The 68,535-nt window shown below is 34.2% G+C and overlaps 4 protein-coding genes across 4 annotated transcripts; 2 read left to right on the plus strand and 2 right to left on the minus strand.

Annotated features, from left to right (window-relative positions):
* Positions 1-21,041: 21,041 nt before the first annotated feature.
* On the plus strand, positions 21,042-22,979 carry LOC112751222 (large ribosomal subunit protein uL5). Its single transcript, XM_025800290.3, has 4 exons — positions 21,042-21,212; positions 21,307-21,457; positions 22,027-22,222; positions 22,577-22,979. The coding sequence occupies exons 1-4, from the start codon at positions 21,210-21,212 to the stop codon at positions 22,770-22,772; spliced, it is 546 nt and encodes a 181-aa protein (XP_025656075.1). The 5' UTR covers positions 21,042-21,209; the 3' UTR covers positions 22,773-22,979.
* Positions 22,980-26,578: 3,599 nt separating this feature from the next.
* Positions 26,579-32,391, plus strand: LOC112751223 (probable plastidic glucose transporter 2). The gene is made up of 14 exons (XM_025800292.3): positions 26,579-26,961; positions 27,820-27,934; positions 28,291-28,402; positions 28,502-28,569; positions 28,680-28,812; positions 29,395-29,494; positions 29,587-29,699; positions 29,781-29,874; positions 30,469-30,622; positions 30,745-30,888; positions 30,977-31,050; positions 31,246-31,334; positions 31,584-31,698; positions 31,905-32,391. Exons 2-14 carry the CDS (start codon positions 27,844-27,846, stop codon positions 32,085-32,087), a joined length of 1,470 nt encoding a protein of 489 aa, XP_025656077.1. The 5' UTR covers positions 26,579-26,961; positions 27,820-27,843; the 3' UTR covers positions 32,088-32,391.
* A 116-nt stretch (positions 32,392-32,507) lies between these two features.
* LOC112751224 (cyclin-dependent kinase F-1) lies at positions 32,508-34,854 on the minus strand. The gene is made up of 2 exons (XM_025800293.3): positions 34,142-34,854; positions 32,508-33,527 (listed from the first exon to the last, which is right to left on the minus strand). Exons 1-2 carry the CDS (start codon positions 34,640-34,642, stop codon positions 32,757-32,759), a joined length of 1,272 nt encoding a protein of 423 aa, XP_025656078.1. The 5' UTR covers positions 34,643-34,854; the 3' UTR covers positions 32,508-32,756.
* Positions 34,855-45,809: 10,955 nt separating this feature from the next.
* Positions 45,810-47,313, minus strand: LOC112749220 (pentatricopeptide repeat-containing protein At3g56030, mitochondrial-like). The gene is made up of 3 exons (XM_025797480.1): positions 47,193-47,313; positions 45,902-46,377; positions 45,810-45,857 (listed from the first exon to the last, which is right to left on the minus strand). The coding sequence occupies exons 1-3, from the start codon at positions 47,311-47,313 to the stop codon at positions 45,810-45,812; spliced, it is 645 nt and encodes a 214-aa protein (XP_025653265.1).
* Positions 47,314-68,535: the final 21,222 nt, after the last annotated feature.

Genomic DNA, 68,535 nt, shown 5'->3' on the forward strand with positions numbered 1-68,535 from the left:
TTTTCCAAAATTTTCGTTGTTTTGATTTCATAAGGAGGTAGGAAATTTTATTATTAATAGTTTTTAATTTAAGAATAATGCCATAAAGTTTATTGAGTAATTATAAATAAATTGTGATTGTCTGGACTGATTGAGTTTGATGAACGGGTTTGAATTGTCGCTGGAAATACTTTATGTTTATGCCTTGATTAAATGACATATGAATTGAAAAATTATGAAAGTGAAGGAGCCCATAAAGATGGTGAAAGCTAATTTTAAAGGGAGGTTCTGTCCGAGTTCTTGTAAAAATAAACGAAAAGATGGCTTTGGTTAATATTAAATGTAAAAAGAACATGGTCGGGAGATTTTGTAAAGTTTGAATAAATGTGCGGCTTTTTTTATTTTAATAGCAAAAGATTTGAAAAGGAGCTGAATTTTTATTGAAATAGAAAAAGACTTAACTTTAAAGAAAACGATTTGATTATTGAAAACTTATTTGATATTTTGAACGGAGCGATTATTGAAAATGATTTGTTACTTGAAAATGTTTTAGAAAGGGTTTGAAAGGTGGTTAGGTTGGGACCTTGAAGGGTGGCAAAGTCCGAATTTTAGAAGAAATGCTGCAGAAATTTTGATAAAACATCGAGGCTTTGTTTAAAGCGTTATTTAAAAGAAAATTTGATTTAAGAATTGTATTAATTGATTTCGATTTATTAAGAAAAGATTCTTGTTTCCAGTTCAATTTATTAAGAAAAGTATAATATTTTAAGTTCAATCTATTGAGAAAAGATTTTGTTTTAAATTATGAATTGAGTTAGGTTTATTAAGAAAATGACTTTTATCTTGATTAAATGTTAAAGAAGCTTAAATACATAGGAATTAAGTATTTTGATGTTATGAGAGATGAGCGACCAAAAGTGTACCTTTCTGGAGATGCGGAGGTATGAATAATAATATGGTGATGCGGAGGTGTGAATAAATATGTGGTGATACGGAGGTGTGATTGATTATTTGGTGATGCAGAGGTACGATAAAAGAAAAGGAATAAGAAACTAGGAATGAAAAGATAATTGGATATTATATGTTTGAATGGGCCTTTGTGCCGAATGCTAATTCGGAAGTGTCTGCCTGATTGATTGCCTAAGATTGCTAATGCGGGAATGTCTACCTAACTGATAGCATATTATATGTTGAATGGGCTTTTGTGCCAAACTGCTAATGCGAAAGTGTCAGCCTAACTAATAGCCTAAGGTTGCTAATGCGGGAATGTTTGCCTAACTGATAGCCTGTTTCGTACTGTGATGCCAAGATATCCTAACTGACATGGATTCGCCCATGATGATAATTGTGCCTAACTGACACTGTAAAGAAACCATATTCGGGGTTCGCCCCGAGTAACGTTGGGTTGCGGGTAGACAACCGATGCATGAGCTCATGGCCTGCTTAGGACATACATGCATCATATTGTTTGTGCACTTGCATTTGATTGTGGTTGTTTATTCAATTTTTCTGTGATTGTGTTGTTTGCTTTGGTGACTTGCTTGTGTACTTAATTGGACATTTTGTTGATATTGCAAATTTAGTATGTATTGATGAATGCTGCCTGTGGCTGATGAACTGTTAACGTGACAGAGACTTTTATTTAAGTAGTGTGATTTAAAGAAAGGGCTTGGTTTTAAATAATACCCAGGAAAAAATTTTAAGGATTTAATAGAGAAAATTATTTTTGGGACGTGAATTAACTATTTGTATTTTATTCTATATTCTTATGGCATTCACTTACCCTACTGAGAACATGCGAGGCGACGTTCTCACCCCCTACAGATCTTATGTTTTAGCGACAGGTTCAGGAAACCCTTGGCAAGGAGCCGCGACCGGTCCACAGAGTTTTATACATATATATTTTGTATTTTCTAGATTTTGGTGTAATCTTAGATTTTATTTTTTCCTCTTCATTTATTGTTCTGAAAATTTTCAGAGGGAAAAGACTTGTATTTGAGGATTTTCGAATAAGTCTATATATATATATATATATATATATATATATATATATATATATATATATATATATATATATATATATATATATATATATCTTTGTAATTAAGTGATTAAGAGTAACTTGTCGTTTTTCTTGATTAAAGTTTCTGTTTGTATTTGCAAAGGCTCAATATTAAATAAATATAGTAAGAAATTAAAGGATTAGAGGTAAGTAGCACTCGAACTTTTAGTACGGTTATGAGGTGCTAAAAGTTAGGGTGTTACAGTTTTTAATTTTTTAACTTTGTTTTTTATATTATTCAATTATTTGTTTATTTATGTATTAAGTGTGCATATTTGCAAATCTGTGGATCAGATTTGTGGATATAAGTGCAATATCCTCTATTCGATGCTATCAAAGTGTATCAAATCTGATGATTATGTGGATTGGATAATATCCGCAAAATATGAATCGAATGCGGATAAATATTGTCAATATGAAAATATTATTCGATTCATGTGGAACCCTAGTTGATACATAACATAAGCAACCAAAAGACTTCGAGATCATTATAATCAAATTTCTTATTTTATAAAATTTCAAAAAGAGTTTTAAAGTTAAAAAGGAGAGATGGAACATGATTTATTAGAAAAAACGTGATTGACAACATATGAGCAAAAATTAAGTGAAATATTGGATTGGAATATGAGAGCACGAAAAATATTTAAATATGTTAATGTTTACATTTAACTCGTCTATTTTATTAGGAAGTTTTAACACAACTACGCTGGTGAATGCTCTTTGATGAAAAAAATTATTAAAAAAAAGTTAGGACCATTATCAAAATGAATAGTTTTAATTTTTAAATTAAATTGGATTTCTACCAAAAGCAACAAAATCCTTAATATGTTTTGAAACTCCACTCTTTGATTTTTAACATGATGACCCAAGTGAAACAACTAAAGTCGTTAATAATAGTTAAAAAATATTTATGATTATGAATTGAATTTTGACAGAAAGACCTTCAATATCCAAATGTAAAAAATTAAAAATGCCATTAGCTTTGTTTTAATTATTAGAAAAAAGTAGTTATTTTTGCTTAGACAAATGACATACATCACAAATTTTATCATAGTATAAGAAAATAAAGAAAAATTACTTATACAAAAATTGAGCCTATGTCTATAAAAAGTGACCTAAATAAAAATGCCATAAATTTAAAGGTGTCATAAGAGTAATATGTATATGTGTGAAGTTTATTGAATGTGTTTTTAATAGATTATTGTCAAGAGTCTCTTTTAAGTTTGGACAACTCTTTTTTTACTTTACTCAAATCAATCATCATCAATATTACTTGGGTGGCGCTAGCACCTAAATTCATAGGTGCGAAAGAGATTAAAGACTTGCGACCTATTAGTATGGTGGGATGTGTGTATAAGGTTTATTCGAAGGTACTAGATAGGAGGATGAGATCAGTGATGCCAGCATTAGTAGGAGAGACCCAGAGCGCATTTGTACAGGGAAGGAAAATCCGTGACGGGGCGCTTATTGCGTGTGAAACAGTTAACTGGCTTAAACTGAGGAAAAAAGAGGCTGCCATAATCAAGCTTGACTTCCAAAAAGCATATGACAGGGTCAAGTGGAGTTTCGTGAACATTGTGCTGTAGAAGATGGGATTTGGACATAAATGGAGAGCGTGGGTTATGGAGTGTGTAGCTACTGCATCTCTGTCGGTGTTGATAAATGGCTCGCCGTCTAAGCCTTTCAACATGGAAAGAGGTCTGACACAAGGTGACCCACTATCTCCGTTTTTGTTTGTACTAGTTATGGATGTGCTGCATCGAATGATTGGAGAAGCAGTGAGAAATAGTTGTATATCACCTTTGCTGGTTGGTAGAGATAGTGTAGCGTTGTCACACCTTTAGTTTGCTGATGATACTATCTAGAGGTGTTCAGATCCAAATCGGTCCAAAAAAAACTGTGAAACGGGATCGATCCAAACCGAAAACCGAATTAAACCGCTCTATTTTGGATATTTTTTAAATTTTGGATCGGTTTTATTGCGGTTCGGTTCGGTTTGTGGTTCCACTCTGCAAAACCAAACCGAACTGCATATATTACAAAAATAATAATAATAATAATAATAATAATAATAATAATAATAATAATAATAATAATAATAATAATAATAATAATAATAATAATACCCTTATCGTAGCACACTAGTAGCGCCGCTTCCCCAAATGTTTGAAATTCTAATCTAAAGAAAGAAACCCCTCTGCCCTCTCTCACTCTCTTAGTCTTCGTTCTTCACTCTCACCATCACAACATCACTCACTCTTACCATCACAACATCACTCACTCTCAGTCACTCTCATTGACACACACCGACGCCGTCCGCCGCTCCTCTTCTGAATGATGCCCTTCGTCGCCTCCTCTCCTTGGTGACGCCGCTGTCGCCTTCTCCCCTCGGTGGCGCCACTGCCGCCTCTTCTTCAAGGTATATTTTTACTTGCTTTTGTTTATTTTGTTTTGTTCTGTTGTTTTAAGATTTTGTTTAATTTTAATTTTTACTTGTTAATCTGTGTTAAACTGTTCAAGCCTTCAAGGTATATTTTTACTTGCTTTTGTTTGTTTTGTTTTGTTCTGTTGTTTTAAGATTTTGTTTAATTTTAATTTTTACTTGTTAATCTGTGTTAAACTGTGTTAAACTGTTCAATGTATATTTTTACTTGCTTTAATTTTTACTTGTTTTAATTTTTACTTGTTAAACTGTGTTTTAATTTTATTTTGTTCTTGTTGTACTGTTATTCTTGTTATTAAAATTGGTTAAACTTTGTATTAAATTAAGTATTTTGTTCTTGTTGATTGAAATTGAATTCTATTTTTTTATCTTCTGCAGATTTTATATTTGTTCGGTTGTTTTTAGCTTTTAATTCGAAGGTCAACAATGTCAGCTTCATATCCTGAGGTAATTTTTTTATTGTGTAATGTGTATGTTGGTAACAACTCAATATGTTAATTAATTGAGAAAAATATTGAAATAACATAAACTGATTAATTATTCTCTGTTATCACAGGATGTTCAAAGTAGTGAGCCAGGATTTACCAGTGCTACTCCATCCACTTTTGAATCAGTCAGATCTTCAGGACAGTCAGAGTCAATGCCGCCTCCACAGCAACAATTGCAGCCACAAATTCAGACGCAGACACAACCACCATCACTGCCGCCACTGCCGTCGCACAGTGATCAGAACAATGAAGGAACTAGATCTAAGAGGAGGAGAGGCAAAGCAAATGTTGCTAATGAGTCACCTAATCCTGGCCAGTCTGAGGAACAAGGTACAGGTAACACTAAAAAACCTGTCAGACCTAGATCTTGGACTTGGGAGCATTTTAAAAAAGATGATAGTGGTCCCAAACCTAGGGCTATATGTAAGTGGTGTGGAGCATCTTATGCGGCTGATTCACATAAAAATGGTACTAGTAAGCTTAAAAGTCACTTGTTGAGTCAGTGTAGAAAATTTCCAAAAGATTCACTTGATCCCACACAAAAAACACTTGTTATGCAGCAACTTAAAAAAGAAGAAGGAAATGGGCTGGGTAATTGTTTGACTGCTGTATCATTTGATCTTGATTTATGTAGATAAGCTCTTGCTAGAATGATAATCATAGATGAGTTGCCTTTTAGATTTGTCGAATGGGAGGAATTTCGTTATTTCATGAGTGTTTTACAGCCAAAACTCCATATTCCGGGCAGAATTTCAGTTCTAGGGATTGTTGGAACTTGTTCATGAATGAAAAACATAAGTTGAAGAGTGTCTTTATAAACTCAAATCAAAGTGTGTGTTTGACCACTGATTGTTGGACTTCTGTACAAAATCTAAACTATCTTTGCCTCACTGCACATTTTATTGATCAAGATTGGAAGTGCAAAAGAGAATTCTTAATTTTTGTCTCATCACGAATCATAAAGGTGAAACAATTGGTAGGAAGATAGAAAAATGTCTTTTGAATTGGGGAATAAGTAGAGTCTTTAGCATCACAGTTGATAATGCTAGTTCAAATGATGTTTCCATTTGTTACTTGAAAGGTAGAATGGAAGATTGGAATTCACATCCTTTAAAAGGTGAACATTTGCATGTTAGGTGTTGTGCTCATATCTTGAACTTGGTGGTGAATGATGGTTTGAAGGATATGCATTCTTCAATTAGTAAAATTAGAAATGCTATTAGATGTCCGTGCTTCTCCTAGTCGTATGGATAGGTTTAAAAGTTGCATTAAAGAGGCTAGAATCCAAAACTGCTCTTGTGTGTAATTAGATGTCCCACTAGGTGGAATTCCACTTACATAATGCTTGATAGTGCTTTAAAATTTCAAAAGGCCTTCAAGAGATTAAGTGAGAGGGATGCTGAGTTTGTAATGATGCAAGGGGGCATTCCAAAGAATGAAGATTGGGATAATGCAAGATGTTTTGTGAGGTTTTTGAAGATTTTTTTGATGTAACCAAAAAAGTCTCGGGTTCTACATTTGTGACTTCTTCTTCATATTTTCATCACTTTTGTTCAATTCTTAGTTCTTTGAAGACTTGGGCTGATAGTAATAACATATTACTTAAGGGTATGGCTACAAAAATGAAGGCTAAGCATGATAAATATTGGGGTAACTTGAGGAACATGAATATGATTATTTTTGTTGCTGTGGTACTTGACCCTAGATACAAGATTAAGTTTGTTGAGTGGAGTTTTCAAAGGTTGTTTGAGAAGGAGGATGCTGATTTCTTATGTGGTAAGGTGAAGGAAGTATTTAATGACTTGTTTAACAGCTATAGGGTTGCTCTCAATAGTGATCAAGCACACCAATCTGCACAACACAGCCAAGATGTGGATATGGATGATAGTTCCTTTGATGATGTTCGCTTTGCGGCAGCATTTGAAAATATGTACAAGCAAGTGAGAATGTCAACACAAATGAAGTGGATTTATATCTCATGGAGTCCTTAGAGAAACCAGTTGATCCAAGTAGTTTTGATATTTTAACTTGGTGGAAAGTGAGCTCTAACAATTACAAATATCCTATTCTAAGTCAAATTGCGAAGGATATTCTAGCTATGCCGGTGTCAATGGTTGCTTCTGAATCCGCCTTTAGCACTGGAGGTAGAGTGCTTAATCAATATAGGAGCTCTTTTACTCCAAAAACTGTTGAAGCTTTTATTTGTGCACAAAATTGGTTTCGAGCCAATTCATTGCTAATTGACCTTGAGGAGTCTTTTGAAGAATTTGAAAAACTTGAGAAAGGTAATGTTCTTTAATATTATGTTTTATTTTATCTTCACATAGTGATTAACTTTACTATTTGATAATATGTTTAACTTACTAATATTTATTTTATTACATTTATTGTAGAACTTGAGCCAATTCCTCAACTAATAGATGAAGAAGACTCTGGTGATGAATCTGATTAGTGATCAGTGCTTCAACTTTCAGTTTGGAGTTTTTTATGTTATGTTTTTATTAAGACTTTGCTATGTTATTTAATTTTGTGTTGTTGAGACTTGTTTAGTTGTTTTGATGCTGAAGAATTATTATTTTATCAAGACTTGTTGAATATGTTGGATTGTTGGACAATTGGACATGTTGGTTTATAATGTTTTATGGAATTTTTGTTTTATTATTACGTTGGATTGTGCTTTATTATTATGATGGATTGTTGGACAGGTTATATAACTTTATAAATTAAGTTATTATTTTGTATTTAAAAAACTGCGGATCCAAACCGATCTAAACCGCTTGTAATCGGATCGGATCGGATTGGATTTCCAAAAAAAGTTCATCCAATCCAAACCGCACCGCACATAAATTAAGCGTTCAGATCGGATGACTTTTTTCTTCAAAACCGAACCAAACCGCACCGCAAACACCCCTAATACTATCCTCTTTTGCCCACCAGAAGAGGAGACTATTAAGAATTACAAGAGGCTTCTGCGATGCTTCGAGTTGATGTCAGGCCTGAGTATCAATTTTGATAAGTCCAGCCTGATTCCAATTAATTGTGAGGAGCAGTGGGTCGAGCGTATGTGTAACTTGCTGGGTTATAAGGAGGATGCCCTTCCAGTTAAATAGCTTGGAATCTCTCTAGGAGCTAATCCAAGGTTGGTGAAGACATGGAAGCCTATAATAGACAAGGTGAAGGAGAAACTCAGCTTGTGGAAAGCTAAGGTGCTAAACAAAACTGGAAAGTTGGTACTTATCAAATCAGTGTTGAACAGTCTGCCAGTATACTATTTGAGCCTGCTCAAGATGCCGAAAGCGGTTGCTGAGAAATTGATCTCGTTACAAAGAATATTCCTGTGGAGTACGGAAGAAGGTAGGACTGGTATGGCATTAGTAAGGTGGGAAGTGGTGCAGGCGCCTAAGAGACTAGGTGGGCTGGGAGTTGGGGATGCTTTGGTTCGTAACACAGCGTTGTTGTTCAAGTGGTGGTGGCGATTTATAAAGGAAGAGTGCCCACTATGGAAAAAGGTCGTATGTTCTTGTAATAATCTGAATCCCAATGAGTTACTGTCAACTCAAGAGCTGCCTACTAGAGGAGGACCATGGAAGGATATTTGCCAGTTACAAATCATGAATCAACATTTAAAGGATAAGATGGTTGCAGGCTTGTCCATGGAGGTTGGTGATGGACGTCGAACTCGATTTTGGGAGGATGTATGGTTGCTCGGAGGATCTCTGAAGGATCGCTTCCCGAGGCTCTTCTCTGTCTCAAACCAATGTGGATCTGTTATAGGGGAATGCGGTTTTTGGGATGGGTTTGGGTGGATTTGGAACTTCTGAGTGAATTGCATGAGGCTTTGAGACCTGTGAAATTAGTACATAACAGAGAGGACAAAGTGGTGTGGAAATATGATAGGCGAGGTGTTTTTACAACTAACTCATTTGTGCAGGTGATGCAGGAGGAACTGATCCCAGAGGAGGTAACTAGTTACAGCTTCACTAGGACTGTTTGGAAAGGGCTGGTTCCGCCTAGAGTGGAGCTGTTTGTCTAGTTTGTTCTGACAGGAAGAGTGAATACAAAGTACAGGCTGAGCCGATTTGGAATCATCAGTTAGGAAGATATTATTTGTGTTCTCTGTAATAATGATGTGGAACATGTACATCACTTGTTTCTAGGGTGCGTATTTGCTTGGCAGGTGTGGAGTGCTTGGATTTCAGCAAGAGCATTTTCTTAGTTGGACAGAAGAACCGAGGAGGATGGAAGAGCGTAATCACCAGTTGAGGTGCTTCTGCGCGATCGTATGGAACCTATGGCTGGAAAGGAATAGGCGGATCTTTCAGCACACAAGCAAAGGAGTTGAAGAAATTGTCAACATGTCTTCGAATAGTGCTAATGAGTGGAGCGGTGGGGATCTCTTTAGTTGTTGATGTTTATACCAGAGATGACATGGAGATCGTTTTCGTGTTGTTGTGGTTCTTGTTAAGTTTGTATGTTTTTTTAGTTTGTTGATGGATATAGCTGCTCCACTACTATTGTGTTGAGCTGTTTACTTTTAAAAAAAAATACATGAAAATTGAGAAAAAATAAATTTATAAAATAATGTCAAAGTAAATTTAAAAATGAAAATCAAATTAAAATGAAATTGAGCCAAATAAAGAATATTAGATAAAATAAAAAAAAGTAAAAAATTTAACAATGTATGTGCAATAACTCAAACTATTAGGCATATTAATAATTGTGGGATTAATTTTGGAGTAAAAAATAAACAAGACAAATAAAAAGTAATATATATGATATTATGATCGGTAGCACTTGAATATATTATCCAAGCAGCATTAAATCCATCAGTTTTAGAATGATAGAAATATCATATCTCCAATGCATATGGTGGAGATCCATGGACCAGGCACTCGTTGTTAGGCGAGGGGGGGTGATCGTACCCTCCATCGTCAATTTAGCCAGCCAGCACTTCTTACACAAATATTTATTGAATCTTTACCTAATGATATTGAACAAGATGAGTGTCGAACAGCTAATCGCGTACAGATGAACTACGCTCTTGCTCTAGTCAACCTACTATTTTATCAATTTCATCGTCGAGTGTGCCACCAGCTCAGCCTCTACTACAACAGTTCTCTTAGTATCCATTTCAGTATCCAAGATATTTTATATTTTCGATACCACCTTCACAAATCGAAAAAGCTAACACTTCTACTGATGTCTGTACCAAACCGCCATGCCCATTTTCTTTTCAATACTCCTATTCCCATATCAATTCCTCTCACCTCTTCCCACTTTCTTGATCTTGTTATGTAATTTGCTTTGTAATTTTTTATATATTTGTATTTTTTATGACTATGTTTTTATATTAGGATTTTGATTTTGATCATTAATATATATTTATGCTTTTAACACTAGTTAAATTTAGTAACATATTTTAATGTAACATAATATTTACATTCAACATTAATTTAAATATTCATCATTCATTATTTATCAATATTTAATATTAATTCACATATTAGTAATTTAAATAGCTAGTATTAATTAAATTTACATGTTTAATACTAATTTATATATTAATTATTAAAAATTTTTATTTTACACGTCACTTGGAGGTGTCAACGCAGTTCGCGCCTTCATCACACATGGCGCCTTTTGGGTCAGCATCTTCTTCATTAGAGACACCAACTGGTTGCTTTTTATTTTTTTTTTTTGGCGCTATTCATTCCAGCATTTTCGTATTGACTGGTCGACCGATTTAGCTCTTCCGAGTTAGCAACGCCAAAAAAATCAGTTGTCACATGGCAAATGATGGTAATGAGCACTGTTGTCAGAACCGAACCGGTGATCGAACCGATCAGGCTATTGGGTCACTGGATTACTGGTTTAACCGGTGGGTCACTAGTTGAACCGGTTAATCCGGTCCCGCATAAATAAAACGTATAAAATAGCTAAAAACTTAAAAATTAACGGTTAAAAAACATATCTCCAATAACATTTTAATAAACATTAAGTCTCAAATCCTAAAAATAAGTAGAAATACCAAAATAAACATAAAATTTGTTAGTACTATTAGTCTATTACATAAACAACTCAATTTAACACAATGAAAATAAGCTGAATTAACTGCATTGAACAAATGGCCCCATGCATGATCAGTATTTGATGAAGCCATCCTAAATTCCTAATCAGGAGTTGATCCTTGTCAATTTCTGTCTCTGTCTCTGTCATTGTTCCCGTACAGTTGTTTTCATGTGAAGTTTATATTTAAGAATCGTTAGATGATTTGACAAGTTTGACTAAATTATCATTTAACGATTTTCAATTATCAACTTCATATGAAGACAAATGTATGTGAGTCTTTACCTATTATTATATACTATAAATATTTGTTGAAAAAATAATATTAATAGATATCGTATAATCATGAAAAAATAAATAAATTGTGATTAATAAAATTTATTTATTTATCTTTTAAATTTATATTAAATATAAAAGTATAGTTAAATAAAATATAAATTATTTAAAAATGAGTGACATTAAAATGAAAATAAATTGAATATAAGTAAACTAAAACATTCTATATGTATTATAATTTGTACATATAATGACAAGAAACATTGCAGCCTGGTGGTCATGCTAGCGTCTTTGTAGGTTCTCCTTTAATTGCGACCGAGCGGTTCGGTCGAACCGATGCTCACCGGGTTTGACTGGTTTTTGCCGGTTTAGTACGGGTTTGATCGGTTCGTTCCGGTTCTCTACCTTAAGCAGTTAGAAGTTTGGACCGGACCGGTGTTAGGTCCGGTTCATCGGTTTTCCGATCGAATCGGCCGGTCCGGTCCGGTTTTGCTAACTATGGTAATGAGGTAAAACTAGTATTTTTATCCGTAATGAATATAAATTTTTTAAAATTATAGTCTATTTAGTTCTGATAAATGATAATATAAATTATGCATAACACAAAAAATTATAAAATCAAATTATTTTTACAAAAAAAAGTTATAGATTAATAAAAGTCTCTGACTAAAAAAATCAAAATATTAATAGATAAAAATTTTAGTTATTATTTTTATATAAAAAAATCTAATTTTTATTAATAATTAATTTTAATATTTGTTAGCTAAAATTTAAAATAATTTAACGTATATACTTTTATATTTAATTAAGTGTTAACTGTTAAGTCTGTTGCACAAATAACAATAATTAATTTTTATACTTGTTATTTAAAAATAATAATTTTTCTCTCTATGTATATAAAATTATAATTAGATATTAGCATAAAAAAGTATACTGATAGTTATAAAATTATGTCAAAATTATTTTTTTCTAAAACAATTAAATCTTGATTCTAATTTTTCATTATAACATTAGTATTCTCTCCAAATTATATGTAATAAATATTTGAAAAAAGAGAAATGAAAATATAGATTAAAAAGGTAAACGATAAAAATTTAAAACTAAATTAAAAAAATTACAAAATTATGCATATAATAACAATAATAATAATATTTTTTATTTAAATTATATTATTTTGTTAATTTGGTTTCTTGTAGAAGAGAAAGATAGAAAAAATAGAGAATGAGAGAAAAGAGAAAAAAGATAAAAATGAAGAATGAGGGTGAGAGTGAGAGTTTGTTAATTTTAGAAAAAAATTATTTTAATTTTATAAAAATATCGAATAACATATTTTGATTTGTCAAATTACTAATATAAAATATAAATTATATATAGAGTAAAAATAGTAGAGAGAAATAGAAAAAATGGAGAGAGGTAGATGAGAGAATTTAGAAAGGAAGTTTATTAATTTTGAAAAAGAAATATTTTTTCTCAATTTTAATAAGAGAGTGTCGTGTGACACATTTGATTATTAAATTATATAGTAATATATGATACATAATATATGTATATTTTAATTTCAATTTTAATATTTCAATTTTAATTTTAATGTAATTAAAGAATGTTATGTTGCACATTTTGATTGTTAAATTAGTAATTAGTCATTGATATTGATAACGATATATAAAATAGATAAAGTGGTTGAAGGAATAAGAGAAATAAAGAAAGAGAAATGGAGGAGGGGAGAACTCTTTAATTTTGAAATGAAAGATTTAATTTCAATTGCAATGAAGGAGTGACATGTGGCATATTTTGGTTGTAAAATTCGTAAGAAGGAGGGAAGAAATTCTTTAATTTTGGAGGAAAAGATTTAATTTCAATTAAAATTAGAGAGTGACATGTAGTACATTTTAGTTGTAAAATTTGTAAGAGGGAGAGGAGAATTCCTTAATTTTTGAAGGAAATATTTGATTCCAATTGTAATGAGAGAGTGACATGTGGCACATTTTGGTTGTAAAATTAGAGATATACTAGTATTTTTACCCGTAATAATATTACGAAAATATAAATTTTTTAAAATTTTGTTCAACCTTGTTATGAAAGTATAGATTATGCAATATACATGGCACAAAAGATTTATAAAATCAAACTACTTTTATAAAAAAAAAAACGTCGTAGATTGACAAAAGTTTCTGGCTAAGAGACCAAGGTATTTGTAGATAAAAAATTAAATAATAAAATTTTTAGTCATTATTTTTATATGAAAAAGTCTAATTTTCATTAATAATTAATTTTAACATTCGTTATATAAAATTTAAAATAATTTAACGTGTATATTTTTACATTTAATTAGGTATTAACTGTTAAGTCTGTTGCACAAATAGAAATAATTAATTTTTATACTTGCTATTTAAAAATAATATTTTTTTCTCTCTATATATATAAAAATATAATTAGATATTAGCATAAAAAAAATTATACTGATAGTTATAAAATTAACTTAAAATTAATTTTTTTAAAATAATTGAATCTTGATTCTAACTTTTAATTATAACATTAGTATTCTCTCCAAATTATATGTAATAAATATTTGAAAGAAGAGAAGTGAAAATATATATTAGAAAGATAAGCGGTGAAAATTTAAAACTAAATAAAAACTAAAAACTATGTATATAATAACAATAATAATAATAATAATTTTTTATTTAAATTATATTATTTTGTTAATTTTATTTTTTATAGAAGAGAAATATAAAAAAAATAGAGAATGAGAGAAAAGAGAGAGAAATGTAAAGATGAAGAATCAGAGTGAGAGTGAGAGTGTGTTAATTTTGGAAGAAATTTTTTATTTTAATTGTAAAAAAATATCGGATGATATATTTTAATTTGTTATAAAGTAAAAATAGTAGAAAGAAGTAGAAAAATGGAGAGAGGTAGATGAGAGAATTTAGAAAGGAAGTTTATTAATTTAAAAAAATATTTTCTCTCAATTTTAATAAGAGAGTGTCATGTGACACATTTGATTATTAAATTAGATAGTAATATATGATACATAATATATGTATATTTCAATTTTAATTTTAATATTTTAATTTTAATTTTAATGCAATTAAAGAATGTCATGTTATACATTTTGATTGTCACATTAGTAATTAGTCATTCATATTGATAATGACATATAAAATAAATAGAGTGGTTGAAGGAATGAGAAAAATAGAGAACGGAGGAGGGAGGAGGGGATAACTCTTTAATTTTGGAGGAAAAAATTTGTTTCAATTGCAATTAGGGAGTGACATGTGACACATTTTGGACTTTTGGTTGTAAAATTAGTAAGGAGGAGGGAGGAATTTTGTAATTTTGGAGGGAAAGATTTAATTTCAATTATAATGAGAGAGTGACATGTGGCATATTTTAGTTGTAAAATTAGTAAGAATAAGAGGAGAATTTCTTAATTTTGGAGAAAAAGATTTGATTATAATTGGAATGAGAAAGTAATATGTGGCACATTTTGGTTGTAAAATTAGAGATATATAATAGATAATAGAATAATAGATATATAATAGTGTACAAGATGTCTCTGGTACGGGTTGAGAGATAGATCGAGAACTTGCGGGTTGAGGCAGATGCCGGATCACTTGCCTGAAGCAATGGGGGGTGGTACCTGCAAAGACACTCCGACGCTCAAGTCAGAATGGATCTAAGAGGTAAAAAGTGTGAGGAATGAATGAATACCTGGAGGGACCTGGGTCCTCTATTTATAGGTGATGGTGAATATCTTATCTTATCTTATTTGGCTAAGATAAGGGAGACGTTTGAATTATCTTATCTTATCTTATCTTATTTGGCTAAGATAAGGGAGACGTTTGAATTCGAAAGTTGGTTAGGAGCTCTAGTGGGCTGGTTCCGAGCCTTCTGGAAGGGCGAAGCGGGTCGGACCCTGGTAGCCGGGTTCGGGGACCGTTCTGGGTGTAGGATCCGTGGGCCAGATCCGTAACAGTTGCCCCCGGAGCGAGAGAGTGAGGGTGCTCGGTCTCATCGCTGGAGAATCATTTTCCTCGCCGTTGTGGTTTGGCAAGGAGATCGTTGTTTGGTTTTTCCGATCGAGGTCGAGGATTTGGGGAGTTCCTAGCCGTTTCATGGTCAGGCGAGGAGCGCGTTGTTTGGGCGTCTCATCACATGCCGGGTTTGATGACCGTTCCGAAGAAGGGACCGGAGATCGGGTCTGGAACAGTTGCCCCCGGAGCATGAGAGTATGCTTTCTTGGTCTCAATGCTGTAGTTCGGGAGACTGTGAGGGGCCTGAAAAGGGCGTGACGTCATCCTGCACCAATTGGTAGGATGTTGGTCAGTATGGCTTTCCGCGAGTTGGAAGACCGTAAGCTCATGCTTGTTTTGTGTGGCCTCTTTTGGACCGTTATTGTGAACTTATTTTAGGCCTCTTGGTGGGCAAATTTCAAGACTTTTGTTTATTTAGTTTATTTGGATTTCCGTTTTGTTGGCTTTGCGGGTGATCGATTCACGAGTCACTATTTTTGTTATTTGGATATCCGTTTTTCTATTTGGATATCCGTTTTATTGGCCTCGGGTGATCGATTCCCGGGTAGCCGTTTACTTATTTGGATATCCGTTTTATTGGCCTCGGGGTGATCGATTCCTGGGTAGCCGTTTATTTGGATATTTATTGGCTTCGGGGTGATCGATTCCCGGGTAGCCGTTTACTTATTTGGATATCAGTTTTATTATTTGGATATCCGTTTTGTTGGCCTCGGGGTGATTGATTCATGAGTCACTATTTTTGTTATTTGGATATCCGTTTTATTGGCTTCGGGGTGATCGATTCCCGGGTAGCCGTTCACTTATTTGGATATCCGTTTTATTGTTTGGATATCCGTTTTGTTGGCCTCAGGGTAATCGATTCCCGTGTAGTCGTTTGCTTATTTGGATATCCGTTTTGTTGGCCTCGGGGTGATCGATTCCTGTGTAGCCATTTACTTATTTGGATATCCGTTTTGTTGGCCTCGGGGTAATCGATTCCCGTGTAGCCGCGTTTGGTTTGTGCCGTCAGACGGGGCAATACTTTTGAGAAAATGAATTCCATTTATGGTTTGGGCCTCGTTAAAACCTCCCAATGTGGGTAGGAAAGAGTGCCCAGTAAGAAAATATACGATTAAACGACTTAAGCAATAAATGCAAGTAAAAAAGGCAAAATATAAAGGGTAAAGAGATAGTCTTTAAACGACCTCAATCTTGTTGCTTTGGAAGGATGTTTCTACATATAGTAGCACCGTAAGTTGGTGGAATTTCAGGATCATGGAAGCTTGGTCCCGTCTAGTCTTTCGAGCATGTAGGCTCTTTTTTCGATTACCGTCCTAATTTGGTAGGGACCCTCCCAGTTGGGCATGAGCATCCCTTCTCCGGGAGTGGGTGGACCGATATCGTTTTGTCGTAAGACGAGGTCTCCTGGTCCAAAGTCTCATCGTACCGTGCTGCCATTGTACCTTAGACTTATTCTTTGTTTTAGGGCTAGCTCCCGTAGGTGTGCTATGCTCATGACCTTGTCTGCAAGGTCCCACTCTGCCTCTTTGTCGTTTTCTCGCACGGTTCTGTGCGGACTTTGGTCTTGGCGTGCATCGAGGTCGGCGAGGAAGATGCCTGCCGCATCTCGGGATCTCTTGCGGAGGGTCGAACTGGTGTTCTCACACTCTACCGCGACTTTCCGGTCTCTGTGTATTGTGTCAATAGTGCCGTCATCGGCTTAGAACTTCATGAGTAAGAATTTGGTGAAGATGACCGCCGAGAGGTTGTTAATGGTCTTTCTTCCGAGGATGATGTTTGTAGGTGGTGGAGTTCTTGAGGATGAAAAATTCGGAGAGGATGGTCTTTCTTTGGTTCTCGGCTTCGATGGTGAGGGGAAGTGTGATGGTGCCGTCCGGTTAAAGGAAGTTATCCCCGAGCCCGGTTACCCCATTATGGTGGGTTTGTAGGTTTTCGTTTCGGAGCCCGAGTTTGTCGAAGGATCCCCTAAAGAGGATGTTGGAATCTGCTCATGTGTCGAGTAGTATTCTTCTGACCAGCCCGGTTCCTATCTTTGCGGAGATAACGAAGGGGGCATCTTTCGCCGAGGTGCCGTATTGGCAGTCCTCGGGGGAGAATGTTATCGGATTATTGGTGATGATTGTCGGGGTTTGATTTCTGACTGCCAGGACCTTGAGGTTCTTTTTTAGTGCCGATTTCGACTTTTCCGGCTTATCCTTGCTTGTTATGACGTTGACGACTATGGTCGGGTCTGTTTCCGGAATTTCCCGAGGGGCTTGTCTTTGTGTCCTTGGGTTGCGTCCTTCCCTCTCTGGTGATTTGTCTCTTTCTGTGCGCTTCGACTCCCTGATGATCTTGGCGAACTCGGAGAGCTTGCCGTCTCGTATGGCTTGCTCCAGAGCGTCTTTTAAGTCGATGCAGTGCTGTGTTCTGTGCCCGTATCCTTGGTGGTAGTCACAATATAAATTCTTGTTGCCGCCCGTTCTTTCTTTTAAGTGGTCGGGCCTTCGGAAGGATGCCTCGATCAGCTATTTGGTGGTAGATCTCGGTGATGGGAGCTAACAAGAGGGTGTAATTTGAGCATTTGTTGGTTTGGAATGTTCCTTTTGGTTTTCTCTTGGTGGGGTGTTTTGGCGAGGTGCCGTACTGCCGTTTATTGGCCGCCACGACTTGGCTCACCTCCTCATCGTTTATGTAATCCTTAGCGACGCTCTGAATCTCGTGCACAGTCCAGAATGGCTTCGCGGTGAGATACTTTCAGAAGTCCTCATTCATAAGTCCATTGGTCAGGCAGAGGCTCGCGACTGAGTCCGTGAGTCCGTCGACCGTCAGGTATTTTCTCATAGATTCGTCTTGTCTTTGGGTAATTCCGAGCAAGCTAATGGGGTGTTTAGCTTTGGTGATTTTGATAGTGAACTGGGCCATGAACTTTCTGGTGATATCGTGGAAGCTGGCTATGGACCCGTTTGGGAGGGCGTTGAATCATTTGATCGCAGGGCCAGCTAAGGTTATCGAGAAGGCCTTACACCGGATCATGTCGGCGGCTCCTTCCAGATTCATCCTGGCCTCGAAGGCCGTTAGGTGTTCCCGGGGATCGTTGGTCCCGTCCTATTTCATGTCAGTGGGCTTGTTAAAGTCCTTCAGGAGTTTGGCTCTCAAGGATTTTTCTGTGAACGAGATGGCTTCCATTATCACGTGCATGTTTCCTGCTCATTTGGCCTCCCGATGGTGCCGTCGGTCGTCTTCTCCGCGTCGGTGTTTCGGGTCTAGGGAAACGCTGCGATCGTGCTGTTTGCAGTGTTGTTGCTCAGGGGGCCTGGTGTTCCTGGTATCGCGATGAGATTAGGTCCTGGAGGTCGCTTGGCTTGTATGCTCTGGGTGGTACCGTTCTTTGGGTGTGACTCGGCCTTTGAGGTTTTGCACCCTGAGGTACAGCTCTTGGATTATCTGGACCGCCTTCTCTCCTAGGCCGTCGGGTGGCCGAGCTTCAGTGGGGGACGGTTGTCCTCTCTTGGTTGTTGCTGGGTTGGGGTTGGTTGGCGATGTGCCGCGCTTATTATCCTCCCGTGGGTGGAAGGAGTGTTATCTTGGAGTTCGGGAGTTGGGGTGTTGGGTGGAGGATTGCTCCTCGAGGTTCTCCGTCATGCCGCCACGATTTGGCTGTCTCCCGCATCTATGTAAGAACCTTGAGAACTTTCTTGATCTCTTAGCTCCTGAGAGGTCTGAGCTTGGCCAGGGTGGTAGCGTTTAAGGAGGTCGTTCATGATGAGCTTCCTTATGAATTTTCAGTAAGGTCCGAAGGGGGATCATGGCGACAGAGTTGTCATAGGTGAGGCGGTGGATGGCAGAGGTTTGGAACCTGGTGTTGAAGGAGGTGACCTCGTGGGTTTGGAGGAAGAGCTTGAAGAGTTCAAAAGAAGAAGCAACAACGGTGGGCATGGAGCCAAAATAGAGGGAGAAGATGGGGCCATGGCGCTTGGAGGGACGGATGAGGGGAGTGGTGAATGAGAGGGTCCAAGAGGTGGAGGTGTCCCACTAAAGGGAGGTGAGACTTTGGGCTCGGAGGATTTAGAATTTCACCGTTGGAATAGGGCGATGGTGCATAAAGAGTGTTATCACTAAGAAGGTGATTGCAAGTCGAAGAAACATTATTCCTTTGAAATTTCGCCGTTGGAGTAGGACGAAGGTATGTTATCACTGCAAATGTGATGCAAGTTAAGGAAACATTATTCCTTTGGGATTTCACCGTTGGAGTAGGGCGAGAGTGTGTTATCACTGCAAAGGTGATGCAAGTTAAGGAAACATTATTCCTTTGGGATTTCGCCATTGGAGTTTTGCCGTTGGAATAGGGCGAAGGTGTGTTATCACTGCAAAGGTGATGCAAATTAAGAAAATATTATTCCTTTGGGATTTCGCCGTTGGAGTAGCGCGAAGGTGTGTTATCTCAAGGTGATGCAAGTTAAGAAAATATTATTCCTTTGGAATTTCGCCGTTGGAGTAGGGCGAAGGTGTGTTATCCCTACAAAGATGATGCAAGTTAAGAAAATATTATTCCTTTGGGATTTCGCCGTTGGAGTAGGGCGAAGGTGTGTTATCCCTGCAAAGATGATGCAAGTTAAGAAAATATTATTCCTTTGGGATTTCGCCGTTGGAGTAGGGCGAATGTGTGTTATCCCTGCAAAGGTGATGCAAGTTAAGAAAATATTATTCCTTTTTGCTCTCAGCTACACCCAAGAAATCTGAGTTTGATGATTGCTCTTCTGGGTTATCCGCCATGCTGCCACAACGTTGCGAAGTCCCCACAGATGGCGCCAATGTACAAGATGTCTCTGGTACTGGTTGAGAGATGGATTGAGAACTTGCGGGTTGAGGCAGATGCCGGATCACTTGCCTGGAGCAATGGGGGGTGGTACCTGCAAAGACACTCCGACGCTCAAGTCAGAATGGATATAAGAGGTAGAAAGTGTGAGGAATGAATGAATACCTGGAGGGACCTGGGTCCTCTATTTATAGGTGATGGTGAATATCTTATCTTATCTTATTTGGCTAAGATAAGGGAGACGTTTGAATTATCTTATCTTATCTGGCTAAGATAAGGGAGACGTTTGAATTCGAAAGTTGGTTAGGAGCTCTAGTGGGCTGGTTCCGAGCCTTCTGGAAGGGCGAAGCGGGTCGGACCCTGGTAGCCAGGTTCGGAGACCGTTCTGGGTGTAGGATCCGTGAGCCGGATCCGTAACAAATGAATAATAGATATTTAAAAATAGTGATTTTTTTTTGTTTTCTACAGTATTTCTTAATTTGAACAGGCAACGACTAATCCGTCGTGATATTGAACTCTATTTAAGAGTTTCGCTAAAAAAATAGTGATAATTTGATAATTAGTTTAAAAACCATGGCTGGTAAGTAAAAAATTTTCATTTTTTTTTTTGATTTTTTTTTTTTTTGTCGATGGATTGAACAACCCCCAATTCTAGATATCCCAATGGATTGGATAACCTCCAATCCTAGGTATACAATACACACCCACACACTCTCGTCACATACTTACCAATTTCTTCTTCTTGATCACGGGTCAATCATATCTTTAACTTGGGCCTAGCCAACAAACCGGTAGGCTCCGTAAGCCCAGTACAAAGAACACTAGGTGATGTTGAAGGTTTTGTTTTATTACCAAAAAAAGGTTTTGTTTCCAAGACAAAAAAAGGTTTTGTTTCGGGTTCGGGTTCGGGTTCGAGTTGAACGCAGAGATAGTTGTAGGCTCTAAACCCTATGTCACCACTTTACAGGTTTACCCCTTTTATTCAGCAGTCTAACTCACTCACTCTCAATTTCCTTAGCAGCCAAACTGCGCAACATCGTCCCTCCCCAAAGCTCTTCCACCAATGGTAACTGCTCAGATCTTCTCTTCTCTTCTTTCATTCCTTCTCCTTTACTTATTCATTTGCTTATCTTTTGATTTCAAAATGAAAATGAGAACAGGCTTCGGAGAAGAAACTTTCGAACCCTATGAGGGAGATTAAGGTTCAGAAGCTCGTTCTCAACATCTCCGTCGGTGAGAGTGGCGATCGTCTCACTAGAGCCGCTAAGGTGCTCGAGCAACTCAGTGGTCAAACCCCTGTCTTTTCCAAAGGTTTGTTTTTAAAATCAATTTGTTGAGTAATGCTGCTAATGTGTATGAATCTCAATTTCTCTTAATTAGGGCTTGTTTGTTACATGAAGTTTACAATTTACACTTGGTCTTAGCCAGAAGTTATTGCTGATTAACAATTTTGCATTATTAGTACTAGTGCATTAATAAGTACTAATGTGTCTATGAATCTTTTTTATAAATTAAATATGAATAACAACAAATTTGAGATTAGCCAAGATGGTGAGTATGTTATAAAATTAAAGTCATTAGAGCAACTCTTTGGATTAAAAAGTTAACCTTTTTTTATATGAACTGTATATGATAAAGGGTACTTTGGGAAAATTTGTATACCAACTGTTTTTCGTATCCCCATTATATACAGTATAGATAATATAGATATAGATTACAGTTTGTATTGATTATTGCTGTACTTATAGCTCCCTTGAATTTATAGCTTTTCTATGCTGAATTTAATCCGTTACCAATTTGTCTTCTGCTCTGATATGTTGGAATTTGTGGCTGTCTCATCATTGATTTGAGTTTGATCCTGTTTCTGTGGTTTTTGACAGCAAGGTACACTGTCCGTTCCTTTGGGATTAGAAGAAATGAGAAGATTGCTTGCTACGTCACCGTTAGAGGCGACAAGGCCATGCAGCTTCTGGAGAGTGGTTTGAAAGTGAAGGAATATGAGCTCTTGAGAAGAAACTTCAGTGATACTGGGTGCTTTGGCTTTGGCATTCAGGAGCACATCGATTTGGGAATCAAGTAAGCTAAATGACTGTTGGATTTTGCATTATGCTTTGATATTTTCTGCTGCAGAACTATCTGTATTAAAAAATCTGGATCTATCTCAACATATTTGCTCCACTTTCTGCAATCTTCCACTCAGAGAGATTATAGGCTTAAAAGAAAAATTCTTGATCTTTTAGGATTTTTCTGTTTTATCAAGTTTATGGTTATACCATTAAGACGTTTACATGATGAGTCCCTCAGTTTTTTGTTCTTTTGCATGAATGTTGACTGGCTTTTGTATCATTTCCGGCTTCCATATTCTTTGATTGTGAAGTATAAAAGGAGCTGATGCTTATTATTTGTTTATATTGTTTGGCTCTGCTTCAGGTATGATCCATCAACTGGTATTTATGGAATGGATTTCTTCGTTGTTCTAGAGCGCGCTGGATATCGTGTGGGACGCCGCCGCAGGTGCAAGTCACGAGTTGGTATTCAGCACCGTGTCACAAAGGAGGATGCCATGAAATGGTTCCAGGTCAAATACGAAGGAGTGATCCTCAACAAGGCCCAGACTATTGTTTAGTTTTCCTTGTTTTACTTAGCTATTTCAGATCTTTTTGTGTGTCCCTCCTTTTGCTTAGAGCCTCTTTTACTCAGTTACCTTGTTTCGTTTCATTTTATTTACTATATGGCTTTGTTTTTGGCACCTGGAACACTCATGGGGTCCCAAGAGATATTTCCAAAAGCGTGGGTACTTTATCTATTGAAGAAGCTAGAAAGGTTAATATTAGTAAGAGGTGCAATGATAGCTAACTTAGTAATGATGTATAATTATAAGGACTAACTATATTTGTTTAATGACATTGAAGGAAGATAGTGGTGCAGTTGAAGATGGTTCTAAATCTTTAGTCACTAATGCTATCAAATCCTCAAATGTTAGCAGTAAGCAACTACACCACTATCTTCGATGAATGTGATTATGTCCACGAGAGAACTGATCAGGGTTACGGACTATTAAGAAGTACAATTATACGGACTAACTATATATTTGTTTAGAAAGAATTGGGAGTCAACACTTCTTAACAAATAAATCAACCAACAATTGAATATTTAAAAAAACAAATCTAAAACAAAAAATAGTAAAAACATTGAAGACCTAAGTTAAAAGAATACCTGAAAGGAGTAATAAATTATTAAAATGGTATTTAAAAGTTTGTATAGATATTAAATATATATTCTAAAAAATAATTTTAGAGATCAAATTTTGATGTAAATTTTTGTAATTATTATTAAAAATAAGACTTCTTAATTTTTAAAATTTGATAATTTTTTGTTAAATAAATTTTAAAAAATTTATTTTTACTGTGAATGATCACTCTTTTTTATTTTTTGAGAAATAAAAAGAAAAATCTAGAGTTCAAATTTTGTTTCAAATTTTTATGTGCATATTATAAATATTTAATCAAATACTGTTACAAAAACTTAGATTTAAATCGTTTGTTAAATATGAAAGTTTTGTTACCTAAAAAAAAATAATATTTATTTATTTTTTATGTGGTATTTTAAAACATTCAGGAATTGTTTATTGATAATATTTTTTAAATATCTTTTCTGTTAGTGGCTGAAATTTTTCTAGTATTAAATTAGTAGTTCACTCCATTTTTTCCATTTGAAAGTGAAATAAATTAAAACTAAATTAGGATATATAATTTAAAATTTAAGAGTGGTTGACAATGATTAGTGGTGGATAAATGAAATTGAAATTGCAGCGTGAGGGGGAAGGTAAAAAAGTGAAAATGAGTAAAAAGATAATTTAAAAGATAAAATACATCGTTATACCGAACACCAACTAATATTACATTATGTGTATTTGAATTAGAGTTTGTAAACGAGAGTTTGTATAAAATTGATTTTACAAACTTAAATTTTGATAAAAAGTGAGTATAACGTGATTTATGTTTGGTAATTTTGTATCAAAATAGATTATAATAAAATGAATATTATTTGAATTACATCATTTAAAATTACGTTTAGATAAAAATTACTAAAAATGACGTAAAATTTATATCATTCAAAATTATATTATTTTAACATTTTTTTACTATAATTTCTTTTGAGAAGAATTTAAATTTATATGTTAAAATTTAATACTCTTTTGGTTATAATTTGTTAGTACTTTTCTTAAGTATTCTTTTTGTATTTAATTATATCTTTCTAATAAAATTTATATTGTAAAAATTAACAATAATAAATAAAATATATATTAATTTAACAACATATAGTAAAAAATATACAAAATCAAAATAAAGAAATAAAGTTCTATAAACAATACGTATTAATAAAATGATTAAAAAAACTTATATGAACAATAAATACTAAAAATTCTATTGAAAAAATACCATAATATACATAAGTGAATATAAAAAAAAATTCTAAACAAAAATATTTATACTATTAACAAAAATAAATAAATAAAAAATTGATAAAAATTAAAACTTAACAAAGAGTACTAATAATAATATTAAAAAAGGTGAAAACTCAGGTGTAGTCGATTTCATGTGAAGTTGATAGTTGAGAGCTGTTAGATAAAAATTTAGTCAAATCAGTCAAATTATCTAATTACTCTCAACTATCAACTTCACGCGATTGTACCTGAGTTTCTACCATTAAAAAAAAAATACTTGTTTGTTAAGCATAGCCATAAAAAAAATCAAGAACTCTGATGATTATTTTTAGTATCTTTTATCGTGAGATTGAATGGTAAAATTGGTAGAGTGTCAATTAATTTTTTTAATTTATCAAGTAAACGCAAAAGCTACAATTTGTTGCTTATGATAAATGGAAGTTCAAACCTAAAATCATGTTCGCATTTAGAGGAAAAAAGTTAGCTAAACAAAAATTACAGCGTTCAAAGAAGTTTAAACGTGCTTCTTGTGCTTCTAATATTTTTTACCAAACATACCCATGGAAGTCCCAAAATTAGAAATGTTACATTTATGTCCTCGTGCATATACATATATAAATCTAATTGATTAAATCAAATTAGTAGGAATAACATAAATTGAAATTACTTGTTTCGATTTACCAAGGAATGAAATTCGAAATGCAGAAGATATATAGTAAATCAAATCAATAGTAAATCGAATCAAGCTATATATCTCTTATACTTCGAATTTCATTTTTTAATAAATCGAAATAAATAATTTCAATTTACATTATTCTTTACTAATTTAAATTTAACCAATTCAATTATATATATATAAAAACATAAATATAATGTTTTTATGATCAATCTTTTAAAAGAATATTATTTTTTTTAAAATTCAATCTGCCTTTTTAAAGATTTATTATTATTTAATTAATTTAAATAATTATTTTTATATATTAATTATTTAAAAAATTAAAAAATAATTTATTTTTTATTTTTTTAAAGACTAAATAAAAAATAATATTTAAAAAATATTTATTTATACTGATGTTACAAATTTTATTTTTTTTTTTGAAAAAAAAAAGACTTAAAATTTATATTTAAAGTTAAAGATTTAAAATTTAGGAAAATTAACTAATCTAACTTTACTATTTTTGATATATATACCTAACATCATGATTAATAGTTAGAAATACTTCGATAAAGATACTAAAAATATCTTTTTTTTTAAGATATTTACATGTATTATGATATTATTGGACATATTTATTAAATCGATTAATAATTTATTTTTTAATAAATCAGAACAAACTCGATTTATTATAACAATAATAATAAACCTAATTGTTTATACTATAATTATTAGACATAATTTGATCCGACCAATTTACACATAAACCAAATCATGTTTAAATTTTTTGATAAAAAAATAAATATATTTTTGATTTTTGTTTTAAAACAAAACTAAAAAAATAATCCAGTGCATTATTAAATTGGTCAATTTAACCGAATCTGATAATAATTAAGCTTATTATTACTGTTATAAAAAATTAATTTTATTCTCATTTATTAAAAAATTTAAAAATAACCAATTTATTTATACATCTAATAATAATAATAATGTGACACATAAATAACATTTTAAGCGAAATAATTTGGTGAAAAAAAAAATGACAAGATATCGACGAGAGTCTCTGGTGGGGTCCTATTTTACGTAACAGTGACTGACACTTAAATTTATTCGAGTCTTCATGTCCTCATTAATCACCATATAATATGTCTATTACCAAATATAAACATGAAAGAAAACTAATTTCTTCACACAAACACATGTCCCCATCGTGGCCCCCACATGGAATCGTGTACTTTAATTACTCCCCACGTGTCACATTTCCAACCGTCATCTCCATCCATAACACTTTTTTTTCCCTTCATTATCACCTCCCCCACCCCATCTTTCTAAAATTAATTAATTAATCAATTCTAGTTAAATATTAATTAACTAGTACTGCTACTGTGTTTGTTTGTGTAGAACCCAACTTTACCTCTTGAATCCTCGCGTCCCTTCTTTTTGCTTCCAAATCCAACAACCGGCTCCGCATAACTGCGTTTGATTGGTTTCCTCTTTTTCTTTCTTCTTTCCTTCGTAAACCAGCAACTTCCTTACACCCCGGCGCACGATAGCTTCCACTTCGCCGTTACCGTTACTATTTCTGTTTCTGTTTCTGTTTCAGCTTCACCATCTCGTTTAACTTCTAACTAACACACTCTTCTTTTGAAATCCTACTATCTCAGAGGATCTGAGCTTATTAAGAAAACTTCGATCGGAGCTCTCTGTTCATTGGTGTGTATCTAGCTGTGATTTTATTCTATTTTTTGAGCCTTTTTTTTTTTTTCTGTTTTTAACTCTATTTTCTTTTTATAGTTTGGTTTTTCAGTTTAATTTTGACTCGGCTCTGTTAACTGGTTTTGGTTGTATTCTGTTACGTTAATCCTCTGTCTCTCTGTTTTTTGTTTACTTTCACCTCTCTCTCTCTCTTTCTATCATTCGATAAAAACAAAGCAGTTCGTTCGATGCGTTAATGGAGGTTTAAGTTGTTGATAACATCAGAATCTCTTTAGCGTGAAATTTTGAGTTCATATCTGAGTCTTTTTTTTTTTAATTCTAAAACAAGAAAGAAAGTGTGATATTCGTATTATTGTATTGTTTGTTTGCGATTCTTGAGCTGACTCATTGAAAAAGAAGTCTTGTTTCCAGCATCGCCGTGTTTTTTTTTTTTTGGATTTTCTGGACAATGTTGTCTGAATCGGTAGGGTTTAAGCCTTATGAGTTACGTCTAATGAGTTCTTAAATTCCTCTCTGATGTCTGAATCTGTGTATTTTTTTGGGATTCAGATTATTGTTCACGATCTTCAGCCTGTCATTTTCTTTATAATAGAAGCATGCTAGCGGAATATGATTATTAAGATCTCAGTTAGAAAATCGTTAAACTAGACGCCCTTGCATCTAAAACTTGAATGAGAATTGTAACTTAGTTTTTCAGAGAAAGTTTACGAACTTTATTCTGTAGATTCTGAACGGTATTATTTTAGTATCTTCAATTTGTTGACTTATTTGACTGTGATTTTGTTCACAATTTCTGCCCTTGCTTAGAAGAAAAAAGATGCTCTGTGCTGAAGCTTTTTAGTTGTGCTGATTCAGGGAGCAGGAATATCAACTCTTGGCATGTGGGCGCATTATCGCGAAAATTCTTCAATGTACAAACGCACTCCTTCGAGAGAATCTACAAACATGACAGATGTGGAAGAAAACTCAAGTATCAGATCACATTGAACTTTTGATAAATTTCTTGTGCATAAATGGCTAAATGTCTTTACATTAATCAGTTCAACTTTCCTGTGGGATATAGCCTCTGATCTAAGATATTTCCTGGGGGAATTGTTTTCAAACTATTTCCATCTTTCCATTAGAATCGTTTGGAGATATAATTTTTTCAGTAGTGCTTTCATTTTCATCATGGTTCTGGTCTTTCTATGATTGATAATTTGCAATTCACTGCCACAGTGAAAATGATATTTGGAAAGATGGGTCTGGATTAACAATTTGCTACAATTTTAGATTAGTTACTTAATCATTTTGACTACTGACCAATCTCTTTTTCATGCCTGATAGGTCTTCTAGGAAATGGCTTGGAGAAAGAAACATCGAATCCTTCTTGGAAGCTCTCCTTACCGCATGTACTTGTGGGGACCCTTTCATCATTTCTATTTGGATACCATCTTGGGTTTGTGCTTTATAGTTTCTCCTTTGCATTCTTCCTTGAATTTGATTGGTAGTCCAGTTAACTTTTCAATATTGATCCTCTGTTTTTTGTTTTATCCAGAGTAGTTAATGAACCACTTGAAAGCATATCTGTGGATCTTGGCTTCAGGGGAAATACCTTGGCAGAAGGTGAAACTAAAAATTCCAATACCATGCTTAATTTGATGCATTCTTAAAAGTTTCAAATAATTTGATCTGGTTTGATTTATTTATTTATTGTTGTGTGGTTTTGAATGAAGGTCTGGTGGTGAGCATATGTCTTGGTGGTGCGTTAATTGGAAGTCTATTCAGTGGCTGGATTGCTGATGCAGTTGGGCGTCGTAGGGCTTTCCAGTTGTGTGCTTTGCCAATGATAATTGGCGCTTCGATGAGGTTATATTTCTAAAGCCAGTATATTTTTTGCAATTTGGGTGTTTATCACTCTTGCATTGGTTTGTGGTATTGTGCAAATATATCACTATCTGGAATATTTGGTTGGAGTTCACTTCACAGCATCTTTAAATGATAGATCTTCTGACAAGCAAGCTTTATGATATGGGGTTTGATGTCTGAGTCTGACCTATAATTTTGTGTAAAGTTCATGATCTTTTTAAAGTACTTTCCCTCTCAAACATGCCGAGAGATTGGAGGGCTACGCTCCATAGATAGCTTTTCTTTTGGTTCTTGCTTTTGTATGAACGATCTCTTATACTCCACTTCTTTGTATTATTCTTCTCTCTGTCTATTCTCCTTTTATCCAAAAGATAATTCTCTTCATCTTTAATATCCTAGGTTTCAATGCATCTTTTTAGGCTATTTTTATTTTCTCTTTTCTGTTTTCCAGGGTTGCTTTTTCTGAAACATCTGACCCCACTCTGATTTAAATTTAGTCAAGTAGCAGATTCCCTTTATGTTCTCAAATGTGAATCCTTATGGCTAGTTCTCAGTGAAAATTTCCGTGTTTTCAATTTTCAGTGCAGCAACAAACAACTTGTTTGGTATGCTTGTAGGACGGTTATTTGTTGGGACTGGCCTGGGTCTGGGCCCTCCTGCTGTTGCTCTGTATGTGACGGAGGTATGAATATGGACATGGTTGCATCTGCCTAATTGAGTAGGCTGAAAATTTACTTGATTATTCGTGAGATCATAATATTTGGTGGATGGTAGGTTTCTCCTGCTTTTGTACGGGGTACATATGGAGCCTTAATCCAGATTGCAACTTGCCTTGGTATATTGGGAGCTTTATTGATCGGAATCCCTGTCAAAGAAATCTCTGGATGGTATGATTTAAATTTGAAATCATGTTATATACTTATTACTAGTCATACGCGATGTTAAATAGACCCTTTTTTGGGCCTCAGGTGGCGGGTGTGTTTCGGGGCATCTACTATTCCTGCTGGCATACTGGCTCTGGGAATGGTCTTCTGTGCAGAGAGTCCACATTGGTTATACAAGGTTGGCAGCTAATATTAGATGAAATTTTCTTTGTTATCATCGTTTTATTGTAACTTATTGCTGAATCCCATGAAATATGTAATGTTGATAATAAATTGTGTAAGAGTTCCTCTTATGTTGCCTTTGAATGTATGCTTGATATGAAGCTTTTCTTTTTTTTTTTTTTTGGGTCAATAAGTGAAAGCTTAAATATGCCTTGTTATGTTGCTGTTGTATCTGTTTACTCTCTCATTGTAGTGTTGGTTTAAGTTTGTCGGTAAAAACGTTGAAGAATATATATGTCCTAGGGTTCGTAGTTCTCGAAAGCTTCTCTCCACTTATTTGCTTGTTCTCATTGTTCTATTTAAAAGCTGACTTTTATGGGCGTGAATAGAACATTATCCATAACAGCATCTCTTTTAGCCTTGTCAATGTCAGGTATAAATAAAATAGTATTGATCTTCACTGGTCAGTGAGACAGAAGATCATTCATTACCTAGTGTTTGTAGCTTTTGAATGTTCCTTTTTGCTTCTCTTCATTGCATTTCATTCCTGTATCTCTCTGGTTTCCATACTTCACATAACACCTGGTGGTTTCTCTCTATGATGATGTAGCAAGGAAGAATTGCTGAAGCAGAAGCCACATTTGAGAGGCTTCTGGGTGCTTCAGAAGCAAAATTTGCTATGTCAGAATTATCTAAGGTAGATAGAGGAGATGACACTGATACTGTGAAGCTCTCAGAATTGGTACGGGGTCGTCATTTTAAAGGTATACCATTCCCTGGTTTATCTCGGGTTTATAGCAGCTAGTGCACTTGGCATTGTTGTTATCTTATCACCAGTTTCTTTAGCTTCCAAAAAGTTAATTTTATTCACGAGCTCGTTTTGCAGTTGTTTTTATTGGGTCAACCCTATTTGCTTTACAACAGCTATCTGGTATAAACGCTGTGTTTTATTTCTCTTCAACTGTTTTTAAAAGCGCCGGAGTGCCGTCAGATATTGCAAATGGCTGCATAGGAATTGCTAATCTGTTAGGTATGGTATTCTCTTGGTTATGATGTTAATGATTATAGTCGGTGTGTTATTTATTCTCAAAGTGCTGATTTTTTCTGTCTTTCCTCAGGATCTATCATTTCAATGGTTTTGATGGATAAGCTAGGAAGGAAAGTTCTACTTTTCTGGAGTTTCTTCAGCATGGTAACTTACTGAGTGCATGTTTTAACCCATCATAATGTTTCTTTAATATCCCATTCATAATCCATCATATAATATTATGGCTGAATTGGTTCTTGTGGCAATGAAGACAGGGAATGGCATTTATTGTGTCATACCTTCATCAGTTTTGATTGTTTTGAATAAGATAAATCAAGTTGTTTATTATATTTCGCACAGGCTATATCGATGATGCTTCAAGCCATAGGAGCAAGTTCAATCGTGTCAAACCCAGGAGCTTTGTATTTATCTGTTGGTGGCATGTTACTGTGAGTATCCAATTTCCCTTTATTATTTTTTTACAGCAATATGGATCCTGAAAGATGCATTTATCATGCCAAGGGTAAATGATGAATCCATTTTTCTTAAAAGAACATGCATTTTCTTAGCAATAGAGAAGTTGCTGCTACTTGTGATTTTATGGCCTATTTCATAAGAGAATACTGAGCATTGCTGATTCATACCAGTGCCTACCCAAAATGAGAAGATTCGTCTTAAGTTATACTTCTATTATGCAGATTTGTCTTCACATTTGCTCTTGGGGCTGGCCCAGTTCCAAGTCTTCTCTTACCAGAAATCTTTCCAAGTCGAATCAGAGCCAAAGCCATGGCTATCTGTATGTCAGTGCATTGGGTAATTTTCTTCAACTTTATTGATTTATAGTGCCTGCTTTGATTGCCCTACTATATACAACAGTATCTGTTAAATTGGCTTTAGTCTTAAGTCGGGATGAATCAAGTAAATGAAGCCTGTTAGAATTGTTGTCCACTGAATTATGTACCATTATCAATAGTGGCCATTTTCTTTCTTTTCTTTAACCCGATTTGTGTTTTGCGCAGGTCATAAATTTCTTTGTTGGACTACTGTTCTTGCGGTTGCTTGAGAAACTTGGTGCACAGCTGCTTTACTCCATCTTTGCCACCTTCTGCGTGATGGCAGTAATTTTTGTTAAAAGGAATGTGATTGAAACCAAAGGGAAGTCACTTCATGAAATTGAGATTGCACTTCTTCCACAGGACTAGATCTTACAAAGATCCATTCATTGCTGTAATTTTGTTTAGTTTTGAGCTGTCATAGTTTCAGCTGAAAGCAGGAATTGTGCGTTGTTGTAATGTAATATTGAAAACCAAGAGAGCCTTTATTAGTGTATTATTACCGTAGCAAGTTTTAATTTCTTAGTAGGGGTTCTCTTTTTACGGCTTACAAATAATTATTATTCAGTATTCTGTTTGGAGCTGTGGGATCTGTATTCTAGATCGGTAGATCCATGTGTATAGAAATCCATTCACCACAAAAATACAAAACAATCTAATCTTTTTCCATCCATTTTCGATTACTTGTGCAGATATGTTGGAAATGAATAACCTACGCACGTTAACCAACATAATACAAGAATCTCTTATCTCGTTTGGCCAATTTCTGTATCAAGGAGGATACCACCATTGTGATAACATTACTTCTCAATTATTAATCATATGTCCACAATACATGCCAATATCTGTCATTTTTTTAAAGGGAAAAATAATGCATGACCCGGAAAAAATTCTAACAGCATTTACAGGTGTCGTTCAGCAAAATACAAAATAGTAAAATACCAATTCAAAGTCACGAATAACAATGGCGCATCCAAGGAATATGGTCCACCTTGAATTCATTTTCATATACAAATACCTTATTTTAAAAAATAATATTCAAGGCTCTTCACTAAAGAACTTATCGTGAAGCATCTCCATTGTTGTGGCCCTCCTAGCTGGATCATAACAAACAAGTTTCTTTATCATAGACACTTGATCCTTTCCGCAATTCTTCATGCACTCTTCAAAATCAATAGGCCTCTCCACATTACCAAACGACGTTGTTGCATGATCAGGAAGCTTAGAACAACCAGGCCAAGATTCTCCATCAATGTTTCCCAAAACACTAACGATCCTACTCAATTGATCTACATCAGATGTTCCAGGAAATAAAGGCTTCAACGTTAGCAATTCCGCAAATATACACCCTAAAGACCATAGATCAACCTCTAGACCATAATCTGTGGATCCATATAGCAATTCAGGAGCCTTATACCACCGAGTTCCAACACGTGGTGTGAGGCAACAGTCGAGTTCATTCCTCCTTTCTTCCTCCTCCGCTGCTTCAAATGTCAACGAAGCCTTCCAGAGATCATCATCGCCATCATCAGTGTTACTTGTTGTGCAAGTTGCAAGACAAGAGGTGTTTCCATCTTGGATGTTTGGGTCCTTATCAGTGTCATATATGGTATTCTTGGATTTCATTTCTTCTAGAACTCTGAAATACTCTTCATGATTTATGGTCCCTTGATCATGAGGAAAAGCCTCTGATGAAGAAGGATGTTCAATTGATGAGCTCTCCGGAACTGAAGAAGCATAATCATGCTCATATGGTGGTGGTGGGTTCTCCTCTGTAGAGTCAAATCCAGGCTCCATAATTATCCTTGCCTGAAAATATGAACCCAAATTACAACAATCAACAAAAGAAAAAAAAACGCAAAATTATCTCAAAAGACATCAATCATCAGTATCTGAGCAACAATCCTCACTGCCATGGTTGGTTTTACTTTCATTTCCTATGTCCAAATTAATTTAAAACAATAACCTAAAAAATATGAAAAAAAAAAACTTGTAGCTACAAAAGTATCTATAATTGCAACCTTCGGTGGAAAAGAAACTAGACTATAAAAAAAAGAAGCCATAATTGACCTAGATCACTGTTAACCAAACCAACCTCTATCTAGTTCACAGATCCCCACAATGAAACATCTAAATCTTAAACTAAAGTAAATAATCACGTAACTATCAAGTAACTCCAACATAGTTACAAAAGGCAAAGATATATATTTTTTATTTTGAAAAAAAAAAAAATTAGGCTAAACTATGACATAGATGAAATTTTACTTACTTCAACTAATCAGCCCAATTCACAGATCAACTGATAAACCTCTTCCATTTTTATTTTTTAATTTTTTCTTCACAAAACCAAAAATCCATTTTTTTTCTTTTTTCACAGACCCAATAAAAATATCAAAATTTCACAAATTTTTTTCCTTGTAAACCTGTCCGAAATGGGCCAATTTGAGCACTCCATGATCTGAAACCAAGAAATTGGAAGGCTTCAAGTCTCTATGGACGATCATGTTCCTATGGCAAGCATCCACACCACTAAGCACCTGCATCATCCACCTCTTCACCTCACCGACATCAAAACCACGGCCACCACCACCAGCAGCAGCTTCCGCGATTACAGCAGCGAGGTCTGTCCTGAAAAACTCGAGCACGATCACGGCGTGTTCATCATCGTCGTTCCAGAAGAACTCGTGCATGACGACGACGTTTTGAGAGCCCTGAAGGACTCTTAGAGCTTCGATTTCCCTGAGCGCTGACCGAGCGTCGTGGACCTCCTTCAGCGCCACCGTTACGTCGTCGGATAGACGCCGTCCACGGTACACGTCAGCATATGCGGCCGACCCAACCCGATCGAGAATTTGGTATTTGGCGGTTATTTCTGGTCGGGTGTGGATGGTCCAGGTCTTCTCCGATGGTGGGTAAGTGTCCATGACGGTGAGGGAGTGAGTGGGAAAGTGATCTGTGACTGGGAAACGAAGGCGCTGAATAAGACACGACGCTCAGAGGGAATGTTTGGCTTCTTGTGCTGTTTTTTCTCTTTTTGTTTTGGGTTTTACCAAGCCTTAACTCATCATTCTCTGAATTTTCCCCCCCAAATGGGGCAACTTATTAATTTAAAAAACTTCTTCTAAAACAAAATAAAATAAAACAGAGGGGTAAATTATTAGTTGAGTGATTAATTTATTTATATGTCTATATAATTGTTGATTATATAATAATATATTTTTAAAAAATTATGATATATATATACTAAAATCAGTTATCAAAATAAATTATTAGTATAAAATATATGTTAAAATATAAATATATATTAAAAATAAATTAAATTATATATATAAATACATTAGTAATTTTAGTAATTAATTTTAATATATAAATAATATTTTTAATTTTTAAATAAAATTTAAATTTATAATAAATTAATTTATAACTTATTAAACCAAAAAATATGATGGTTCATGTTTTTAGATATGGGAATAAAATTGGTGTAATTCTTTAATATTGAAAATTAAGATATTTTGCAAAATTATGGGGTCTGTAGAATTCATAGAAGACGGTTTGTTAGATTATATTTTTTTAATTTATAAAGACAATATGCAGATTGCGTATTATATTATTTTAATATTAAATTATAATACACTTCAGTGCAATACATATTCTGCGTAGGTGGAAACTCAAGTGCAATCGACATTATGTGAAGTTGATAGTTGAGAGCCATTTGACTGATTTGACTAAATTTTTATCTAACGCTTCTCAACTATCAACTTCACGTGAAATTGACTACACCTAAATTTTCACCTTCTGTATATTGTGCTTGCACAGAATAATACTCCCAAAATACTATAAAATCCATTTTTTGTAACATTAACGTGAAATTCTATTTACTCTTCCATATTAAAATAAAAAATTATATGATAGACTAATGTTTATTCAAGTTTTGACTAATGTTTATCCTTGAGATCCAAAGATTCTACTACTTTTCCTGCACGATTGGCCTCTTGTCTTCGAAAAGAAAGAATATCAGGCTGATGGATTGATGATTATCCTCTTTATGAAAGACATTCCCTCTTGGTCGTTGATAGTTTTATAGTTATCCTCCGATAATACTAGATCTCCCAATCTTGCATATAATTAGGGGCGGAGCTAAAAAAAATATTAGAGGGGTTAAAAATATTTATATAATAAAATAATATTAAAATAAATTTTTGAGGGAGCTAAACTGAAATTCATATATAATTTACATGTAAAAAATTAAAATTAGGAGGAGTCGTTGCCCTCCTTTCACAGTATGTAGCTCCGCCTCTGCATATAATAATTATTCTGATTGGACGGTTAGTTAAGTCTGATTATATTTTATTATAAATTAATATTTTTTTATTGTTGATTTATGTGTAATATATCTAACACTCCAATCAAATATTCTTTTATTTCTTATGATTGTAATTTACGTGACTAACCTTAAATTAAAAAAAAAAAAGAATTTTTATAAGCAAAAAATAATATTTAAAATAAAATTCAAACATTAAAAAAAAGTGAATCACTAAGTTTTGATATTAAAAAGAAAATTAAAGAAAAAAAATCAAGAGTTAGAACAAAAAGCAAAAATTAAATTAAAAGTTAAATTAGAACAAAAATTAGTATAATAATTTTATCTTTGTGCTATCATTTTATCTTATTAAAATTATGCTCCTCTTGTATGTACGATTTAAGTAAGAAAAAAAAAACGAAAGTTGTGTATTTCTATTGTAAATCAAAGGTCACAATTAAAATTTGAAACTAAAGAATTGATCAATAATTCAGATTTTTGAAACCAAAGAAAAAGGAAGAAAGAGAAGCAGCTAGGTAAGGATTCAAGCTAACTTTAATCACTACTGTTGTCTCATTTTTTTCTGCATTTTTGCTCTGGATTTTAAAGAAGAAGAACAAAGTCAAAAGTGTTCAACCAAACTCAAGTTTTAGAAGCTTTTCTCTTATTTAAATTGATAAACAACCAGAAACTGAATCAAGAAGAGTGAGCACACTGTTTCGGTCTTCATAGCTTTTAAACTTAACATTCTTTTTTTTCATGATTTTACATTAAATTTTCTATTCTTCAATTTTATCTTTTTTGTTTTATTCAATGAAAAAAAGGCAAAGAGAGTAATTATAGAAAAAAACTAGAAAATTATTTCAATCTTTTATGTATGTATTTCTATTTCGTATTCATGATCATCCTAAGAGGATTTCCTTACTAAGTTGAGTGAGCACTTAGTGGTTGAAAGTCTAGGAGTGAACCTAACTAAATCAAGTTTAATTGGGTAGAAGTTTGATTTGTCCCTGCTAGGATTGGATAGAATTCTTGAAAATTAGTGTGTATAATTTTTGAGAAAGATAGTGAAAATTCTACTACAGTTGTAGTGGAGACTGGATGTAGGTCATATTACACAAGGTGGTTGAACCTGAATATATGGTTGTGTCATTTTTCTCTTTGCTATTTTGTTTCTATTTGTCATTTTTATTATATTAGTTTACAACTTTAAGTGTAAAATTATAAAAAAATAAATTTATTTAGAATGAAAATAATGTGATTAAGTGTAATATACTTAAATGTGATTAAAAAATAATTGAATATTATGTACAGTAAACAATTGATATTATTAAAGGATAAAACTAAAATTTATTTCTATGTATCACTTTTGTCCCTAACGTTTTCGTCATATTTAATTCCCTAACGTTTCAAAATCGTCTCAATTTTGTCCCGCCGTCAATTCTATTAACGGACCCCTAACGGCAGGACAATATTGAATTAATTTTAAAACGTTAGAGACTTAAATAGGACAATTGAAACGTTAGGGACAACTTTGGGACTTACCCCAAACGTTGGGGACAAAACCGATACTTTACTCTAAAAATTTTATGTGTATGTTATTATATTAAATTAGTGTTTGAATTGTATTTGATTTGATATATTTAGTTGAATTGTATAAGATTTTATTATAGTTGTGTTAATTTGAAAAAAAAAAAAACAAAACTCAATAATATCCATGAATATCCCCATATATCCGCCTCTCCCGTGGAAAGAAATAAACGGGACCTGTAACGAGAATAGGACGAAAACGGGGCATTTTACTAAATGGGGACGAAGAGCGGAGAAGGGATCCTTGTCTTCCGTGGAGACTCATTACCATCCCTAGATTAAAGTTATGCACTAAAATTATTTATACCAATTATACTAATTATATCTTTGAGATTGACAAAAATATACTACGTTAGTCTCTGACCCATTTTTTATTAACAGTGCACTGACATAATTTAATGATGTAAACATTTTAGTGATACATGTCATACCATAGTTTGATCACGTGTAATAATGTGATGACGAATTGATTAGTGACAGATGAGTTACTGACGTGGATGAGTTACTAACGTGGATGAGTCACTTAATAAAAAAATAAGATACCAATTTAGTGCATCTCAATTATGACATAGTAACTGAGACACAGACGAACAATATTATTATGACACGTGATCCAAACTGACACATGGCCAAATACTATTATAACACGTGATATCATTTTTCGTATCAATATACTACGTGTCATTGATCCACTCATTATCATATCATTATAAGTGATCAAAAGTATGAGAGGTTACATGTTACTAAAAATTCATATAATCAAGTTATGTCAGTATACTATTAATGAAAAATAAATCGGTGATTAATGTGATCAACTGATCATAACTATTAGAATTAAACAAATAATTGACTCGATTAAAATATTAAATTATTAGATTACTAATTCAACTATTGCTAGTTGAACTATTTAATCTAAATTTAATTAACTAATTATATAAATTTATATGCCATTTTTTTATAATAAGTTTTTTTATTTTAAGTTTTAATTAAATTAATTATTATTTTCCAATAATAATTCATTAATTAGTTTTTAATGGGTCACATGGGACCTCCTCCCATGGCTCACATGTGGTGCACGCCATGGTGGACTGCACGGTTTTTTGCATGAATTGATCGGTCCAGTATAAATTGTCGGTTTTATCGAGTCTGACTGATTTATTTTTTTAAATGGTCACAATTTTAGATCGAATATGTTAGGAGTTTGGTTTATCAATTTTTGTCAATTTTAAAAACGTAAAAATATATTTTCAAAAATAATTTTAGTATTAGACATCGATCTCCTCAGAAATCAGAATCACTTTGGGAATTTAGACAAATTCCAAATGCATGTGAAGTTTTCCACATGGTTTATTTATGACACACCAACATCATGCTAGTATTTCCTACAATGGCCATTGCAACATGAAGTTAAGACTCTGATCTGTGGGGTCATTTAGACACCTATAAGCACAATAGACATTAACTAGACCGAACTGAGAGATTTAATTGATTTAATAAAAAATGGATCATTTAATCGATTTAATTCAAACCAAAAATTCGATTATATCAATCAAACCGATTGATTTTTAAAAATTATTTTAAAAAAATCATGGTTATATATATATATATATATATATATATATATATATATATATATATATATATTATATTCCGTTGAATTTAAACTAAATATTTAAATTTTTAAACTTTTAATTTTGCTAATTTAATTTAATTAAGATTTGGTTATTTTGTTAGTCTCTATAGTTTTACTAAATTTACAATGAGATTCTTATAATTTTTTCTTTCAATTGAGTTTCTAAATTATTTTTAATTTTATAATTAAATTCTTTCTGGTATAAAAAATGTTAGAATTAACTAAATATTTTTTTATAAATTGAAGGTATCTACAATTAAGAACCTAATTAGATCTTTGATCACATATTTTTTTGGAAGAAATATTCCATTAATTTTAATATTTTAACATGAAAATGACCTAATTATAAAATCAAAAGCAATATAAAGATTCAATTGAAAAGAAAAAAATATAAAAATCTAGTTTTAAATTTGATAAAACTATAGAAACAAACAGAATAATTAAAGTGAAATAATGTCATTTCTACTAATATCACAAACAACTCAATAAAAACATTAATAGAGAGATGACGTGAGGGGGGATCTGGTGGGTAAAGAGAGAAGAAAACACGGTGATGAGGATGCCGACAATGCTGGCGGACGGGATAAGGGGGAGAGTGCTAGGGGTTTGTATCCGGTGATCAGGGTGGTTTCGGTTAAGACATCTCTAGGAAAGGAGGACCGATTGAAGGAAAGTCGACCAGAGCTTCCAAAACTGCGATCAAAGTCTCGTTCAAAGATAAAGTGGTTTGTGGTTCAGCACCAAAACCTTTGATCATGGAGGACTCTTTAGATGGCGATCAACTAGCTATCATTGAAGGAAGAACGGAAGGTCAGCCCCGACCAAGAGTTACGTTCTCAGAAGAAGGGAGAAGGGTTTTATCAGAACCCTACTTGGATTCTATCGTGATCAAAGTTTTGGGCAAACACTTCAGCCATACGACCTTGAGTTATAGACCGAAGTTTATTTGGAGACTTAATGGAGGATATGAGATCTTTGATGTGGAAAATTATTATTTCTTAGTCAAGTGTGACTTAAAAGAGGATAGGAAGAAGATTCTGTTGGGAGGACCATAGATGATTGATTGTTATTACTTAGCTGTAAGCCGTGGTTCCTCTCCTTTTATCCAAGTGAAAGTTGCTTTGGGTCAACCATGGTTGGATTCGTATGTCGGGTTTGAACATTAGATATTACCAAGAGAAGGCCATACGTAGAATTGAGACGGCAATAAAAACTCCGATCAAAGTGGATAGTGCTACCAAAGAGGCGGAACGAGGAATGTTTGCAAGAGCTTGTGTGCAAATGGGCTTGAGCCAATCAGTGATAGATGAAATTTTTGTAGATGATCATATATTCAAAGTTGAATTTGAGAATCTAAGCTTAATATGCAGTTCCTGTATATGTTATGGGCATCTCTCTGTGGATTGCAGTCATAAACCGTTGGCAACCAAACCAGAAGAAATAAGGAAGTCGTCAGCGAATACTCAAGCAGAGGAAGGTGTAGACAAGAAAGGAAAGGAGCAAGTGGTGCAATTTTTTTTTGGTAATGTTCCATCCGTTGGAGCCGAAAATCATGGGATTCATGATGTTACGGCGAAGATGATGCGTGGGAGTTTAGGCGTAAATCACGTAAACAATGATGATGGCATTAATGACGGCAAAGAGGAAGGTTGGACCCAAGTAATCAACAAAAAGGAAGAAAAAAGGTGGATAAAAATTTGAATAAGAAAGTAAGTGGTTTGACGGATAAAAAGCCCATTGCTAAGAGATCAATATTTGCACCACCAAACCATTTTAAGTCCAACAGTAACAAGACTAATCCTAATGCTAAGGGTGCTCTTTTAAAGCCATATGTCCCTACCAGGGACACGTCGTTACCTTCATACGCTGCAAGTGGAGACAAATTCAAGGAAAAAGGGGAGGGACCTCCTACAAAGCCAGCTTTCAACTTCAACAGGAAGCAGGTGAGACCGAATTCCTTGCAAAATTTCTCACAAGATGGGGGAAGGGAGCAATCCACAGAGAAATCGAGATGCTCTTATGACAAGAACCATGGAAAAGGGAAAGAAGTCATGGAGGACGATGTGTGCAGGCACTAATTTAAGTGTGGTGTTATCTTTTTGGCCTTTTCTTTCTATTTTTTATGGATAGTAAAAATCCTAGTTTTTTTTTTATCATGGAACGTGAAAGGGGCTTCTAGTACATTAGCTCGGGTTTATTGTAAAGAAATAATTAGGAAATATCATCCTACTTTTTTATTGTCCTTGAAACTCATATTGTCTTTGAAAAGATGAGGAATTTTTGGAATAAGCTGGGTTATTGTGATATTGAGATTTCTAAAGTGAGAGGGCAGAGTGGTGGTATTTGGGTGTTGGCTAAGCAATCTTAGAAGAATAATAGAGTTGTGAAAATCACAGAGCACTTTGTTACCTTTGAGGTTGGTGGAGGAAGAGATATGTGGGTTTGTTCTGCAGCGTATGCTCCTCCCAAAGCGTATCGGCGTCCTGCCCTCTAGGATTATCTTGATAAGCTGGCAGTGAGAATTTGGGTCCCTTGGTTATTGTTAGGTAATTTCAATGAAGTTTTAGCATCTTCGCAGGTTAAGAGTGGGGCGTTCAATTCCTCGAGAGCTGAAGATTTTGGTGCGGCTATGGATCAATGTGGTCTGATGGATTTGGGATCATCAGAAAGAAAATTCACTTGGTTTAGAAGGGTTAGAGGTGGCCTAGAGGTTGCGAAAACACTGGATAGATCCTTTGTGAACAGAGACTGGCGCTTTAGATTTTTAGAAGGTTTTTCTGAAATTCTTGGCAGGTTTCACTCAGATCATTCTCCTATTTTAGTTAGATGCAGACCTGAAGAAGCTAACAAGTTAAAGAAGTACCACCCTTTTCGGTTCCAAGCTGCATGGATGATGCATCTCCTTTTTCGAGATATAGTCCAAAAGGCTTGGAACTCTGGTTCACCAAATGTTATTAGGAGTCTCTTTGAGGTGCAGAATGATTTGCAGAAATTCAACAAGGAGGTTTTTGGTAATGTCTTTGTTAAGAAAAGGGAGTTGGAGAATCACATTAATAGCATTCAGAAACTTTTGGAGCGATCAGATGATCCTCAGTTGCTGGTAGAGGAGACAAAGTGCCAAGACGAGCTTAATTCAATTCTGGTCTAGGAAGAATTATTATGATACCAGAAGTCTATGGAGCAATGGGTAAAATTCGGAGATAGAAATACGAGTTTCTTCCATCTACAGACTATTGTAAGGCGGAAAAAGAACAAGATTCATAGTCTCATGGTTGGGGATGGTACTTGGTCAAATGATGCTACTTCCCTAAAAGCAGAGACTAATTTGTATTTTCAGAAACTTTTTTGCAGCAGAGAAGATGTCACTATTGATTACCTCAAAGATATTCTCCTTCCCCAACTCAGTCAGGTTGCTTGTACCAAGCTTACGGAAGCTGTCCTTGAAGAAGTTACACAAGCTATCATGAGTATGAGATTTTTTAAAGCCCCTGGTTCGGATGGATTTCATGTTATTTTCTATAAAGAATATTGGGATGTTCTTGGTTGAGACATTTGGCAGATTGTTGAAAAAGCCTTCTCGGGGGAGCCTATGGATCCTGCAATATTTGAGACTCTTCTTGTGCTCATTCCCAAGGTAGACTTTCATACAACTATGAAGAATCTTAGGCCTATTAGTTTATGTAATGTTATATATAAGATTATTACGAAGGTCTTGGTTAATCGCTTTTTCCCTTTTCTTTCTGATGTGGTGAGCCCCCTCTAGGGTGGTTTTATCCCGGATAGAGGGACAAGTGATAATATCATTGTGGCTTAGGAGATTTTGTACTTTATGAAGAAAACTAAATCTAAGAAAGGCACAATAACTTTTAAAATTGATCTAGAGAAGGCATATGATAGGATGGATTGGAGATTCCTAAATCACTCTTTGAAAAGTTTTGGGTTCCTAATAACATAGTGAACCTAATTATGAGATGTGTATACTCTTCATTTTTGTTTGTCTTATGGAATGGTGACAAGTTGCCTAGTTTTTGTCCTCAAAGAGATTTAAGATAAGGTGATCCAATGTCTCCATACCTCTTTGTTATTTGTATGGAGCATCCTTATCTCTCATCTTGTTTTAAATGGTGCATGGATTCCTGTTGCTATGTCTAAAAGGGGACCAAGGATTTCTCATCTAATGTTTGTGGATGACCTCTTTATTTTTTGCAAAGCTACAAGAAGTCAGGTGAAAACAGTTATGGAAGTCTCAATATTTTCACCAAGGCTTCAGGCCTTAAAGTTAATATTGCTAAATCAAAAGCATAGTGCTCTAAGAATATCTCTTAGAGGAGGAAAACTATTTTATCCGGGATCTCTAATATTCACTTTATTCAGAACTTAAGAGTAAACATTTCACATGATAGGGCAGCAAGGAGAACTATTCATGAAGTTTTGAAAAAAAAAATTAGAATTGATTGGCTAGCTGGAAAGGACGACTGCTCAACAAGGCTAGAAGGCTTTGCTTTATTAAATCAGTTTTGTCCTCCATTCTAGTTTATCAGATGCATGTGTCTTTTTTTCTACATATGCTTGTAATAAAATTGATTCAATATTGAGACAATTCTTGTAGAGTGGGTAAACTAATAGAAGAGGCTTATCTCTTGTGAAATGGGACAGCGTAGTAGCTCCTAAGAAATTGGGTAGCCTTGGCGTCAGAGACTCTAAATATGCTAATTAATTTGTTATATTCTGCATTCTAAAGATAACCTGTGGGTACAACTCTTGACATCCAAATATATCAGAGATTCTCGAAGCTTAGAGAATTCTAAGAATGCTTCCAATGTTTGGAGTAGCATCATCAAAGCTTATAATATTTTTAAAGATAGCATTGTCTGGTATTCAGAAGATGACTATCAATCTCTATAGAATTACACTTAGAACTCGATTGGTAAGTTGGGTGAGCTATTTTCTTACATACACATTTTGAAATTAAATTATTTTCTTAGAGATGGTTCATAATGATGCTTGGCATCTTGATAACTTGGCAACTCTTATTCCATTGGATATTAGGAATTTTTTGGTTAGTCATCCCTTTCCTTCTTAAAGTCCGAATGGTCCGGGGTGACTTTGGGAATCGGCTACCTCCAAAGAATATAGTACGAATAGTGATTATAACTGGTTGGCAATGAGAAAATATCAATGAGAGGAGAATGTGAATTGGTCTTGGATGAAGCTCAATTTTTCTGAGAAGGTACCATTTTTAATTTAGCTCATTTGTCATGATGTTATGCCTATAAAAGACTTTCTTTTCAGAAGAGGTTTGGTTGATTATAATATTTGTCATTGTTGTGGTCACTATCCTGAGACGATTCAACATTGCTTTAGAGAGTGTGACAAAACCAAGGCTGTTTGAAATCTTCTTGACTCGTCTCTCTTCCATTCTCTGAACTCTGGAACTGCTTCTTTTCTTTCTAGGTTATCCCAATCTCTCCGTAGTAGGGAGGAATTGACCTCGGTTGGCATGTGGTGGATTTGGCGGAGTAGATGTCAAGAAATTTATCAACCTGATGATGCTTGGTTAGAGAACAAGACTATTATTTTATTAAGGAATTTGGCCAATGAGCTAGTTCGAAACAAGAGTGGGCAATCTCTATTGCACTTTCCTGTCTATAAATTGACTTGGAAACATCCTCCTACTAGTATAATCAAATTATATTGCGATGTTAGCATCTATCATAAATTCATAATAGTCAACGGACTGGTTTTGGATGTATTTCTAGAAATGATGTTGGTGAATGGGTACTTGGTTGTTCTGGTTCCTTGTTCTCATGGTCTATACTCTATATATCGTTGTGAGTTTTATGCGGTTTGGGGTGATTTAATGTTGGCTTGGGAAGCTGGTTGCAAAAGAGTTATTTGAGACAGATTCTCTTAAAGTTTTTATTGTTCTATCAAATTTTTTTGGCTCTCACATGTTGGGTGAACAAAATATTCTATCCAAGATTAAGAATTTGCTAAGTCGAGATTGAAAAATTCATTTTGCCTTGATACGTAGAAAAGCAAACCACGTTGTTGATTGGTTGGCCAAACAAAAGACAAAGAGCATGAAAGACTATTCTCTTTGCCTTCAGTCTGAAAATGAGTTGAATAGAATTTTATTTTATGATTTTGCTGTAATTAGCTAGGTATTTCTTTACTCTTATGAGGACTTCGTTTTTGTTTAAGACATAAAAAATAAGAACAATGCTAAGGAACCAAAAGGGTATTAGCCAAAAACCAGCCAAATACCTTTGGGTGAATCCAAAATCTCTACGAGTTAATATATATGGATGTTTCTTCTGCTAAGTATCAGAATGTTTCTTTTTCATACTAAATGGATGTTCTTTTATATATTTTTCGAATTTTTTTGTATTGCAAATGTGTGTTTCTAATTCTTTAAGAATTTCATATTTTTTTAAAAATTTTATAGATATTTAATTATTTTTGCTAAAATATAACTGGATATTTCTTTTGTTAAGTATTAGGATATTTTTTTCATATTAAATGAATGTTTTTTTATATTTCTATAATTGTGTAGTTTGCAGTCTCTTTAATCATCAAAACGGCATCTAATATCCCAAAACGCAGAGAGCAACATCTGCAACAAATCCCTAATTACAAACATGTGTGTTGAATACAAACCAATCCCATCTTCTTCAAAACTCCGGCAGTGGCAGCCACGTCTTCAGCGTAGCAGTGTGCAACGAGGAAGTAGTTGTGTCCCGTCAGATCCAGATTCACGCCAAGCGTGGACATGAAATTCACCACGTGCCGCGCGTGGTCTATGACTTTCTGGCGCGTTAGGATGTTCAGGATGGGGTAGAAGGTGGTCGCACTGGGGCGGCAGCCTCCGACGTCGGCACGTGCCATATATTCGATGACGTGGAACGCGTCATCGACGCGTTGGAGCTTGCAGAGGCACGTGATGAGGGAATCGAACGCGTTCTTGCGAGTGACACCGCGGTTGAGGGTGGATAGGGTTTGAAGGAGGTGGTTGAGGAGGGAAGACGAGAAGGTTTCGTCGATGACAAAGTCGAAGGTGGACTTCGTGTTGAAGCAGTTATCTTGAATGCGCTTGTTGAGGGCGTCGCGGAGAGCATGGAAGTCGCCGGAGAGGTCTGTGTGTGTGATTGTTGGCGGTGGGTAGGTTAATGTGAGAGAAAAGAAGAAGATTTTTATAGGTTTTAATTAGGTTTACTTAATCAATTTTAAATTTTTTAAATTTTGAATTTAAAAAATTTAAAATTAATTATTAATATAAATTAATGTGGTTTTGTTTAGTTTTTGGCTGAATCTTGGTTTCATATACTTTTCCAAAAAATAACTAGACTAATTTTTAGAACCAGCATTTGAAATTCAAGGGAGAATGTTTGAAAAGTAATAGTTTCTTTTAAGAAAGGATAAGTTCAATATATACAGCTAAAATGAAATTATATAGAACTTGTATGAAAACATGTTTTTCAGAAAAAGTAATTTTCTTAAAAAATTAAATAATCAATGTCTAAACATGTTCTTTTAATAAATGATATATATCTCTCACTTAAAAAGTAACTTAACATATAATATCGTCAAATATAAATCTCTCACACCTGCACTATTTTATTAGCATATCCCTCTTATTAACTCGGTAAATAATTTATATAGTTACATTGCATTTTTTTTTTTCTAATTAATCAAAGAAAAGTTTCATTCATTATTAGATGTATACTTGATTATTATGAAGCTTAATTGTACTCGTGGATTAGATGAAAAATTATGTAAATGGATGTAAAGAAACATAAATAGTTACAGATAATTTTAAAAGAAAAGGCGAACATATAAATCTCGAGTTTTTTAATTTTGATATGGGAAAGCTAATGGTGTTTGGCAGCGTTATGGGGTTTTGGGGTGTTTGACGGAGATGCGACGGCGTTAGTGAAGAAATCGGTGGCACCGACGGGGGTAAGGAAATTGGTGGGACCGATTTGTGGGAGGGGAAGCTGCGCAAATCGGTGGCACCGATTGGTGACTCCTCGCCACGCGTCGCACATGCAGGTGGCTCCTGGGTGGCCCATGACTCCTTATACGTTTCACCCACTCAAATCCGGATACCCCTATCTCTTTCACCCTCCAACACTCTCTTTCACTCCTCACAATAATTCTCCCTCTCTGCTTACTCTCAACCCCACCATTTCACCATTGTTGGACCACCTTTATCTCAGTGAAAAATTTCAAGAAAAATGCCAAAAAAAAGGAAAACCAAAGAAGTAAATCAACCAGAACTTCATATTGTTAATTATCTTGGAGATCTAAATTATGTAAGTTTTTAATTTTTAATAATTTTATTTAATGATAATAATAGTGATAATTTTAGATTTTATTAACTATATATATTATAATGGTAGAAATTAGAAATTAAACATGTATGTATGTATAATTTTATTATTAGGTGGTTAGAAATAGAAATAAAAATAAGAATAAACCTTGCATGTATGTATGAAGATGAAGATGAATGTTTGTACCGGTGTGAGAGAATGAACTGGGTTTTTTTTTATGTATATTATTTAAAAAAAAAAAGAAAAAAATAAATGTTTGTAAAAAATAATGATTGAAAGAGAAAAAAAAATAAAATCTGTACATATTAGATTGGAATAGGGAGATATTGATATATTTTATTGTTGTTATTATTAGTATTAGTAATTGAATTTAATTAATTATTATGATTAATAATTAAAATTGTATTAATTATTTTAGTTATGATCGTTAATTATTATGATTAATAATAAAATTAGTGTATGCTGTTTGAATAATAATAATAATAAATTAGTATGTTGTTTGGTTTATAATAATAATAATAATAATAATAATAATAATAATAGAAAAATTTGTTAGTATGTATGCTATTTGAATAATAATAATAATAATAATAATAATAATAATAATAATAATAATAATAATAATAATAATAATAATAATAGTAAATTAGTAAGCTATTTTTTTATATGAATGATAATTAAAAAAAAAAAAAAATAATAATAATAATAATAATAATAATAATAATAATAATAATAAATTAGTATGCTGTTTGTTTATATGAATAATAATAATAATAGAAAAATTTAGTATGTATGCTGTTTGAATAATAATAATAATAATAATAATAATAATAATAATAATAAACCCAAAAAAGTCAGTTATTTGAATAATAATAATAATAATAATAATAATAATAATAATGAAAAATTAGTATGCTGGTTTTTTATATGAATAATAATAATAATAACAATAATAATAATAACAATAATTAATAATAATAATAATAATAATAATAATAATAATAATAATCAATTAGTAGCTTTTTTCTATAATAAAAGATTAGTATGATGCTGTTTGTTTATATGAATAATTATAATAATAACAATAATAATAATAATAATAATAATAATTAATAATAATAATAATAATAAAAGATTACTATGCTGTTTGTTTGTTTATATGAATAATAATAATAATAATAATAATAATAATAATAATAATAATAATAATAACAATAATAATAATAATAGTAATAATAGAGGCTGATTTATAATGTATAAGGTTAATTGATTTCTGTTATAAGGTAATGCATATGATTGAAGAATTTTTGTATAACAGATTTAATGTGTATGTTTGAATTGCGATTATGCTGGGAATTAGTTTTAATGGACATGTTAAGTATAATTGTGTTTTTGAATAATATAGTTATATTATACTTGTTCTTATACTGTAAAATGTGGTATTGTAGGCTTTAAGGATGTTGATGTGCGATCATTTACACCCGCCGGATCCATATAACCAAATTGTTGAGGCACAGTTACGCGAGACTGGATTTTATTATGTATCCCAAATTGGAGTTATTAAAGGCCAGTCAGCAATGATTAATGCTCTGATTGAGAGATGGCGGCCCGAGACTCATACTTTTCATTTTCCGGTTGGTGAGTGTGCCGTGACCTTGGAGGATGTGGCGGTAATTCTCGGTCTGCCAACAAATGGTCTTCCGGTTACAGGTCCGACCATGAGTAGCTTCGAGGCATTGGAAGCCGAGTGCTTGCACCAATTTGGAATTGCACCGAGCAAAAATGACTGTAGAGGGAGCTTTATAAAATTAACGTGGTTTAGGGGTGTGAGAGATCGCATAGTGTTGAATGATGATGTGCACATTTAGATGTATGTAAAGTGTCACATAATGTTGTTATTTGGAAAAGTTCTGTTTGCAGATAAGTCAGGTGCAGCGGTGCACTGGAAATTTTTACCTTTGCTCCGCAACTTCGGTGGGATCGTACAGTTTAGTTGGGGTTCGGCATGCCTGGCACACTTGTATAGATCATTATGTAGGGCAACTCGTGTCGACTGCAAGGAGATGGACGTTGCCGGATTTTCTAGTGGTCGAAATCTAGCCCTGTATACTCGTCGAACTTGGTCCATCTTGTAAACATCATTAATGTACACTTGCCAATTCAACCTCTGATTTGAACAACATGCAAACACGTGTCGACACGGAATTCGGTCAACCTGGAATTCACCACAGTCACACCGATGGTGGCATAGGTCAACTGCATACTCAACCCCACTAGGCATCTCGCGTACTTCGAAGACTTCATTTTCTCTATCAAAACAGCTAACCTGTATGTTACCTGATGCTCGTTGATTTGCATGCAGCTTGGTTGTCACCATCTCAGAGAACACAAGTCCAGCACTGATTCGGGCTTCAGCCTCGGCTCTTTTCCTAGTGAACAACTCATTCAATCTGTAAAATGTAGCCTTAACAAGTGCAGTGACTGGGAGATTGCGTGCACCCTTTAAGACGGAGTTGATACATTCCACAAGATTGGTGGTCATATGACCCCATCGGTAACCACCATCAAATGCCAAAGCATACTGCTCACGAGGGATCCGATCAAGCCAGTTGGTGTAAGCCTCACCCTGTTCCTTTAATCGTTCATAGCGCATCTGGTACTCAGTGGTCGTCCTCGAGTATCCTATGAAAAACATTCAGTCAACTATGAACACCAATCTATTTGATCGTACTTACGATAAATTCAAAGTTCATTCTATTCAACCTTACCAATGTTGACGATAAGCTTTTGCAGGTACGGTGCCTTGAACTTCCTCAAGAAGTTGGACTCAATATGCCGGATACAAAACATATGGTAAGCTCTAGGAGGAGACCACGCCCCATTACTTCGTTCAATAGCTGACCTAATCGAATCATGTCGATCAGAGATAAGTCCGACACCATCACGTTTCACCACATGTTGACGCAGGTTGCTCAGAAAAAAGTGCCATGCATCAGAAGTCTCTCCCTCCACTATGGCAAATGCAATAGGCACGATGTTGTTATTACCATCTTGTGAGACTGCAACTAATAAACAACTCTTGTATTTTCCATACAAATGAGTCCCGTCCACCTGCACCACTGGCTTGCAATGTCTGAAGGCCCTTATACAGGGGTAATAACTCCAGAAGACTCTATGTAGAACACGTATATCAGGAACCAAATTATCCCCCTGGTAAGCTGGCATTGTTTCAAAGTGAACCACTGCTGATGGCTCTTTGTGGCACATTGCCTCAAACCATATCGGCAAAGCTTCATACGATGCCTCCCAACTTCCGAAAATTGATTCGACCGCCTGCTGCTTTGCTAACCAAGCCTTGCGATAACTGATGGTGTAGTTAAACTTTGACTGGATATCAGCAATTACTGATTTCACCTTTATAGACGGGTCAACCTCTACCAACGGCTTGATTGCTTCTGCAACTGTCTTAGAATCCAGCTTCGAATGGTCTTGAGAAATAGTAGACCTGGTACAAGTATGACTTCCATTGTACCTCCTTATCTCCCAACAGTACTTCTTCTGCATTTTCGTTACCCTTATCAACCAGTCACAACCATTCCCATATTCTGTACATTTGGCATAGAATGTCGTCGGTTCCGACTCATATACCCGATAATCCACACCTCTCCGGATGGTATAATCTTTCATTGCCTTAATTACTGCCTCCCTTGAACTGAATTCCATCCCCACTGTGAACTCACCATCCGCCACAACAACAGCGGCTGCATACATCAAAAGTAATAAAGAAATCATTATGTACTCAGTAAGAAGTCTTTCATTACAACTCAATTAACCATCACACTTTACTATGTAAGATCGTTATAGTCTTATTTTTCGTTATTCCATCTATGTAAACAACAACTAAATATCATTCACAACAAAGAACTATTAATTAATAAAGAAATCAAACGCTATGGTGACAAATGCCTGGTCACATATCACATACATTACTCATCCGACTTATCGATCTGCTAATTCAGAGATTCACATAGCTACCTAGATTTACGCACCTGCATTCATATATTGCGGAAACTCCGGTGCATGCATAGCCTCCAGATCCAACGACCGCATGAAAGAAGGCTCCTGAAACGGATGCGGGTTTGCTAGTGCGTTTGCAACTTCTGCCACATCTGCGTTCATGGCGCCGCCAGCTTCTTCTTCGTCCTCACCTTGACCGACGATCTCATAGTTACTTTCAAATTCATCTTCGCTTTCACTGTTATAATCTTCCAATTCAATGTTACGGTCCGCTTCAGATTGCTCAAACTCAATATATAACTCGATGCACGACATTCGGTCGCGATTTTCCATATACATTGAGAACATTTCATGCATACTCGCTTCGTCCATCACATACTTGGTCTGAAATTGAACAAACCCACCAAACACAGGTAAAGGATACCTGTACAAAATACACGATACTCTCCTACAACTTTGAGAATCTATCTTCTCACAAATCACACCTTTCAATTCCTCAAATGACAACATGAACGGAATAACAACATCTAATGGATTTTCACACACAAATTGAACTCCCTCGTATGTTTGCAATAAGATCTGCCCGTAATAATAAATCTTCAATACAACTCTATCATCCATAACACTAACTATTCTCAACCTCACACGAATTTTTAAAAAAAAAATGAAGCAGAAGATTCAGAGAAGAGAACAGAGAGGAGGAAGAGAAGATGAACATTAGCTGAGACTGACGAAGAAAAAATGGGGCTTCCACCATCCGCTTTTTGTATGGACTAATGGCAAATCGGACGGACCGACCGCTGCACACCCAAATCGGTGGGTCCGATTGGTGCACCCCATTGAAATAAAATTCTCTGCCTCCAGTAATCGGTGGGGCCGATTACTGAACTCTTCTCCCTGCACCCACAAATCGGTAACACCGATTTCATACCCGTCACCTGTCTCAATCACAAATCGGTGGCACCGATTTCCTATCCAAGAACCTCTCCTCTCACACAAATCGGTGGGACCGATTCCTCCCTCTTAAAATCGGTGGCACCGATTTCTTCCCCTAAAATTCCAAAAAAGCAACACCGTCATAACAGTGTAAATCACCTATAATCATCATATTCCAGCATAACCCACACCCCCAAATCATATCTAAAAAAATCAGCCATAAATCTCACCAAAACAAAAATGACACAAATGGAAGCCTTATTAAGCAACCAATGCGAAGTTTCAAGCCATGTGGCTGGCAAAAAATTTATATGGCAATAATAATAATAATAATAATAATAATAATAATAATAATAATAATAATAATAATAATAATAATAATAATAATAATAATAATAATAATAATAATCTCACTACGTTACCAACAGCATTTAAAAATGTCTTTTTTTTTTATGACTGTGTTTAATAGAAGTGTCTTTATAGATATATTTTCTAAATGTGTCTCTTTATATATGTGTTTAAAATATAATAATTAATTATTATTGACAATAAATTGACAGATAATATGTTGGTACTTTATATTTTTCCTAATAATAATAATAATAATAATAATAATAATAATAACCATCCGAGTACTAACGATAATAAACATCTTTCCAAAAGCTTAAACTGATTTTGGGATTCACCAAGACTCGAATTCTTGACCTTTTGGATCTAGCGCTCTAATACCATGCATGATACCACTCATCCCAAAAGCTTCAACTGATGAAAAAAGGTAACACTAATGATTATATCTCTAATACTCTCTAAACTTCCATTGTTCCCATTGTATAAATATTCTATTGGCTCCTCATACTTTTCCTTATTTAATTTGTATATGTAGTGTTACCCTATTTACAAGTAGGGTACAGTGGAGCGAATCATGCAATTATTAGTCTGAAAAAAAAAAGCATGAAAGAATTACAGATCATCCTATAACAAATAAATTAAATGCAGTCTCAATAAAATAAATAAATAAATAAAAAGAAGAAATGGGTAAGCAGCCATATACATAGCAATAATGATTTTAATGAAAAATTGACGATTATAATAGTGATCACCGTTATCTAACGCACAACGCACAAGTGATAAAGTCGTTGCATCAACATTATTATTATTATTAATATATCATTGAAAAATTGCCTGTGCCAAAATAATTAAATAATGCAAATACTTGATTTATTGTCAGAAACTCAGAATTAACAATATTCGTATTGTAAGATTGTGGTGTCTCCAGCAGCGGTAATAAAAGCTTCTTGTGCCTCGAGAATTAGGAATGCAACATAAAACACAAGCTTTTAATGTCAAGGAATTTTCTGCATTCAATCCAATTTTGTTTCTTTCATATTACCAAGGAGGCTTTAAAGTTTCATGTGTCAAGCACATAATAAATATAATTTTAAGTTATTTATAACATAGGGGATAAAAGTAGTTTTAAGACTTACTCGATTCCAATACGATTAAAGAAACAGATTTCGAATCTGTGTCCATAAGTTATTATATTTAGGTTTTCATACTACAAGAATAAAGGCCAATTTCCCCTACATATATAGTCCATTCCCAAATTGCATCCACCAGTGTCCCTCTTTTGGATCCTACATGGAACAAAAAAGAGATATAAAAATAAAAAAAACAATTAACAATTAAAGTCATTAACAAAAAGAAGCGAGATAAACACGTCTTTTGTGTCTTGAAACAATGACTATAATAGGTAGGCGAACAAACTCGTTCTATATCGATGATTCACAAAAAGAAGAGGTACTACTGGTCTAAATGTGTTTTGCATTCCGCAATCCTCGATGTCCATGAGAGATGCACTGACCCACTCATCAATTACAGTTAGGGTCCATTATCATAAATGATTTCAGAAGGAAATGTGAAAAAGAACCACCAAGCAAAGAAGACTGTCAACACTAATGCACCATTTTACAGAATGATGAACCATGTGAGTTCGACTGCAAAACAAAAGATATCCCAACCTGGGCAACAAACCATCCATAGATAGTGCAGCTTTCTTTAAAACAAAAAAGAAATAAAAAATAAAAAAACCAAACATTTGTTAAAAAACTGGTTCGGTTAGACAAAACTACAAAAATCGGGTATGCTCTTGAAAAGTTGTAGTGAATTTAAATGGATGCAAATTTGAATTTAAGTGGTATGTTCTGTTGAGTTTGGAAAATTAATAATATTGATGATGATAAATATTTGGTGTTTGGGTTGAAAGTTCAATTGTATTTGTGAATTGTAATAAGTGTGTTTAGTGTGCAAGAAATTAATTAAATCACATTAGTCCAAGAAAAATAAAAATAAGTCCAAATTGAATTTGGATCACTTACATATGTTCACGAAAATAATTATTCATCACTAAATTTTCATTAAAGATAAAAAGGATGCTTAAGGGATCAAAAAAAGTAATTGGCCCAAAGAAAAAAGAAATTTGAAATATTAGTGTGAAGAAAGAAATTGGACCAACCATAAGCACAAGGCCCAACTAGATGCCAATTGAAGAAATTTAAAATTTCAATTGCTTCGTAATCCTTCCACCACCACCGAACCAAAAAACCTTATCTTTTCTCTTTTCTCTCTTTTCCATTTATCTTTATGTCACATCACTTTGAAACAAAAAAGAAAGAAGAAGAAATCAAAAGCTAGAGCACAAAAGTACAAATAAGATCCAAGGCATTATCAGAAAATCTTTTCATTTGTGGTACCCCAAAGTAGCTTGCTGAAGCTTCCTTCTCCCTCATACCCATTTCTGGAAAAATAAAGAAAATAGAGGTTATGAAATTTTACTGTGGATCAACGGTCAAGAAAGAAACTTGGAGCCAAAACAAGAATAAATGGTTCAGATCTTTGAAAATATTGAAAAAATGATGAAAGAGAAGATGAAAGGTATGAATGCATGAAATCTAAAATCTCTGCTACAGTCCTATCTCTCTTCTGCGTAGCTGCTGCTCTGATTTTGAGAGAACAAGAAGCTGACTTTGTAAAGTAAGTCCTATGTGTTGAGACAGAGCTCATACAAATAGAAAAATCACTTCAGTTTGAAGGCAAGGAGAGAGAACCCGAATCTGAGTTGCATTGAGAGCATTCCCTGTGAGCATTCAATGCTTTGGACTGTGCTTCTACATCAAAGAAACATACCGCCAAAATGAAGAACAATCATAGAGAGTTCTGAAGTTAGTTCATCTGATAGCTTCAAGGCTGTGAATCATCATCTCCTTCATAGTTTATTGTTTTATTATTCTGTTTCAATGTTTATCTTTTTCTGTTTTCTCTTGAGTGGAAAAGGACATAAATGCGAGGCATTTAAAAAAGCCAAATAAAGAGAAAAGGCAAATAGAGGAACTTGGAGAGAAAAGCCAAAGTTAATTTCAGATTTCTATTTGTTTGTATTTGTGTTTTGCATCTTGTATCTGATGTATCCCTTGCTAAGTTGGGTAAGCACTTAGTGTATTGAGAGTCTAGGATGTTGCCTAGCCAAATCAAGGTTATGTTGAAAGTAAAGTGAAAATTCTACCAATGTTGTGGTGGAGACTGGATGTAAGTTGCATTGCATAGAGCAAGTGAACCAGGATATATGCTGGTGTCATCTTCTTCTTTTTTGCACTATTTTATCTCTCTGCGATTTATGAGACAAAACTAAATTGTCTCCTGCATAATCTATCACGCAGACAAACGGAAGTAAAATTTCATTTCTTGGTTTTAAGGGTTAATCAATCAACTTAAAAGAAGGCCATAGATTTAACCCCCTCTTCTTTAGGCCATCAAGAACCTTCAATTGGTATCAAGAGCTAGGTCTTAAGAATTAAGTTTCACAGCTTGGAGGAAAGGTCTAATGGCAAACAACATGGGTGCAACCACTGTGGCCTACACTCTAACAGAAGGCTAGTCAAATAACAGGCCTCCCTTCTTCAATGGGAAGAACTATGCCTACTGGAAAAAAAGGATGCGGATCTTCATTCAATCAATTGACTACAACATATGGAAGATAGTGTTGAATGGTCCTAAAATCCCTACAAAGACAAGTGTTGATGGAGTGATGACTCCAAAGGAGGAAGCCGAATGGAATGATGATGATAAAAAGAAGGTGGAGCCGAATGCTAAAGCCATAAACTTGCTGCACTGTGCTATCAGCTTTGAGGAATACCGAAAGGTGTCTAGATGCAAGACGGCAAAAGAAATTTGGGAGAAACTCCAAGTTACACATGAGGGCATCAAACAAGTCAAGAAAACAAGGATTGGTATGCTACAAAAAGAGTATGAGATGTTCACCATGAAAGATAGAGAAAGCATTGATGAGATATTTGAGAGATTTTCAATCATCATCAACAACCTTAATGCTATGGGCTTGACACACCCTAAACAAACTCTAGTGAGAAAAGTCCTTAGAAGCCTTACAAAAGAGTGAGAAATAAAAGCCACTGTCCTAACCGAGAGTAACAACCTGAGTCCACTAACTTATGATGAATTGAGAGGGAAACTCTTAGCATATGAAGCCACACACTCTAGCCAAGACACAAAGATAAAAGGAGTGGTCCTAAGATCAAAAGTTGAGTCTAGGAAAAGTGATTCAAGTGATAGTTTTTTGGATGATAAACTTGTCTTTTTTGCTAGGAGATTAAGAAGGCTAATGAGGAGCAAAGGCAAATACAAGAGATCAAGTTCAAATGAGCAAAAAAAGAATCTCGGCAAGGTCACTTGCCATCACTGCAATGAGGTAGGACACTTCAAGTTTACTATCCAAAACTCAAGAAAGAGGTCAAGGCGAAGAAAGAAAAGAAGAGAGTGCTCGTGACATCTTGGAAGGATCTAGAGAATGATTCGGATGAGGAAGAGGACTCCGAATATGAAGCTCAAGTCTGTTCATGGCTGGTGATGATCAACTAGAAGAGGTAAATTACTATGACTTATCTCTTGAAGAATTACATGTTATTGTTAATGATCTCACTCACCATTCTGAAAAATTGTTGAAGAAATACAACAAATACAAATTTGAAAATGAAGTTTTGAAAGTTGAAAATGAGTTTTTAAAAGAAAAAGTGAAGGAGACCGAATGTACTTTTGATTTTGTTGAAGAAAATATATTTTTAAATTTTGAAATTGAAAAATTCAAAAGGAAGCACACAGTTGACGCTTTAGAAAAATTGATTGCAGAAAATGAAAGAATAAATGAAATAATTAAAGGGTTGAATAATGATTTAGCAAAATTTGCACACAGTTCCAGCAACTTGGATAAATTACTTGCTAATTAAATACCATTATTTGAAAAATCTGGTTTGGATTATGTGACAAAGGATGATGCAGTTTTTGAAAAATCATTTACTAAAACCAAAGCATCAAACTCAAAGACAAAACCCTCATTTGAACATTCTGGTTTGGGTTATTCAATTAAAATTGATGCTAGTTTTGAAAAATTATTTTTTGATAAAAATACATCATCTTCAAAAACCAAACCATTGTCAAAAAATTTTAGTTATGGTTATTTCACTAACAATGAGGTTGTTTTTGAAAAATCACACTTTAACAAGAGTGCCTCATATTCAAGAACCAAATTTGTTTCAAATAATTCTGGTTTGGAATATGTTGTAAGAACATGTGCAGTTGTTAAAAATCAATTTTATAAAGAAAGGCACCTTACTCAACAACCAGAAAATTTCAAACTTTTAATCACTTTCAGCACCATACGTTAAATCAATTTCAGCATCATAGTATTGATCACTTTCAGCATCATGCAATAAAAAATTATTGTTCTCATTGCAATAAAAATGGTCATTCTTCTCGTCAATGTTTTAATGACAAAAGAATTGTGGAAAATAAAACATACAAGGTTGTTTGTGGTTTTAATGAACTTGGACAACCAAGATGGATTAACTTCAAAGGATCCAAATTTGTTTGGATACCTAAGGCTACTTAAGAATAATTGCAGATTTGCCTAGTGTCCAAGAGGAAGAAAGATCTATGGTACTTGGACAACGGATGTTCTAGGCACATGACGGGGAAGTCTACCTTCTTTGTCAGTTTCAACAACTATGATGGTGGCTTTGTGACCTTTGGGGATGACGGTAAGGGAAAAATAATTGCAATTGAAAAAGTGGGTAAAAATCTTTCTACCTTCATTGATAATATTTTCTTAGTTGATGGACTAAAACACAATCTTTTGAGCATAAGTCAACTGTGTGATCTTGGTTATTTAGTTATTTTCAAAAAATTTGAATGCCAAGTTATGTGTAAAAAATCAAATGAAGTATTGTTTGTAGCTAAACGGTGTGATAATGTGTATGAACTCACTCTTGATGAATTAAAGAGTAAAAATGTAGCTTGCTTTCACTCAAAAGATTCTGAAAAGTGGCTATGGCACAAAAGATTGGCTATGCTAGCATGTTTCAAATTAACAAGCTTGTTAAAAGGGATTTAGTGAAAGGTCTTCCTAAAATCAAATTTGATAAAGATATAACTTGTGATGCATGTCAAATGGGAAAGCAAACAAAGAGCTCTTTTAAACCAAATGAAGATATTTCTACTAAAAGACCCCTTGAATTGCTACATATTGATCTCTTTGGTCCAACAAGAACTCAAAATTTGGGTGGTAAACACTATGGTTTAATGATTATGGATGACTATACCAGATTTGATTGGGTTCTTTTTCTAGCACATAAAAATGATACTTTTTCAGTCTTTGAAGTATCTTGAAAAAGAATTCAAAATGAAAAGGATTTAAAGATTGCCTCTATTAAAAGTGATCATGGTAAAGAGTTTGAAAATCAATTTTTTGAATCCTTTTGTGATGAACTTGGAATTTCACATAATTTTTCTTGTCCAAGAATACCACAACAAAATGGTGTTATTGAGAGAAGAAATCGAAGTCTTTGAGAAATGTCAAGGGCCATGTTATGTAAAAGTGAAGTTCCTAAATTTCTTTAGGCTGAAGCCGTGAATACGGCATGCTACATTTTGAATAGAACTATCATTAGGAAGTTTTTAAAGAAAACTCCTTATGAACTATGAAAAGAAAATTCACCAAATCTAAAATATTTTCATATATTTGGATGAAAGTGCTTTGTTTTAAATGCCAAAGATAATTTAGAAAAATTTGATTCAAAGGCCTATGAATGTATTTTTGTTGGTTATTTCACAACTAGCAAAGCTTATAGAGTCTACCATCAAGATGCTAGAATTATTGAAGAATCCATACATATTATATTTTGTGATTCTAATGCTATTCCAAGTGTTTTAGAAGATTGTGATACAAGAAATCAAGTGGAAAATAATATGAGTGAAGCCCTTAATCAAGACCAATCTGAATCTGTGCAATCTGCCCCTATCTCAGCTGATGCAGACGATTCTACAAGAGACAATCTGATTTTATCTCCTGCAACTGATGAAATTTCTGGGAATATCAACCAAACTGAACCATCTCAAGCTGAATCTATTCCTAGATCAACAAGGCCTCGTGAATGGAGATTTCTAAAGAACTATCCACAAGAATTCATCATTGGAGATCCCTCTCAAGGTGTCACTACAAGATCCTCAACAAGAGTTCCGGAAGAAAACAATTTGGCACTTCTCTCTCAACTTGAACCTCAAACTGTCAAAGAGGCTCTAGGTGATCCATCTTGGGTCAAAGCCATGGAGGAAGAGCTGCAGCAATTTGAGAAAAATCAAGTGTGAACTCTTGTACCAGATCCAATTGAAAAGAAAGTGGCGGGTACTAAATGGATTTTCAGGAACAAACTGAATGAGGATAGAAGCATAGCAAGAAACAAAGCTAGATTGGTGGCACAAGGATGTGATCAAGAGGAAAGGCTAGATTTTGATGAATCATTTACTCCTGTGGCCTGAATAGAAGCTATAAGACTTCTCCTTACTTATGCTACCCATTGTGGTTTTAAACTTTTTCAAATGGATGTGAAATGTGTATTCTTAAATGGTGTGATTGATAAAGAAGTGTATGTGGCACAACCCCCTAGTTTTGAAAATAAAAATTTTTCAAATCATGTTTTCAAGCTTTCCAAAGCACTTTATGGTTTAAGGCAAGCTCCTAGAGCTTAGTATAAAAGACTTAGTTCTTTCTATTTGAAAAATAATTTTCAAAGAGGCACCACAGACACTACTCTATTCATTAAGAATTCTAATAATTCTTTTATTCTAGTTCAAATTTATGTTGATGACATAATATTTGCTTCAGCCAATGAGTCCCTTTGCACTGATTTTGGAAAACTCATGACTAGTGAATTTGACATAAGTATGATGGGAGAACTTAACTTTTTTCTTGGGTTTCAAATTAAACAAACTTCAAATGGTATTTTCATTCATCAAGAGAAATATGCCAAGGAACTAGTTAAGAAGTTTGGAATGGAGAATGCCAAACCTATGGGTACTCCCATGCATCCAAACTTTCGGTTAGAAAAAGGTGAAACTTAGAAAGATGTTGACGAGACCAAGTATAGAGGTATGATAGGTTCTCTCATGTATCTTACATCTTCTAGACCTGGTATTGTGCAAAGTGTTGGAGTTTGTTCTAGATTCCAATCACAACCTAAAGAATCACATTTTTTTGCAGTAAAAAGAATTATTAGATATGTATATAGCACATCTAACTATGGTTTATGGTATCCTACGTCTGATAAATTTTCTGTAGTTGGGTACTATGATGCAGATTTTGCTGGTGATAGAGTGGATAGGAGAAGTACTTCTGGTATATGCTATTTTCTAGGCAATTCATTAAATGTATGGTCAAGTAAGAAGCAGTCCACAGTAGCTCTCTCCATTATAGAAGCCGAATACATTGCTGCATCTTCTTGCGGTTCCCAATTGTTGTGGTTGAAAACAAAATTAGCTGATTATAAATTGAAAGCTGATAATATTCCCTTATTGTGTGACAACATGAGTGCAATATTTCCAAAAATCTAATTTTGCACTCAAGAACTAAACATATTGAAGTGAGATTTCACTCAATAAGGGAACATGTTCAAAAAGAAAATATAAGCATTCAATTTGTTAAATCAAAGGAACAATTGGCTGATATATTTACTAAACCTCTGGCTGAAGACAGGTTTTGTAAATTAAGAACAAGTTTAGGCATTCTGAGTTATGATTCTTTGTTTTAATTGGGCTAATGTCTTGTCTGAGAGTTTTGTTTTGCAGGTCAAAGAGACAGTTGTTGGATAAGAAATGAACAATATGAATTTTGAAGTGTAGAAAAGGACATGGACCATACTTAAATCTTATTACACATGTGGTTACTTGTGTTTTTTGAAATCTTCTTTTTGGTCCATATGAGTTTTTGTCAAGGATATTTTAATTTTTTTATAACTCTGTTTGGTATTGGTAGTACTATTTTGCTATAGATATGATGTTATTTTCTTTGAAACATTACATTCATTTGTTTTCAAATTTATTTCTACAATGTTTCAAGAATGCAACATTTGGTTTTCACATGCTCCTAACATATTATTTTGCAGGGATTGTTCTTTATTTTATTTTTATCCACCTTGATGACAAAAAGGGAAGAAAATGTATATATGAGACTTGATAAAGCATAATGCTTACTGAGATGATTAGATATTAGTTTTAATTAGACTTGTGTTTGTGAACTAAACTTGTTTGACTTTAAGCCATTGTTAGTTCATGGATACTTATAGGTTTTTTGTTGTGCTTATACTTGTGCTGATGAATTGTTGTTTACCATGATGCCATAAAAAACTATTTTAAACAGTTTGTAATATTTGCTTGTATGGATTATTAGGATTTTGTACAACTATAGAATTCAAGATAAGCATACATACACATTGGATTATTTTGTTAGCATTATTGATTGTATCCTCATGTTAAGCGATAAGCATACATTAAGGGGGAGCAATCCTTATGAAAGATAGGGAAAGCACATCAAGTTAATCTGGTATCATCAAAGGAAAGTCTCTAAACCTTTTCTATTTCAATTCCTTTGATTATTATCTCATATACAATATTTGTCATCAAGGGGAAGATTTTTGAGTTTGAAAAATTAATAATATTAATGATGACAAATATTTGGTGTTTGGGTTGAAAGCCCAATTATATTCATGATAAGTGTGTTTAGCGTACAGAAAATTAATTAAATCATATTGACCCAAAAAGAATAAAAATAAGCCCAAACTGAATTTGGCCCACTTACACAAGTTCATGAAAATAATTGTTCATCACTAAATTTCCATCAAAGATGAAAAGGATGCTTCAGGGATCAAAGAAAACAACTGGCCCAAAGAAAAAAGAAATCTGAAATGCTAGTGTGAAGAAAGAAATTGGACCAAACATAAGCATAAGGCCCAACTAGGTGATCCATGTCCAATTTCACTTACTCACTTAGATGCCAATTAAAGAAATTTAAAATTCCAATTGCTTCAGAACCCTTCCACCACCACCGAACCAAAAAACCTTATCTTTTCTCTCTTCCCTCTCTCTTCTATTTACCTTTATGTCATATCACTTTGAAACAAAGAAGAAATAAGAAGAAATCAAAAGCTAGGGCACAAAAACACAAATCAGATCTAAGGCATTATCAAAAAATTTTTTCATTTGTGGTATCCCAAAGTAGCTTGCTGAAGCTTCCTTCTCCCTCATACCCATTTCTGGAAAAATAAAGAAAATAGAGGTTATGAAATTCTACTGTGGATCAACAGTCAAGAAAGGAACTTGGAGCTAAAGCAAGAATAAATGGTTCATATCTCTGAAGATATTGAAAAAATGATGAAAGAGAAGATGAAAGGTATGAATGCATGAAATCTGAAATCTCTGCTACAGTCTCATCTCTCTTCTGCGTAGCTACTGCTCTGATTTTAAGAGAACAAGAAGCTGACTTTGTGAAGTAAGTCTTAGGTGTTGGGACAGAGTTCATACAAATAGAAAAATCACTTCAATTTGAAGGTAACGAGAGAGAACCAAAATCTGAGTTGCATTAAGAGCATTATTCCCTGTGACCGTTCAACACTTTGGACTGTGTTTCTACATCAAAGAAACATACCGCCAAAATGAAGAACAATCATAGAGAGTTCTGAAGTTGGTTCATCTGATAGCTTCAAAGTTGTGAATCATCATCTCCTTCATAGTTTATTATTTTATTATTTTGTTTCAATGTTTATCTTTCTCTGTTTTTCTTGAGTGGAAAGGCATAAATGCGAGGCATTTGAAAAAGCCAAATGAGAGAAAAGGCAAATAGAGGAACTTAGAGAGAAAAGCCAAAGTTGATTTCAGATTTCTATTTGTTTGTATTTCTGTTTTGTATCTTGTATATGATGTATCCCTTATTAAGTTGGATAATCACTTAGTGTATTGAGAGTCTAGGATGTTGCCTAGCCAAATCAAGCTTATGTTAAAGTTTGGTTTGTCCCAGATAGGATTATGTTGAGTCTTAGGGAATTGGTTATATAACACTTGAAAGTATAGTGAAAATTCCACCAACGTTGTGGTGGAGACTGGATTTAGGTTTCATTGCACAGAGCAACTGAACCAGGATATATGTTGGTGTCATCTTCTTCTTCTCTGCACTATTTTGTTTTTCTGTGATTTATGAGACAAAACTAAATTGTTTCTTGCATAATCTATCACACAGACAAATCGAAGTAAAGTTTTATTTCCTGGTTTTAAGGGTTAATCAATCAACTTAAAAGAAGGCCATAGATTCAACTCCCTCTTCTCTAGGCCATCAAGAACCTTCATGCTCTTTGCAGACATGACGATAGACAGAGGTGTCATGAATTGGCCTCGTGATTGTAGTAGAGGTAGGGTGTCTAGCGGTACTCTTGGAAATTCTTGATCATCGCCCTCTATTCCAACTACTCTTAGGACGTCACAAGCAATGGGTGCACAAGATCAGCCATTCATCATGGTCCCTAACCCTAACTATGTGGCTCTTTCTACTGCGCCATCCCCGCCACCAGAAAGTCGTTTGACTGCTTTGCCAAGTGGACTCCTCCACCACCTCTATCCGTTTAGTAGCCCACTATTTCGATGACGATGCCTCCTCTAGCGACGAACGTCGTGGTGCTGAATTCCTCTCACGGATCCTAGCCAGATGTCCCTCCACCACCTCCCATCGTACAGATGATGATTTGGCCTGATGGTTTGATAATGTGAGTATTATTTTAAGTCTTTTATATGCAAACTATTATGACATTCTTATTCAACATATGTGGTTGCTAATCTTAAGTTTTTCATTTAGTTAGTTAGTCTAATTATAGTTACACTCAATTTTCTGGTTTCAGTGAATTTAGGTTGTTAAGATAGGTTCGATTTAGGTTTAGTAGGTTTAAATTGCTAAAAGTATTTGAGAATTCTTGATTGTAGATGGATGTTGCTGCTTAAGTCATATAATTCCATATTGGTTCTTTTGTGAATTGGTTAAGTGGATTGTTGATGGATAGAGTTTTTTGGTGCCTTCTAGAGATAAAACTCTGCCGAAATTTCTAAAAAATCTAAATATAATTGAAGTTTATAGATTACTTCAAATAATTTTTTAGTAAATTACTAATGTTAAGTTTTTTATTGATAGGTTTACGCCAAATAACAATGCATGTACAAAGGAGTGTACTAATGTCATCAATTTAATGTACGATCATCCATGGCTAAGCTACAAGAAGTTTGATGCTGAGACCAGAGAGCGATGGTGTAAAACCCCGGATTTTCTTTTTTTTGACAAATAAATATGAGTTATTTGAGATTTAGAATTTTGTTTTATGAATGATAAGAAAAATATTTAGAATGGAAAATGAACACTTTTTCTAAAAGTTTTGGCTCAAGATAGGGTCAAACGGACCAAAAATCGCAAATGGGCCCATATTAGGTCCAAGTCTAAGGCTTATAAGCCTTTCACTTTTCACATATCAGCATTCAACCCCACATTAACACACAAACACATTCAGCACAAGAGAGAAGAGAGGAAGAGAAGAACATGCCCTAGTGTTACTATTCATCACAACACAAAAATCCACATACCTTTTAATCTGTAGCTCTGATTGACGACCTGTTTGTAGCTATGCATTGCTCTCGACTTCCTCTTCGATTCTATACCACTTTTGCGGTATGTACTCCCAAGAATCCTGAGTCATTTTTTATTCTCCCCTTCAATTCGTATTTTGGGTATGTGGTGTTGAGATTCTTGTGATTTTGATGTTTAGGAAAAGCTTAACCACCAATTCTAGAGGAGTTTTGACCCAAGATTATGTGATATGAGATAAGAAAACTCTCCTCCCTTCAATTATCTCCTATATGTGCGAGCCCTAGTTGAACTATGTGTGAAATTTAGTGATATTAGAGTTGCTCGGTTGATTTTGCGCGAATTGAGTGCTTGATATAGTTGTGGAGCTTTCGTTGAGGCTTGAATTGATGTTTGGGCTGATTTTGGATCAATTGGTGGAGACATGGAGGATTGATCAAAGCTTGGGTCTTTTCGAGGTGAAAATCTAAGTGTTAGAAAATCGCTATCAACAAGGTAGGAGTTTTATTAAAATCATTTTTTTATTAATAAAGATTGTTATATATCGATATTAATATGAAAATAATATTTTGGGTGATTATGTGAGTCTCATGAATTGGTATGTATGATTGTTGATGTGCTTGAATGGTGAATTATTGTAAATATTGTGTTTGACGATGGTTGAGAGTGTATGTTTGATTAGTAAATGAATGATGTTTGATGCGAGAGTTTGGGCCTAAGACCTTAATAGGGTGAGGAATCTCCTATTTGGTAAGTTGTGGTAAGTTGAAAAAATTTTCATATTGAGAATGATTATGGAATGATATGGTTTGGTTGAGTAATTATATTGTTGCTACTAGTTTGTTGAGGAAAACTTGAAAAGTTGGATTGATTATGTTGGTGCTTGTTTGATTAGGTGTTAAATGGATAGTACTTGTTAAATAAATGTTGAGAAGCTTAAAAATGGTTTTGGAATGGTTTAAAATTGAATTGGATTGAGAATTAGTAAAAATTGGTAATTGAGTGATTTTAGTAAAAATAGAATTTTGACTAACTTTGACGGGCCATAACTTGGTGTTTGGAGTCTGGATTTGTATGAAACTTATCTTAAATTAAAGCTAGTTAAAAGATCTTCAAAACAGTCTAAGAACTGTAAAAAATAAATTGTGTACCAAAAGTTATGAGTTTTGGAAAATTGGAGTTTAGAATTGAATACTGTAGAAGTTGTAGAAAGTTGTGGTCATGCGTACGCATGACATGCTTTACAGAAATGAAATTTTTCGTGCACGTATTTATGCGTACACACAAGGGTAGAATCATGCGTATGCACAAGGCATACATACGCATGACTTGAAATTTTCAAAAATCCATAATTGACTTCTTTTCGTGTGCGTCCCGTGCGTACGCACAAAAGTGAACTCGTACCTACGCACGAGGCATGCGTATGTACGACTGCCTTGATTTTCAAAAAATACTGATTTTAACTGTTTTAGCCTATCCAATTAGCTTTCTAACCCCTGTAACTCCTGTTTAAGGTCCGAAAACCAGTTTTAGGCTCTAGAATGAGTGTGAGTATATTTGAATGGATTAAATTGATATATTGAGGGAAATTATGGATTGAAGAATCTAAGTTAATAAGGATTTTGTTTGAAAAGTGTGGAAACACTATCCCGGAGCGTATAGGCAAGTTGGGATTGAGGATTCCCTCTCTTGCTACAATGAGAATAATTAATCTTGTAATTGATGTGATTATATAGAATTATAGATTTGGTTATAATCCTGATTATGCTTGATTATGATTATATTAATGATGAGTTTGATGATAATAATGATTATGATTGAAAAGTGTGTCGGACACTATATCCCAAGAGTATGCTGGGCACTATATTCCAAGAGTGTGTTGCAAACTATATCCCTGAGAGATGGTGATTATGATTATAATGGTGTTTGATTGAGAAATGATTATATTAAGTTGTGACTTTACTTTTGATTTTGGTTGTGTATGATCTGTTTTCCTTTTTGGTTGTATCGTACTCTCTCTCTCTGTTTATGAAGTGTAGCATACATTATATCCCAAGAGTGTGGCGGGCACTGTATCCTGAGACTGTGGCGGGTACTGTATCCTGAGAGTGTGATAGACACTATATCTCAAGAGCATAGGAGCACTATATAATGGGAAGTGTGAAAGGCACTATATCCCAAAAGTGTGGCGGCCACTATATTCCAAGAGTGTGTGAGCACTATATTCCAGAAAAGATATCGAAAACTATATCCCAAGAGTGTGGCGAACACTATATCCCAAGGGTATGGCAGACACTTTATCCTAAGAGTGTAGAAGTGTAACTGAGAGACAATGTCTAAGTTAGCTACCAAATGTGTCAAATTATGGCAGTTTAACTGACACGTGAGCTCATGGCCAGTAGGATAAGCATGTATCATACTGCATTTGTTTGCAATTGTTTGAGTGTACATAATTAATTTGGTTTGCCTAATTGATAATCTGTATAACTGCTAATTGTACTACTTGTCATAATTGCTCTCTATATGTGATTGTTTGTTTGTCTGTTTGATTGGTTGTAATTGTGACTCGTTAGTTTGGAGTGTGGTGGCTTGGAAGTGATTATATGTTGGGCCGGAGGCCGTAATTCAATTATATGTTGGGTTAGAGGCCGTGATTTGATTACATGTTAGGTCAGAGGCCGAGATTTGATTATTTTGAGTTGGAGGCTATGACTGGTTGGGCCGGAGGCCGTAATTTGGTAAGTTGGTAAATGTTGATACGCAAATTGACTTGTGGTGGTTTGTATGTTGATTTATTTTACTTGGGTCAGAGGCCATGATTGATTATGCGATGAGTCGGATGCTGTGATTGATTTATGTTTAAGGTTTAGTAAAGTATGAAAGATCAACTGGTTCAGCATAGACTTAATGAACCTATACTTGGAACAAGTTGGTCATTCATACAGCTTAAGTATCTATTAAGATTTTATAATGGAAACATATGAATTTGGGTTTTG

This window comes from Arachis hypogaea, chromosome 15, assembly GCF_003086295.3.
Source record: "Arachis hypogaea cultivar Tifrunner chromosome 15, arahy.Tifrunner.gnm2.J5K5, whole genome shotgun sequence".
Classification (NCBI taxonomy): Eukaryota; Viridiplantae; Streptophyta; class Magnoliopsida; order Fabales; family Fabaceae; genus Arachis; species Arachis hypogaea.

Bases quoted from the DNA above. Each gene is read 5' to 3' on its own strand.
- LOC112749220 (XM_025797480.1), bottom strand. From the start codon at position 47,313: ATGGGCCACCCAGGAGCCACCTGCATGTGCGACGCGTGGCGAGGAGTC. The intron at 46,378-47,192 runs GTGCCACCGATT...TCACACACACAG, and splicing joins CAATTTCCTTACCCCCGTCG to ACCTCTCCGGCGACTTCCAT. The intron at 45,858-45,901 runs GTTTGTATTCAA...GATTTGTTGCAG, and splicing joins TTTTGAAGAAGATGGGATTG to ATGTTGCTCTCTGCGTTTTG.
- LOC112751223 (XM_025800292.3), top strand. From the start codon at position 27,844: ATGTGGGCGCATTATCGCGAAAATTCTTCAATGTACAAACGCACTCCT. The intron at 28,813-29,394 runs GTTATATTTCTA...TTCAATTTTCAG, and splicing joins ATAATTGGCGCTTCGATGAG to TGCAGCAACAAACAACTTGT. The intron at 31,335-31,583 runs GTGAGTATCCAA...TCTATTATGCAG, and splicing joins TCTGTTGGTGGCATGTTACT to ATTTGTCTTCACATTTGCTC.
- LOC112751222 (XM_025800290.3), top strand. The intron at 21,458-22,026 runs GTTTGTTTTTAA...GGTTTTTGACAG, and splicing joins AACCCCTGTCTTTTCCAAAG to CAAGGTACACTGTCCGTTCC. The intron at 22,223-22,576 runs GTAAGCTAAATG...GCTCTGCTTCAG, and splicing joins CACATCGATTTGGGAATCAA to GTATGATCCATCAACTGGTA.
- LOC112751224 (XM_025800293.3), bottom strand. From the start codon at position 34,642: ATGGACACTTACCCACCATCGGAGAAGACCTGGACCATCCACACCCGA. The intron at 33,528-34,141 runs GTTTACAAGGAA...TCATATTTTCAG, and splicing joins AATTGGCCCATTTCGGACAG to GCAAGGATAATTATGGAGCC.